General features: G+C 44.0%; 2 protein-coding genes and 1 non-coding gene across 3 annotated transcripts in view; all 3 read left to right on the forward strand.

Moving 5' to 3' along the window:
- The first annotated feature begins 27,834 nt into the window (after nt 1-27,834).
- On the forward strand, nt 27,835-56,481 carry LOC132572348 (L-amino-acid oxidase-like). The gene is made up of 7 exons (XM_060239269.1): nt 27,835-27,921; nt 42,207-42,421; nt 44,283-44,395; nt 45,894-46,095; nt 49,138-49,206; nt 52,910-53,043; nt 55,561-56,481. The coding sequence occupies exons 1-7, from the start codon at nt 27,909-27,911 to the stop codon at nt 56,360-56,362; spliced, it is 1,548 nt and encodes a 515-aa protein (XP_060095252.1). The 5' UTR covers nt 27,835-27,908; the 3' UTR covers nt 56,363-56,481.
- Nucleotides 35,263-35,334, forward strand: TRNAI-AAU (transfer RNA isoleucine (anticodon AAU)). Its single transcript has one exon. It is a non-coding gene; the product is annotated as a tRNA-Ile (tRNA).
- Nucleotides 56,482-65,685: 9,204 nt separating the features above from the next.
- The window catches only part of LOC132572349 (L-amino-acid oxidase-like), a 22,592-nt gene continuing 16,188 nt past the window's right edge, over nt 65,686-72,089 (forward strand). Inside the window, exon 1 of the mRNA XM_060239270.1 lies at nt 65,686-65,782. Within this exon, the coding sequence (XP_060095253.1) occupies nt 65,770-65,782 (13 nt within the window). The 5' untranslated portion in view covers nt 65,686-65,769. The remainder of the gene's footprint in view (nt 65,783-72,089) is intronic.

Below are 72,089 nucleotides of genomic sequence, written 5' to 3' on the forward strand. Positions count from 1 at the left end.
TGTTGTCAAGTTGCAGGGTTTTCAAGGTAAGAGATGTTCAGAGATGCTTTGTCATTGCCCCCTCCTGCATAGCAACTCTCAATTTCCTTTCTGGTCTCCCATCCAAATGCTAACCAGGGCAGACCCTATTTAGCTTCCAAGATCTGACAAGATCAGTCTAGCCTGGGCCGTCTAAGTCAGGGCTATTCAATACTTCTGTCCTATAAAATGTAAACTAAATATACTGCTTTAACATAAAATACATTAATAAAGGCAATATGTGACATATGTATGGGATTCAAACGTTATAAATGCCTTTGCTTTCTAAAAAGCAAAACAGCAAATATACACAATACTAGAGAGAAAAGTGCAAGCAGATGAACCCTATGGTACCTAAGAAGATGTACCTTAGTTCCAAGTAGAAGCCCTTCTCCTGAGAGAAGAGACTTGCCTTTCACCTACTGAGCCAGTTTGGTGTAGTGGTTAAGTGTGTGGACTCTTATCTGGAAGAAATGGGTTTGATTCCCCATTCCTCCACTTACAGTTGCTGAAATGGCCTCAGGATAGCCCATAGCTCTCGTAGGAGCTGTCCTTGAAAGGGCAACTTCTGGGAGAGCCCTCAGCCCCACCCACCTCACAGGGTGTCTGTTGTGGGGGGAGAAGTTATAGGAGATTGTAAACCGCTCTGAGTCTCTGATTCAGAGAGAACGGTGGGGTATAAATCTGAGTCTCTGATTCAGATAGAATGGCGGGGTATAAATCTGCAGTCTTCTTCTATGGCTATTGGTTAGAGAGAGCTCAGTCTTCAATTAGACTTTTCAAGTTTTCCTCTCAGGCTTTGGTGAAGTTTCTGTCCCACCTCCTGATCTCTTTTTCCCTTCCAGCAAGGTACAGCAATAAGCTACTTGTTACCCAGTCTGTGGGTATATGTGTCAGGGTAGTTTGAGGGAGAGGCAACCACGAGGGAAGTGTCAGATCAAAAGGACAACAGAAGGCAAGCATCAGTTGAGAAGTCATGAAAGCCCTGCATGTTCCCTTCATAATTTTTGTTGAATTAGCATAGTTTTGTCAGTGGCATGGTGATTCAACAAGCAGGTATGGGCTAAGGGGACACAAACTTTATTGAGTATGTGGGCAATTCTAGATTTTTGAGAACAGGTAACTGACACTACAACAGAGAGGATGCTAAACGGGCTAGAGTCAATCAGAAAATGTTAGAAGGTCATCAGCCAAACATCATATTGTGATGGAGGCTGCTGCAAACATAAAGGTAATGTCTCCTTTTCTAAAGCCCCTACTGCTCCACCGAGGTGGGAAAAGTCAGGATTGGCTCTTCGCTTATGAAAGAGATGAAACTGAGCATCAGGAAACCCACTGGCAAAGGCCAGAATACCCAGAGTTAGGTATCACTAGACCAAGGAGTATTTGGGTGGTTGCCCTACTGCCACTAGGGTTGTCACCTCCAGCCTGTGGAATTCCTGGAGATTTGGGGGCAGCCTACGTAGCAGTGACGTGGGAGGGAAATGACTTGCCTTTCACCTACTGTCTATGGTGTACCATAGCATTTGCCCTCTGAAGCTGCCACTTTTTCTTGGTGAACTAATCTCTGTCGTCTCAAGATCCCTAGCTGCCACACGTATAAGTTTGTAATCTACTTTTAGGCTTCCTTTTTCAGGAGAGACTAAATATTCCAAATAATTAAATGCACCCAAAGACATCCCAAATGACAGCCCCTATTTCCAACCAATACATGAGGCAGTGATTTCAGATAACAAATAGTTTCGATTGCCAAGTACCAGGATTGTGTTTGGCTTCCCCTGCCTTTGTGCCTAGTGATGCTCTCTATATATCCAGTGTTATTAATGTTAGGGCATCCAATTTCCTCTCACTCTCACTAGAGGCTTGTGAGCTGTGACGACTGCTTATACATTGACTTTGGGGAGCTTGGTTATTTAGAATGGTTCTTTATAACCCAATACTACAGCACATGAGTTTCCAACTTAATTGAGCTAAATACACAATAAAATGGCAATTTCTCATAAGAAATTTCAGGAAATGGCTTATAAGTGAGACTTAATGCACCTTCATCTTGTGCTGTGGCTCCATACAGAGTTAAGACCTGTGCAGGTGGAAACTGCATTTTGGGAGCAGGGACACTGGAAACATCACTTTCAGCAACTTCTCTTTTTGGGGCCTTGGCTGCATGATTAGTTGGGACCTGCTTTTATATATATATATATATGACAGGGAAGAAAAGCTCACAAAGACATATTATAACCAGTCTCTTAGCTGCTGATCTCTGCTACATCACAATGGGGGGGGGCCTCCCCAGCCATCCAATCACAGGGCAAAGAGGTGGTCCCTCATTTGAATACAAGTATATGACAGAACAGTTGGGCCCAGGCATGAGGCATTCATCAGTAAGGCATACAGCTGAAAGGAGACACAGAGCATTGAAACAATGGCTGCTTCCCAAGGTCAGAAGAAGAAAAGAGCCCAGCCTCAGAAGAAACTGAAACAGAAACTTCCTAAGCAGCCCAAACAAGGGAAGCAGGAGAGGAGGAAGCGGACAAGGAGGCGAATGAATAAGTCCCGGAAAACAAAGCGATCTTCCAGAGTGTTTGTGTCTAAGGTGCTGAAGCAGCTGTGCCAAGAAAAGGTGCCCCTCCCAGCCAAGGACAATGAAAAGACAGTCTTTTCACAACGCTGTTTTCTGGCAAGCCAAGATGGACAGCAGCAGCAATGTTTCCTCAGCAACTTCGTCTCCTCCCAAGCTGCCTCTGGCACCGTGGAGAACCTCAATGTGCCCATGGTAACAGCATGGCCTTGCAAGCCAGCTGCAACCAGATGGACTGCCACCATTTCTCCTCCACAGCAGAGTGCCCTGACAAGCCAGCTGTGGCCAGAGGGGCAGCAGCAATACTTCAGCAATGCAGAACCCTCTCAAGCCATCTACGGCCAGATGAACACCCTCGCTGCCAAGGAGCTGCACTATGAGGTGAATGAGAGGATGCCTGTTCCCAAGCAATCCGTCATGTGCTTGTTCGCCAACAAGCCCACCAACCCTCGATATTAGCTCAACAACACACTCTTTCTCCCTTGGCTGGCATGAATGATTTCTTAAGGGGAGAAGGAAGAGAAGACATGGTCAGCCCGTGAAAAATCCCATTTTCTACCTGACGTTGCCATGAACGGTGCTGAGAAACCCAGTGGTCTAAAGAAATTACTTGCCTACAATAATCTTACAAATGAGGAAGTGAGAGATCTTTACTTGAGATAAGGGCTTTGAGATGAAAACGTGGCAACACATTCCTCCTTTTCATTAAAAAGGAGGGAGCCTTTGGTTCCGCTGGATTTCCCAACACTTGGATTGTATGTCAGAGATTTCCCCTCAGGACAAGAAACAAGAAGTTACTTATTAACATACTAATAAAGTGGGATTTTAGAATCAGTGTCTCTTCTTTAGCAGCAAGTTCTTTAGTTGCCTTTTTGCATGTAGTATAAAAAAATAGTTGGGTTTCTGTGATGTGTATGGTTCTGTTATCCTTTCCTTTATCTTCCCTTTCCGCAAACCCATTCTAACATGACACTCTCCTAAAAATGAACTATGTTTCAAACACACGTACATTGCTGCCTTATAGAAAGTCAGACCAATGGTTCCTGCATTCCAGAACTGACTAGGGAGATGCATTTTTAATAGGGGGTGGCATCAGGAAAGTCTACAAATCTAGTGTCCTGGCTTTATTTCTCAAAAGGGAAGAGAAATAAAATGTGGATATTCAGATAAAACCAGACAGTTTTGCAATTCAGTGGCATCCAGTTGTATGGAAAGTACTTGCTAGTATTCCATGAGAGCCCACACGGTTATATCCACTGATTGCATATGCAGGGAGCTTTAGATGCTACTCTCAGGAAGGATGCCATTCATGTGCTATGCGATGAGCTGGTGGCCCAGTTAGGGTTGCCAATCCCCAGGTGGGTTAAACACAACAGGAAACCACAGCATCAGGATGATCAGAAACAAGAAAACGTTGTGCAAAATACCTTTTCAAACATTCATTTATAAACATTCATGATTCCATAATCAACTCACATTGCTGTAACATGCATAACAGTATTTCCACATTTATAGTCCAACATATAATAATAATAATCTTTTATTTATATCCCGCCCTCCCCGCCGAGGCAGGCTCAGGGCGGCTCACAAGACATGGTGTGTACCATGATTATAATAAATACAATTAATATAATAAAAGACAGTTAAAAGACAGTTACATAAATATTTAAAAAACCACAATAAATCAGAGGTGCTACATTAAAGTAATATATATATATATATCCAGATGGCCAGATGTCACTTTCAGGGTTCCGCTTTATAGGCTTGTTGAAAGAGGACAGTTTTACAAGCCTTGCGGAACTGGTTAAAGTCCCGCAGGGCTCGCTCTTCCTCCGGTAGCTGATTCCACCAGTGGGGAGCCATTATTGAGAAGGCCTGCTCCTTCGTTGTTTTCAGTTTGGCCTCCCTTGGTCCAGGGATTTTTAGGAGATTTTGGGAACTAGATCTCAGTGCTCTCTGGGAACATATGGAGAGAGACGGTCCCTAAGGTAGGCAGGTCCTCGGCCATATAGGGCTTTAAAGGTGATAACCAGCACCTTGTAGCGAACTCGGAACACAATTGGAAGCCAGTGCAGCTCCCTCAGCCCAAGCTGCACGTGTTCCCACCGAGGTAGTCCCACTAACAGCCTGGCCGCCGCATTTTTCACTAGCTGCAGTTTCCGAGTTCGGCACAGGGGCAGCCTCATGTAGAGGGCATTACAGTAGTCTAATCTCGAGGTGACTGTTGCATGGATCACTGTTGCCAGGTCGCTACGTTCCAGGAAGGGGGCCAACTGCCTCGCCCTTCTGAGATGGAAAAAGGCGGATTTAGCAGTGGCTGCTATCTGTGCCTCCATTGTCAAGGAAGGCTCCAGTAGCACTCCCAAGCTCTTGACCCTGCGCACTGGTATCAGTAATGCACCGTCAAAGGCTGGTAGGGAGATCTCCCCTCCCAGCCCGCTGCGACCTATGCAAAGGACCTCTGTCTTCGCTGGGTTCAGCTTCAACCCACTCAGCTTAATCCAACCTGCCACAGCTTGCAACGCCTGGTCCAGATTTATAGGGGCGTCGCCAGTCCAGCCGCCCATCAATAGATAGAGCTGGGTGTCATCAGCGTACTGATGGCAACCCAGCCCATGTCTCCGGGCGATCTGGGCAAGGGTGCGCATGAAGATATTAAACAACATCGGGGAGAGGACTGCCCCCTGAGGCACCCCACAATTAAGTAGGTGTCTCTGGGACAGCTCTCCTCCAACCGCCACCCTTTGTCCCCAACCTTCAAGGAAGGAGGAAAGCCACTATAAGGCTAACCCCCGAATTCCTGCGTTGGCGAGGCAGCGGATCAGCAGCCGATGATCAACCATATCGAACGCAGCCGATAGGTCTAACAACAGCAATACTGCCGAGCTGCCTCGATCCAGATGTCGCCGGAGGTCATCCATGAGGGCGACCAGCACTGTCTCTGCCCCATGGCCCAGGCAGAAGCCGGACTGGTATGGGTCCAAGGTGGAAGCGTCATCCAAGAAGCCCTGTAACTGTAATGCCACAGCCCTCTCAATAATTTTGCCCAAAAAGGGCAAGTTTGAGACAGGCCGATAATGAGCCAATTCGGCTGGATCTGATGTAACCTTTTTCAGGAGAGGGTGGACCACTGCCTCCTTCAGGGGCATTGGAAAAAAGCCCTCTGAAAGAGATCTATTTATGATGTCCTGTATAGGGCATCTTAGCTCCTCCTGGCAGGCCTTGATTAACCAGGAGGGGCATGGGTCCAGATCACAAGTAGTTGGGCGTGCAGTGACAAGGATTCTGTCAACTTCCTCCAAGCTGAGTGGGTTGAAGCAGTCCTGGATCAAACTAGAAGACACGCACGGAGCCTCGAGTTCACTCACTGTATCCAATATGGCAGGACAGTCATGGCGAAGTGACTGGACCTTGTCTGCAAAAAATTTCGCAAAAGCCTTGCAGCCTATCTCCAATTCCTTAACATTTGGCTTGCCTTGTGGCAATGTAGTAAAATTCTGAATTATCCTAAATAATTGTGCCGGGCACGAATTTGCAGATGCAATCTTGGTCGCAAAGTATGTTTTCTTTGTGGCCTTGACTGCCATCCCATAGGACCTCATAAACTCCCTATAAGATGTTCTAGTCACTTCGTCACGGGTACGTCGCCATTGCCTCTCTAGCCGTCTGAAACTTTGTTTCAGCTGGCATAATTCCGGGGTATACCACATATGTTTTTTTAGTCCATAACATATTTTTTTTAGTCCATAAAGTAACTCAAGAAAAATCCAATCCTGGATGCTTGAAGAAAATGGTACCAGCCTCTGCTCAAATTTCAACTTCCAGGTGCAGATAATACCCTGTAGAATGCTGTGTTGTATTCTAAACGCAGCAGTCCTCAATCCAACTGGTGTGGCAACATGATTCCAGCTATTGTCATGTTTCATGTAAACTTCTACTTGGCCACAGTGATCAACTGGGAACTAACATTACCACACAGTTGTTAACATATTTTGCACAGGTATTTTGCACAGCGTTTTCTTTCTGATAATCCCCAGGTGGGGGCAGGGGATCCCCCAGTTTGGAGGCCCTCCCCCTGCTTCAGGGTCATCAGAAACTGGGAGGGAGGGAAATGTCTCCTGGGCACTACATTATTCCCTATGAAAACCGATTCCCATAGGATATAATGGAGAATTGATCAGTGGGTATCTAGGGCTCTGGGGAGGCTGTTTTTTGAGACAGAGACACCAAATTTTCAGCATAGTGCCTCTCCCCAAAATTCCCTCCAAGTTTCAAATGGATTGGGCCAGGGGGTCCAATTCTATGAGCCCTAAAAGAAGGTGCCCCTATCCTTCATTATTTCCAATGGAGGGAAGGCATTTAAAAGGTGTGTGGTCCCTCTAAATGTGATGGCCAGAACTCCCTTTGGAGTACAACTATGCTTGTCACACCCTTGTTCCTGGCTCCACCCCCAATGTCTCTTGACTCCACCCGCAGAGTCTCCAGATATTTCTTGAATTGGACTTGGCAGCCCTAGGCCCAGTTAGAGTGCTAACATTCAGGTGGGGGATGGAGTTGTCCCAGAATTGCAACAGATCTCTACACTACAGAGACCAGTTGCCCTGGAGAAAATGGCTGCTTCAGAGGGTGGGTTCTTATGCCATGGAGCCCTGGGGCCAGTGCATGTGAAAAGTATGTGGAGGGCTTGAAACTTTTATTATTTATTTTTATTTTATTTGGTGGATTTATATTCCACCCTTTCCCAAGTGGGCTCAAGGCAGATCGCAGCATAATATAACCAGTTAAAATACAGCAATAAATTAATAAAATACAATTGAACACAACTCAATAAATATAGCAAACGGGGGGCAGGCTCATATTGCAGAGCACAATATAGCAGGGGTGGCCAACGGTAGCTCTCCAGATGTTTTTTGCCTACAACTCCCGTCAGCCCCAGCCATTGGCCATGCTGGCTGGGGCTGATGGGAGTTGTAGGCAAAAAACAACTGGAGAGCTACCGTTGGCCACCCCTGCAATATAGTTATCGGCCCGAATATAATAGTTCATATGGTACATCATTGTGGGGGAGGATAAAGATGGTGTAGACAGTGAAACAAAGGATGCCCACTTGCCTCAACCAAAAGCCTGGCAGAATAGCTCTGTTTTACAGGCCCTACGGAATGGTAACAAGTCCTGCTATAGTTAATGTTAATATAGTTAATAAGAATGCCAATAATTGGTGGCGCCTTGACCTGGATGACGCAGGCTAGCCCAGTCTCATCAGATCTCAGAACTGAAGCAGGGTCAGTCTTGGTTTCTATCTGGATGGAAGACCGCTAAGGAAGTCCAGGGTTGCTATGCAGAGGCGGGCAATGGCAAACCACCTCTATTTGTCTCATGCCTTTTAAACCCTATGGGGTTGCCATGTCAGCACTTTCCACCCCCAAGTAGTACGATGATGAACTCTTTATGTTTTATGGATCTTTCACACCAGGAACTATGTCTGATGTCACAATTTCCAAATTTCCATATTAGAAAGAAAAACGTCTTACAAAGACATATTATCAGGTTCTATTGGCTGCTGTCTTGGCATCACTGCTACATCACAAACTGTTTTTTTCCCCACCAGCCACCCAATCTCAGGGCAAACTACGGGCAATTTCTATGATTTGACCCTTAGTTATATGATTAGTTAGGACCTGCTTAAAAAAAATTTATGACAGGGAAGAACAACTCACAAAGACATACTATGACCAGCCTTTGGGCTGCCGATCTCTGCTACATCACAATCGGAGAGGGGGGTGGCCTCCCCAGCCATCCAATCACAGGGCAAAGAGGTGGTCCCTCATTTGAATACAAGAATATAACAGAACATGTGAGCCCAGCCCTGAGGCATTCATCTGTAAGGCATACAGCTGACAGGAGGCACAGAGAATTGAAACAATGGCTGCTTCCCAAGGTCAGAAGAAGAAAAGGGCCCAGCCTCAGAAGAAACTGAAACAGAAACTGCCTATACAACCCAAACAAGGGAAGCAGGAGAAGACGAAGCGGACAAGGAGGCGAATGAATAAGTCCCGGAACACAAAGCGATCTTCCAGCGTGTTTGTGTCTAAGGTGCTGAAGCAGCTGTGCCAAGAAAAGGTGCCCCTCCCAGCCAAGGACAATGAAAAGACAGTCTTTTCGCAACGCTGTTTCCTGGCAAGCCAAGATGGGCAGCAGCAGCAATGTTTCCTCAGCAATTTCGTCTCCTCTCAAGCTGCCTCTGATACCACGGAGAGCCTCAATGTGCCCATGGTAACGGCATGCCCTTGCAAGCCAGCTGCAACCAGATGGACTGCCACCATTTCTCCTCCACAGCAGAGTGCCCTGACAAGCCAGCTGTGGCCGGAAGGGCAGCAGCAATACTTCAGCAATGCGGCAACCTCTCAAGCCCTCTATAGCCAGATGAACACCCTCGCTGCCAAGGAGCTGCACTATGAGGTGAATGAGAGGATGCCTGTGCCCAAGCAATCCGTCATGTGCTTGTTCGCCAACAAGCCCACCAACCCTCGATATTAGCTCAACAACACACTCTTTCTCCCTTGGCTGGCATGAATGATTTCTTAAGGGGAGAAGGAAGAGAAGACATGGCTAGCCTTTGAAAAATCCCATCTTCCACCTGACATTGCCATGAATGATGCTGAGAAACCCAGTGGTCTAAAGAAATGACTTGCCTACAACAATCTTACAAGGGAGGGAGCGAAAGGCCAATCTTTACTTGAGAAAAAGACTTTGAGATGTAAATGTGACAACACCTTCCCCTTTCTTATTAAAAAGGAGAGAGCTTTTGGCTCCTCTGGATTTCCCAGTGCTTGGATTGTATGTTAGAGATTTCCCTGCAGGACAAGAAACATAAGTTACTATTAACATACTAATAAAGTGGGATTTTAGAAAATGTCTCTTGTTTAGCAATGACTTTTTTACTTGTGTTGTGTGTGTGATGCAATAATCACTGGGTTTATGCAGAAATTGTTATTATTGCTCATGGCGAGTCAAACAATTAAAACAATTAAAGACTAATTACAGTATAAAACAGCCAAAAATAAAACCATGCTAAAAGAAACTCTGTCTCTACAGTAGTAACCTAACAGTCCAGAAGTCCATTGGGCCGTGGTTGCTGGAATAAGAGCAGGGGCGGGGAGGCCTAAAAACAGGTGATGTCCACTGCCTCAACTAAAGGCCTGGCGGAAGAGCTCTGTTTTGCAGGCCCTTCAGAACTGAAGCAGATCCTGCAGGGCCTGGATCTCCAAAGGAAGCTCATTCCACCAGGCAGGTGAAATAAAATTTATATTCCACTATTTGCCCTCACAAGGCCAGCAAGATGGCTAACAATTTAAGAAATGCAAGATAAGATCACATTTTAAAACCATTAAAATCAGTTCCCCCCCCCCCCAAAAATACACATCATTACAGCTATTAAAAACAGAGTTGAAATACATACAAAACATTTTTTTAAACACTTAAAATGTTGGCTAGGGAGGACAGAATGCCCAACAACAAAAAAAGTTCCTCACCTGCTGGCGGAAAATGGCAACAGACAAATCTCCCTAGGGCGAGAGTTCCAGAGTTTTGGTTCCATGACCAAGTAGACCCTTTCCCAGGTTGCCACCCACCTCATCTCAGAAGGGGGAGGCACCCAAAGAAGTTCCTTGTGGAGACACAGCTGGGCTGAGCGTCTGTCTGAGAGAGAGTTTGAAGTCAGAAGGGGACAAAACCAGGCACCTTCTGCAAGGGAAACTCTCTGGGAGTTCTGCCAGCACATCTAGGCAGACTCCTTGCATAAACTGAGATCACTCAAACGCTCTGGAGGGAGGACTGGATTCTGGTGGCTAGAAGGGAATCCCAAGACTCAGACAAGGAATCTAGCTGTGGCTGACACACAAGAGTGACAGGCTGGTATTAGCTCTCAGAGGTGTGAGTCCTGGAAGCTAGTGTGTATGTCTTTGTGGGAGAATTAATCTGGCACCAGTCAGAAGTTCTAAGTGTGTGTGGAAAAGAGTGACTGTCAGTTTATGTCCCACTCAGCCTGGGCTGGGACTCCACGGCCCCCCCCCACGCTCGCCAGCCATTCCCCCCCCACCGGCACCCAAGGAGCTCCCCGCCTTGCTGCTGGATGCCCCAGCAGCCGCGCCACCACCTACCTGGGCGTCCAACGCCCGAGTGACGCCCCCGGCAGCACCCCCCAGCCCCCGCAGCTAGCACACATAGCCCCAGGCACGAGGAGTCTGGCTGATGCGCAGCATCGAAGGCGGCCGGGGCTGGGGAGCAGAGAAGGAGACCAGCAACTGCGGAGGGAGGGGCCGGCAGGCCAAGCTGCGATGGCTGGCACTGCTGTGCCTCGACATTCCACGAAGGCCATGGACGACCCAGCAGCCCCAGGGTGGCCAAGCCCTGGAGCGCCTCCCCCCGGCATCCAGGCTTATGAATGGGGGCGGAGCCAGAAGGGGGTGGGACCCGGGGAGTGGGGAGGGAATTGGCAGAGGGATAAAAGGGAGAGGGACAAGAGATTGGGGAGGAAGCTGGCTGAGGCAAAAAGGGGCTGCCAACTGAGAGAGAGAGGAGCCCACACCCATCCAGAGGGAAAAGGGGGCCTGAGGTGCAGTGACCTGGCTCCCTCCCCTAATTCTGAGACCTCAAAGGGACACTCAACCAGGTCTCACAAGGGGCGATCCAGGCGGGGGGGCGACAGCCGCACCAGGGGACCGCAAGGGGCGCCTGGGGCACGACAGTTTATTATTTTTATGATTTGAGAAGCCAGAGCAGAGGACTATATCATCTGAATGGCAAAGCATTCCTAGTGCTCAGTAGGCACTGCCTGCCTGTCCTAGGGTATTGTATAGTTCTAAAGCCTGCCAGTGTTATATTTTTTATGTTATCTCAGCCTGATAAACCTCTAGTAAATAGTAATTGATTATTCCAGTAACCATCTGCCAACCAACTGATTCGTTGTATTTGATCAGATCTAATCAATATTATTTTTATGCCTCTCCCTTGCCTTTTGTAATCCAATAAACATTTCTTTGTTTTTTGTTTTTTAACTGTCTGGTGCCTAGTTTACTTTAGTTCTGACAAAATTTCTGTGTGTGTGTCTGAGGGAAATTTGGAGGAAATTTTATAATGGTCGCCCTCCCAAGCCGACCGTGACCGATTCCTCACATTACCATCCTACCAACCTATTCTTAGACTGTTTTAAGAATGTTTCTTGCCATGAGTATGTCCATCTTGGTTCAAGTCTGGCCTATGTTAATCATCATAACTTGTGCTGTTAGGATTTCTTGCTTGTTAATCTATTCTGTTATTTCCATAATGAACACAAGTATCGGTTCTCTACCCTAGGAATGTGGCACGGCCAGCAATTGAAGGTCAAGTGGCTTTATCTGCACCCAGAGATTCCTACTTCCACTTTTGAGAGGAACCTGCACCAGCTAGCTCAAATAGAGGGGGTGGGGGGATGAGAGATGCTTTTTATTGGTAGAGGGGGGAAAGGCACTTTGAGTTTAAGCATGTAACAGCTTAAGCATGTAACCAAGGCTATATTTGTATGTACTGAGCCAGGGGGCTCAGTTCCACCAAGACTACATCTTGGAACTGTAATATTAATGGATAAACCTTATTTGAGTACATCATAGAGGTGATAATTGATGTGGCATGTGCAGCACTTGACTGTGGGCCCCCCTAAGCACCAAGAATACAGAGCATCACTGCCCCAGACAAAGAGTTCCAAGCATACGCTGTGGCTAATAACCACTGATGGACCTCTGCTCCATATGTTTATCCAATCCCCTCTTGAAGCTGTCTATGCTTACAGCCACCACCACCTCCTGTGGCAGTGAATTCTATGTGTTAATCACCCTTTGGGTGAAGAAGTACTTCCTTTTATCAGTTCTAACCTGACTGCTCAGCAATTTCATTAAATGTCCACGAGTTCTTGTGTTGTGAGAAAGGGAGGAAAGTACTACTTTCTTTACCTTCTCTATCCCATGCATAATCTTGTAAACCTCTATCATGTCACCCCTCAGTCTACGTTTCTCCAAGCTGTAGAGCCCCAAGCATTTTAACCTTTCTTCATAGGGAAAGTGTTCCAACCCTTTAATCATTATAGTTGCCCTTTTTTTGCACTTTTTCCATTGTTATAATATCTTTTTTGAAGTGCAGTGACCAGAATTGTACACAGTACTCCAAATGAGGCAGCACCATCAATTTATACAGGGGCATTATGATACTGGCTGATTCGTTTTCCGTTCCCTTCCTAATAATTCCCAGCATGGTGTTGGCCTTTTTTATTGCAGTCACACACTGTCTCGACATTTTCAGTGAGTTATCTACCACAACCCCAAGATCTCTCTCTTGGTCAGTCTCCGCCAGTTCACACCCCATCAATTTGTATTTATAGTTAGGATTTTTGGCCCCAATGTGCATTACTTTGTACTTGGTCACATTGAACCTCATGTGCCATGTTGATGCCCACTTGCCCAGCCTTGACAGATCCCTTTGGAGTGCCTCACAATCCTCTCTGGTTCTCACTGTCAGACCTAGAGTCAAGGAAAAGACAGTTGAAGTTCAAGATCTTTATTCCAGCTTTATGGACATGCACACGCATTGTCAGAACTGACCTCTCTGTCAGTTCCCCCAACTTATAAACCTTTGCCCTGACCATTATAATTCAAGCCAAAGCGTGCCAAGCAAAAGTGGGGATATAGTGTGGGGTTTTTGCAAAGCTCTCATCACTGCAGGTGCTTGCTATCAGTTCATGGTTTGCATCTCCTCCAGCTCTTGCCCTTGGTTACCTAGCAACTAGTCAATTCCCAGACATGCCATCCTCCCTCCAGATAAGCAACAAGTTACAGTTATATCAAAGGTATAGCAAGCGCAGCCTAGCATTATACAATTGAATACACATGACAAGAGGAACAAGATGGAATGACTCTTGACACTCACCACCCTGAACAATTTAGTGTCATTCACAAACTTAGCCACTTCATTGCTTACTCCCAACTCCAAATCATTAATGAACAAGTTAAAAAGCATCAGACCCAGTATCGAGCCCTACCACTTTCCACTGTGAAAATTGCCCATTTATACTCACTCTCTGTTCCCTAGTGAATGCAGTGTTTCGGGAGTGGAGGGAGCCTAGAAGGACCCCAAATTGGCTCTCAGTCATCCTGAATAGAGGAATGTTTAGTTCAGATTTGACCTTTATAGTATAACCATCTGGAATACAAGTGCCTTAAGACCATAAGTGTTGCTCAGTGGTTAGAACGTACAACTAGGATCTTGGAGACCTTGGTTTGACTCCCTACTCTGCCATGGAAGTTCATTGAGTGATGGCGGGCCACTATCTCTTGCTCAGCCTAAGCTATCATTGTTGTAATGATAAAATGGAGGAGGAGAGAATGATATTTTGGGGGCCCAATGGAGAGAAAAAGAGTGTAAATTACTAATAAATTAAAGAAATTAATTCAGCACACACACAAATCCAGCTTGTTCCTAGGTTCATGTATGTACATCCTTTCTTCCATTCAGCACAATGCCCTGGTACCAGTGACTCATGAATAAAGGCACCTCGTGTTAAGCAGTTTCTCCCTCGAAACAGAAGATTCTAAACCACACTTTGATGCTTAGATTCCTGGCTTGTAGGGTGGGGGCTAACTCAGGTAAACTCACATACCTGGATTTTTACTTCATAAGTACCAGAGGAAGAGAAAGGAAGGATGAGCCACATATGTGAGGCTGGCCACACCCTGAGTTTGGGCAGAAAAGGTCTGGACTCTGGAGTTTCATGCAGGGTGGAGTCTGGTTTCCTCTTTATGGTGACAAATAGCCATGTCAACGGAACCATTTGCCCACCTTTCAAGAATGCGTGAGACACATCACTTTAGGGATTTTCTGAGCTGGGGACATGTGCCTTGGTACCAGGAGAAAGCAGCCCACGTCGGAACTCAAACACAGTTTCTGGATAGATCAGGAAGAAAAACCTTCCAGCTGGGTAAGAGTTAAAAAGCTTAGCACACTCTGTCAGACCTGGTACTAGGGGTTCTGGCACCTCTAGGCCAAGGTCTGTTCCCTGTCCCCCCCTTACCTTCTCACGCACGCAAAGTGGTGCGGTCCAATGACATCACCGGCCGGCTCCCTTTGAAGCAGGGGAGGGCTGGGCTGAGTGCTCACGGCGGGAAGCAGCAGCAGGCGCAGGGAAATGGAGGGAAGCAGTGGGCGCGGGGAGAGGGGGTGTCTCATGGCGTCCCTAAGCCAAGTGGCGCCTGAGGCAGCCTCCTACTTGGCCTACTCCCACGCGCTGGCCCTGCATTCTGTGAAAGCTGATGAATGGAAGTCTGCCTTGACTAGTCTCTATTTCAAAGTTCAGCTTTGCTTGTGTCCTTTCCTTGTAATGGAATGGTAAGGTCAATCCTGTGATCTGGACAGTTTAGCCTCATGTTTTGCTTCTTTTCTTAATTCCGTAATGCCCTTTTAATGTTTTGATGTAGTTTTGCAGTGCTCCTGTGCTTTAGTGAAGAGAAATATATTTTAGTAAATAAAGATCGTTTTCCTTCTAAAAATTGCAGACTGTGCCCAAAGATTCCACCCAGAGAAACTGTCAGCTAGTCCAGGCATAGACCAAAAAAGCTCCTGACTGGACTAAGGACAGGGGAAGATGGGCTGCATAGCAGCTGACATGCACCCTCATAGCCTCTATCCATGCCTGAAACCACAGGTAGTGGAAGAGTGGTGGCAGCCCCCCAAGTAAGATAAGAGAGGAGAGGAATGGGGGAAATCCAAGCCCTCTCTCACACACGCCAATTTCGCACAGTGTCTTAGCTACTCTTGGGTAAGAAGAACAAGGAAAACAAGTGTAGAGGATCATCATAGTTGCATCATCTAAACACAGCAGTAATTCTTGCCCAAGGCCTTGCCCGAGAGTTGGACAGTGGGTGGGAAGCAATACAGAAGGAAACATGAGCTGGAGCAACTGTCAGGAAGGCCCTGCATCTCCTAATGACACATGTTACTCGGTGAAAAGTTGGAAGGCAACGCGAGGCTTGGTTTACATAATTGGGCATAGGAACAGATTGCACATTTCACTTCCTGCAAGAGAAACTCCAGTTTACCAGAAGGAGAAGGGCAGGAAGTCATTAGGTTAAAATAAAATTCTAGGAACAGGTTAGCAAAATAAAACCATTTGGTAATCACAAGATGACAATGAGTAGCCAAGGTGCTCTGCCTGCAAAGGAGGCAAATGTGGTGAAAGCCATTTTGGTGTAGGGGTTAAGTGAGTGGACTCTTATCTGGGAGAACCGGGTTTGATTCCCCACTCCTCACGTGGATCTGCTGGAATGTCCTTGGGTCATTCACAAAGCTCAAGAGCAGTCTTGGAGAGCTCTCTCAGCCCCACCTACCTCACAGGGCAGAAAAGCTATAAACATGGGGGAGGGGAGGGAAAAGAGATTGTAAACTGCTCTGAGACTCCAAGTGAAGGGCAGAGTATAAATCCAATCTTCTTCTCCTTCTCCCCCTCCCCTCCCTCCTTCTTTCCAGCTGCCTCATGTGGAGTTGAAGTCTTAAGCAGAGCTACACCCCTCTAGGTGAAGTCAGTATTTTAGAAGGAGAAACTCAGTTTAGGGCTGCACTGTAGATCCACAGATATCTCTTGTTTATTGGAAGGAAGTGTCACAGACATCCCTTTTGGGGAGGCCAGCCAGGCAAGGATCTAGGAAGCCATCAGACTACCTTGGTTGCCAGCCTTTAATCCACAGTTTCAAAAAGAGATAGATGTAAGGCCTCTATAATTCTTTTGCAAGGCAAGTACATATAATTGTTCAACATAAGTCCTGTTCAAAAACCAGGAATCCAGAGAAGGCATCATCCACCTTTGGAGAAAAGGAAATAAAGATTTCATGTCAACATAAAGCAGAAACCAGGGAAGGCAATACCCTTTTATTTAGAGCATACTAGAATTTCACATTTCCACTAAACAATGCATACTGGTGATGGTGGTGGAAAGAGCCATCATGGGGGAGGGATGGTCAGGGATGGTGCATGGGAGCAGGCCATGTAGGCGGCTGCCTAGGGCACTGCATGACCTATGGGGCGCCTCTAGGCACCGCCTCCCCACACACCAGCCAGCCCGCTGGGCTTCCTTGTGCTGCGGGGAGGTGGAGTGGGGCCGGGTGTTTGCACGCCGGGCTCCTCAAGAGGAGCCCATCATGCAAACCGAGCCATCCGCTCCACTTTGCTTCCCCGTGCCACAGAGAGGTGGAGCAGGACCTGGCGTTTGCACGCCGGGCTCCTCAAGAGGAGTCTGCCCTGCAAACCCGACCATTGGAGGGCAGGGAGTGGGGCCTTGCCGGGGGCGACAAAAGCCCCAGCGCCAGCCCTGGGGATGGTGGCTCAGTGGTAGAGCATCTGCTTGGTAAGCAGGAGGTTCCAGGTTCAATCCCCAGCATCTCCAACTAAAAAGGGTCCAGGCAAGTAGGCGTAAATAACCTCAGCTTGAGATCCTGGAGAGCCGCTGCCAGACTGAGTAGACAATACTGACTTTGATGAACCAAGTGTCTGATTCAGTATAAGGCAGCTTCATATATTCATAAGTCACAGTCCACTTATAGAAACTCCATAGGGCAGGGGTGGCCAACAGTAGCTCTCCAGATGTTTTTTGCCTACAACTCCCATCAGCCCCAGCCAGCATGGCCAATGGCTGGGGCTGATGGAAGTTGTAGGCAAAACACATCTGGAGAGCTATTGTTGGCCACACCTGCCATGGAGTTTTCCAGGCAAGAGATGTTTTGCCATTGCATAACAAACTTGGACGGCTCCTGTCCAAGTACTAACCAGGGCTCACCCTGCTTAGCTTCCAAGAGCCAATGAGGTCAGGCTAGCTCCATCAGGCTGAATAGTGCCCACTACAAGCATTAAAATGACCTGAAAGCAATAAAAAGTCTCCATAAAATAAGACAGGAGAGGTCTTCCTTAAATAAAATATCTTTCATCATAAGTAGTAAAAGGTCCTACATGGAATAATTAATGAAGGGGGTGTGGCTAATGATGTCACCAGTAGTGATGTCAGCAAGAGCACACCCACTGCGTTACATCCCTGTAAAGAGATGTCAGCAGGCCATGCTGGATGTGATGTGTTTTGGGCACACCCCTCCTCCTCTATTCACTGGAAATGATGTCAGCCAGGCAGTCTCCCTGCCACATGACTGGAGTGAAGTGCTTAGGACACCCCTCCACTCCTGCATCACAGGAAGTGATGTGGCCAGGCCATTCCCCTTTCTATGTCACCAGAAATGACGGAGACTCCTAGCATATTAATTGGGCAATTTGCACATTCCCTTGAAATGACATGTTAACTCCATCCCCACCATCACTAGATGTGACCTGACCAGCCCTACCCTGCCACCTTCTCCAGCGCCACCCACTGTGGCATAATTCAACTTCCGCCTGCTGTGCCCCACACAGAAATGGGGGAACCACCATTGGGAAGGCCCAAGTATAGGGTTGCCACGTCCAATTCAAGAAATATCTGGGGACTTTGGGGGCGGAGCCAGGAGACTTTGGGGGTGGAGCCAGGAGACATTGGGGCCAGGAACAAGGGTGTGACAAGCATAATTGAACTCCAAGGGAGTTCTGGCCATCACATTTAAAGGGGCAGCACACCTTTTCAAATGCCTTTCTTCCATAGGAAATAAGGAAGGATAGGGGCACCATATTTTGGGGCTCAAAGAATTGGACCCCCTGGTCCAATCATTTTGAAACTTGGGGGGTATTTTGGGGGGAGGCACTAGATGCTATACTGAAAATTTGGTGCCTCTACCTCAAAAATTAGCTCCCCCAGAGCCCTCAATACCCACTGATCAATTCCCCATTATTCCCTATGGGAATCATTCTCCATAGGAAATAATAGAGTGCCCAGTAGACATTTCCCTCCCCGCCCCCCACACTTTCTAAAGCGGGGGGCGGGATGGCCTCCAAACCAGGGAATCCCCTGCCCCCTCCCTCTCTCTCACACACAAATACTTACTGGGTCTTATTCCTGCAGAACTTTACTGGCTCTGAAAACGAAAGCAAAAGAAAGGGATGGGCCGTTCTCTGAGGAAACTGTTACTGACCCTTTCGCATGAAGCCCTTCCTGTTCCCCACTTCCTGCTCAACCTTAAAGGCACACATTTTAAAAACTGTTTACAGGTTTCTAAACCTGCAGGAGCTCTAAATCTACAGAATGACTGTGGGGGCGGGGCTTCCCCCACCGGCCAGCTGGCTGGGGGCGGGGAGAAGCCTGTCAAAACAGGGGATCCCTCGCTGGGACCTGGGGATTGGGAAGCCTACCCAAGTATGGCCATGTGACCCCTCTAGCAACACATCTGGTCACCCCTGACCAATAGTAAATGGCCTGGGACCTGCCCCAGACTAGGTGATTTGAAGAAAGAAGTCATTTATGCTAACAGACACTCGCTTAGGCTCTTGGTGAGAACATGGTAACTCTGGTTAGACCTCTTGTACTTGTCACCCTGCCAGCACTGGTGAGGCCTAACTTCAAAAGGCATTATATCAGGAATTCTAAGGATGAAGAATTTGTTCCTACAAAGCTTCACATTGCCTTACTGGTGTTTGAATAAGAAACACAAACTAGTTTGGACAGTGGGGAAGCAGCTGCTGACATGTCTGAATTGAGGTTTCCCAAATATGGTATGGACTGAGGGAAGATATTCTAGATTTGTAGGAGCTGATTCCAGCCAAGAACTCCCAGACACAGGTAATTTGAAAAAACGGAAGGGAAGGAGGCAGAAATCATTGTGGTGTAGAATGCAGACTATGCATAGAGCTTTTAAGTTAAAAATGTGCTTTTTATTTTCTAGGATACCACAGGCAATGAGGAAGAACTTTCTCAGTTAACTTACACTGAGCCTACAGAGAAAATTCCTAATGTTATTCTAGCAGAGAACATTCCCATAGAAGAAGAAGACCATAGAGTTATACCCCGCCCTTCTCGCTGAATCAGTCTCAGAGCAGCTTACAATCTCCTCTATCTTCTTCCCCTACAACAAACACCCTGTGAGGTAGGTGGGGCTGAGAGAGCTCTCACTCAGAGAAGGTCTCCTGTGTGCCCCCAAACAATACATTGATTAGTTTTTTTGTGGCGGGGGGGGGAGGGTTAAACAATGATTTGGGAGAGGCTTGATGTGTTAAAGCAATGTCTTTGATGGAGGCAGAATGTTTTCCTCCTCAGCTGAACTATTGTATTAACTGCTGCTTGATAAGGTTAAATGCATAATGAGGAAGCAGGGCCGGGTGTGGACATGATTAGTTGAAGGTGTGGTATAGTTGTTCTGGGAAACCCATTGTCTCTGTATGTATGTCTTTTTCAAGGTGGTGATGAGGTTGGCGAGGTCAAGCATTACACTTTTAAAATCATTTCCCAGGCACTTACCACACCAGCCTCCATTTTGTTTGTAATAGAGCCATTTGGTTTCTAGCTTTGCAACCGAGGCCTGACAGAACACTGCACATATGGTTTTGGGAGGAGGGGGGTAATTTTTTTTTTCAGAATGGGGTTACTACTCTTTTCATGCAAACTGCACTTTCTATGGGAGGGCTTGTTGCTAACAGTTTTGGGGGATATGTCAAGCATTTGCCAGGCTTGAAAAAACTTAAAATGCATTAAAACCCTCATTCACCGTGCATCACGCATCTGTGAACCAAGCCAACTCCAACAGGAACTACACCACCTCAAACAGTCACTGCAGGCCAATGGATACTCCCAACAAGAAATTAGAAGAGCCCTCCATCCCAGGAGACCATCCACTCCAAATCCTGAGCCACACACAAATGTGGGTACAGCCTTCCTGCCTTACATAAAATCTGTCACCGACCGCATTGGCAAAATTCTCAAACGCCATAATGTTGACACAGTCTTCAAGCCCACACAACAGATCCGCCACATGCTGCGCTCGGCCAAAGATATGAGAGATCCACTTTCAACCCCTGGAGTCTACAAAATACCCTGCTCCTGTGGTGCAGTCTACATTGGCACTACCCAACGCAGTATCAACACCCGTCTCACCGAACACAAGAGACACCGTCGCTTGTTTCAGCCAGAAAAATCAGCTGTAGCTGAACATGCACTTCAAGAAGGAGACCACGTCATCCACTTTGAAAGAACTGAAGTCCTTTCTACGGTCTCACATTATCATACCCGCCTGAACAGAGAAGCTATTGAGATTTACAAACACCAGCACAATTTTAACAGAAAGGAAGAAGGCATTTTCATCCACCAATCTTGGTACCCAGCTCTGCAAAACACCCTACAGACTATAAATTGCAGAAAGTCTCAGAACAACCAGCAAATTCCACAGAACAATCAGCACAGTCAACAACCATCTTCCTTATCTTCAAACCCCTTCCAACCCTCCCAGCAATTAACACAGAACAATGGTCACATTCAACAGCCAGTTTCCTTATCACTACCCTTCCAGGAAGCCCCACCAAACAATGGGCACATCCACAAACCAATTGCCCTTTCATCACACCCCCTCCAGCCTACAAATAGCAGCTCTCCAGCAGCCCTGGCCCCACTCAATGCACAGCAGCCAAGAAGGTCTGAGCGCCTGCTCCGGCTGCAATGCCACTGAGGATGTTCTCCGCAGCTGAGAATGAAACGTCTGGAAGGAAAACTTTCTCCAATAGAACACGGCACTTGATCCCGAAAGACTCTACAAACCCTAATTAAAATGCATTCTTTAACCCTTTTAAAACAGGAACAACTACCAGCTGCAACAGCATCAGTGGTAGGGTTGCCAAGTCCATTTCAAGAAATATCTGGGGACTTTGGAGGTGGAGCCAGAAGACTTTGGGAATGGAGTCAGGAGACATCGGGTGGCGCCAGGAACAAGGTTGTGACAAGCATAACTGAGCTCCAAAGGGAGTTCTGGCCATCACATTTAAAGGGACCGCACACCTTTTAAATTCCTTCCCTCCATTGGAAACAATGAAGAATAGGGGCACCTTTTGGGCGGCTCATAGAATTGGACCCCCTGGCCCAATCCTTTTGAAACTTGGTGGGTATTTTGGGGAGAGGCACTGGACACTATGCTGAAAATTTGGTGCCTCTGCCTCAAAAAACTTCCTCCCCAGAGCCTCAGATACCTGCAGATCAATTCTGCATTATACCTGATGAGAATCGGCCTCCATAGGGAATAATGGAGTGCCCAGCAGACATTTCCCTCCCTCCTCCTGCTTTCTGATGACCCTGAAGTGGGGGGGCCTCCAAATTGGGGAATCCCCTACCCCCACCTGAGGATTGGCAACCCTAATCAGTGGGTATGAGCCACCGCAAAAGGATCATCTCTATGAGAAACCTTCTGAACATGGAAATTGACAAGGATACAGACTTTATCCCACCTCAGAAACATAAAATGATCATGAGTAGTACTGTAAGAGTTGGAGTTTTAAAACACTGCATTAACAAATATTTATATGAGTTGTGTGAGGGATGTACTCTTCAGGCACCAGCACAAGCAGTACATCAGTTCCTCACCTGGTCTGCAAAAATTGTGGACAGAAAAGTTAAGTTTGTATGTGATGAAGTTTGTATAAGCCCTATTGTCCTTGTGACCTTAATTGCCTGGTTCTCACTCAAGAAAATATGGACCAGGTTTTTAACTTATTAAATAAAGTGGGAGATGCAGCACTCCCAGCAGACTCTTGAAACCATTTTAAATCATGTGCAAGGATATATTAAAGAGAAACATTACCGAACCTATTTAATTTGCCAGAAAAATGAAAAGAAATGAAGTGTTACAGTATTGTAATACAAGGAAAAGAGATTGCAGCTCCTTTTTACTGCTTGAAAATAAAATAAACTGTAGATAAAGGAACTATTTTGAAATTCAGTGCTGTTTTTTTCTAGCTGTTTTCTCACTTCCTGTAAAAATTAAGAGGATAATATTATTGTGACTCTATATCTTTAATAACAATGGTTGTTCTTGTACAGCTTTAATCAATCAACAATGGCCTGTAGAATACTATGATCCACGTTGTAGTGAGTAAGAAGGCTGCCCATAATATTTGCTGGAAGATTTTATCTCTTTTAAAGACTGGAGCAGTGCCTTCCCTTTAGATATCATTTTCTATTCTTTGGTAAGTTAAAATACTGAATGCATGCATCAACTATTAGGCAACTAGTTTGGTTGCCAGAATGTATATATTTTGTTCCAGATGGTTCCTGGTAAGAGGTAAAATTTACTCACTGGGGAGGAGACTGTGTGAAGAAACACTTCTGATGATTGTTTTGTCTGAAACAGGAAGCCTTCTGCCTAAAGACCCGTTAAGCAATCAACATATATTCTTTGTCAAGCAAGTTTTCCAGTCAGAAAAATTAGAAAGTTATGCGTTCTTTAAGCAATCAACAATCTTGTCAAGCAAGATTTGCACTGCCAGAAGCAATTCAAAAGCTAGCTAAGAAGCAATCAACATATTCTAAGATAGAAGTAACGTATTCTAAGAAGCAATCAACACATGTGCTTTGTCAATCAAACCTTGCAGTACTAGGAACCCACACAGCCCATGTTGGGAATGTTGCTTGGAACTGTGTTTGCAGGGCTTTTTTGTAGCAGGAACTCATTTGCATAATAGGCCACACACCCTGATGTAGCCAACCCTCCTGAAGCTTACAGTTGACCCTGTACTAAGAGCCCTGTAAGCTCTTGGAGGATTGCCTACATCAGGGGTGTAGCAGGAGTTCCTGCTACAAAAAAAGCCCTGGTTGTTTGACTTCTGTACCTAATGTGGAACATTTAAACATCGGGTTGGACATTTTTGTGGTGCTTTATGCTCCAGTATTGCGATATTGTAACTTTAAGAGATCCTTTATCGCTTTGAGAGATATGCTGTGTTTGTTATATAAATAAAAGCAGCTATTTGGTTTATGCATGGTGGTTTCTTTATTACTGTTCCAGTAATTTCTTTTTGTCCCACCCTTGAGGATGAAACAAATATTCCATGAAAAATGCATTCAGTGCTCAGAGGAATGTGCCATCATGTTTTCCGAGAACACAAATTAGGTGGTTTAATACCGTAATGACACAATTGGGCATATATAAGATAGCTACACCCTAAAAACTGAATCAGTTTGGGTTGGAGTGAAAGGCGCTTTGGAAAGAATCTTAGAAATTGTGTTTTATCTTTTAAATTTAAGATAGATGGGATAAGAGGTGACATGTATGTTTTTTAATTTCTAGTTCCATTGGTATGCTAGCATTTTTTCATGATTATGGTCCTTTCATCATTTCAAGAGTGATTAGACTGCTTTTTCAAGACCTGCTGCCTGCTTGCCATCTTCAGACAAGAGGTCTGTCCAGCTCATCACCTCATAGAAAAGAGCAACTGCCTTCCCTTTGCAAGGTAGTTTTAACAAACCTGTGTCTTCTCCCCCTTGCCATCACTCCTGCCTGCCCTTGATCCAGTCACCCAGGTCGCATCCCAAAAGCTCTCCTGGAAGGTATTCTGGGAACTCTCCAGAAATTGTCTAGAGACTTCCTGGCACCAAATTCCTTAGTTGGTTTCCTACTAGGTTTATTTGCATATGTATAGATGTAATCAATCAGGCCTTTGAACTCCTTGCCACTTCCAACCCACCCATCCCCACTTTTAAAGGGGAGGGGGGTTCTCCATAGTCTCCATTTGAATATAGAACAAAATAGGAGTCAAATTCACCTTTAAGACCAACAAAGTTTTATTCAGAATGTAAGCTTTTGTGTGCTAGCTACATGGATCTATCTACTGTTTGAATATAGGTAACAGTTGTGCTTCTTCACAGTTGTTATTGCCAGGGGTTGCTTTGTAGAAAAAAAGGTGGTGGAGCTCATCCAGGGATCATTATGCAGCTGCACCTACTATTCAATGGACAAGGTGGGAAGGAGGAGGTGGAACTGTCAGAAAGGTTCAGGAGCTGTGCTCCTGTGAGCTCCCGCTGAATTTAAGACCTGGTTATTGCACCTATCAGCAGCCTTTGATGCTGTGGGCCATGACTTTCTGTCATGTTGTCTTGAGGCAGAGGAAGGAATTAAGGAAAGTGCTTTGGACTGGTTTAAAAATCATGCCTTATGGATCATACTCTGTTTTTTCTTTCTTCTGCATTCACTGTGGAAAGTGTTGGGCAAGTGTGGCAGGAATACCCCTGCAATTGGTGGTTGGTCAGTGAACAGACTAGGTCAGAGGCTCAATCAGGAAAAACGGCAGTTTATTGAAAAAACATGCACGGGCTTCAGACGGACTCACGTCCCAAAAATTCTGAAAGCCTCGATATGAGGCATAACACAAGCTTTTATACCATACAGTATCGATACATCAGCCCAATTATCATTTTCACAGGAACAAGGTGGGGGCTGGGTAGGTACTTTTTGGTACTTTCCATACATGGCATTATTATGTGCAATCTCATGCTTAGCCGCAATTTCCTTTAAAGTAAACATGTTATTCTCAGCATCTTTGGGTTTCTCCAGGACTTTTTTCGGGGTGCAAAATACATAATGCTCTGTTCCAGTAAGCATTAGCAAATCCACATTCCCCTTTCACTGAACTATGCTCTACAGGCAACCACACTTCGCTTGCTTGGGACATCTTTGGCAAGAGCGCAGGGGGAAACCACTTCTTTTTCCCACAGAGAGATTTCACATAATGCGCATATTTCAAACTTTGTCCCTTTTACCCTCTTTTATCAAGCTCCCTGGCCTAATCAATTTAATTGCTATTTATTTTGGCACTGCTATACAAGTACCCATGCCACAGCCACTATTTTCTGAAAGGGAGTCTGAAAAAATTGAGCCAAGTTGAGGTGACCAGAGATGAAGTTTTAGACCTATTGGGAAAACTAAAAAATGATAAATCTCCAGGTCCTGATGGCATACATCCAAGAGTTCTTAGGGAACTCAAATGAGATTGTTGATCTACTAACCCATATATGAAACATCACTAAATTCAGCTACTTTACTAAAAGAATGGAAAGTAGCAAAACTTACACTGATTTTTTTTAAAAGGAGTCCAGGTGAGAAATTATAGGCCAGTTAACCTAGTGTCTGTCCCAGGGAAATTACTAGAAATCGTAATCAAAGATTACTAGGGACATAGAGGAACATAGCTTGAGGGAAAATCAACATGACTTTTGCAAAGGGAAGTCATGACTCAGCAGTCATTGGATAAGAGGATAACGGATTAAATCTCTAATGGATTGAAAATTGCCTAATGACAGGTAGCAAATAATAGGAATAAATGGACAGTTCTTCCAATAGAGGAAAGTAACAGTGGGGCCGCACAAGGATCTGAACCCGGGCCAATTCTAGTCAATTTGTTCGTAAATGATCTGTAAGGAGTGAGTTGTGTAGTGGTACAGTTTGTAGATGACATAGTATTCAAGATGGTAAAAACCAAGGCTGACTTGGCTGTGATGGGCTCCAGCAGTATCTCCACAAATTGGGTAAGTTGGCAACAATGTGGCAGATGAAGTTCAGTGTTGGTAAGTGTAAGAGGATCTCAACTTCAAGAATAGGCTAGTGGGGTATGAAAAAGATCTTAGGGTTTTACAGCTCAATGAAAGTGTCAACACAGTGTGCTGCAGTGGTGAAAAAAGTAAACTCTGTGCCAGGATTGTTAGGAAAGGGACTGAAAATAAAATGATCAATATTATAATGTCCCTATATAGATCAATGGTGCAGCCTCATTTGGAATATTGTGTATAGTTCTGGTCACTAAGTCTTGAAAAGAACTTCGCAGAGTTGGAAAAAGTACAGAAAAGGGCAACACACATTAGAGGCATGGAGCACTTTTCCTATGAAGAAATGTCGAACAGTCTGGGACTTTTCAGTTTTGAAGAGACTACTAACGAGGGACATGATAGAGGTTTATAAAATAATGCATGGAGTGGAGAGAGTTAACAAATAATTTTTTATCTTCCTCTCCCAAAATACTAGAACTTGAAGATACCCAATGAAGTTGATGGGCAGTAGGTTCAGGATGAACAAAAAGGAAATATTTCTTTACATAGAGAATGAGTAAAATGTGGAATTCGCTGCCAGTAGATGCAGTGACCACAAATATAGACAGCTTTTAAAGGGAATTAGACAGAATCTATCAGTAGCAACTAGCCATGGTGATTCAAGGGAACCTCCACATTCAGAGGCAATAGACCTCTGAACACCAATCTAGCAGGCAATATCAGCCTCTATGCCCTGTTATTGGATCTCCAGAGGAACTGGTTAGCTACTGTGTGAGACAGGATGCTGAACTTGATGAACCACTGATCTGATCCGGCAGGGTTGTTCTTATATGCTTATTGCTGTCAGAGAGCAGTTGTCAGCAGTGTGGGACTTCCCTTGTGGGAAGGGGGGGCAACTCTAAGGCAAACTACTGAGATAAACTATGTTTTCCAAAAACACTTGTCCACCAGTGTTCCCTCTAAGCTGAGTTAGTGTGAACTAGCTCACAGATTTTTAGCCTCCAGCTCACACATTTTTGTCTTAGCTCAAGAAGAATGATCCCAGAACACACTAATTTATGCAGTAGCTCAAAACTTTAATGCCACTAGCTCACAAAGTAGAATTTTTGTTCACAGAACTCTGCAGCTTAAAGGGAACATTGTTGTCCACCTTTAAAAACAAAGAAAGATCAGTTTAGAATACTTAACTTCCCCTCACTTCTTTATACAACCCAAAGGCAAACTAAGGCTGTGTAAATCTGTAATTTGCATTTCCTGGGCAGAATGCATTGCATGATCTTCATTGCATCTATTTGAACCCCAAGAGTTACCAAATTCCTTGCTCCTGGCTCCACCGCAAAGTCTCCTGGCTCCACCCCCAAAGCCCCCAGATACTTCTTCAATTGGACTTGGCAACCCTAATAGATATCTGGAAGACATTTATCAAGAAACTTGCCAGGTGACCTTCACCAACTTCTCTCTCAACATATCATACAAGGGCTGTAGTGAGGATCCAATGAGGAGAAATAAACATGTGCACAGCTCTGAGCTCATTGGAGGAAGGGTGGTATAAAAATATCCTAATAGGTATGCTGGTCATGTAGCATCTTCATGCACAGGTGATGTGATACAACCAGCACAGCCAGTTGTCAGGGAGAATTCTCTTTATTTGCATAATAATTAATTATAATAGAAGAAGGAAGAGTAGGAGCAGGCACTTCCGTGATCTACCCTCTTCCTTTGCACTATTATAAAAGCATCTGGAAAGCATATTTTTGCAAAGAACTCACCACCGTCAAACTCCACTGTCCAGAATCCCAAGGGTGAAGACAAATGGGTATCTTCTGTAAGTAATATTGTGCCAAAGAAAACATCACCAGAACTGCTAATTGCTTTTCATCTTAAACATACAATTCAAATGTTCTATTTCACTCTACTTGCTCTTTAGAAATAGCTGCATTTTAATTGTTTTTGGCTTTTGCTTTTGGAGTTTTTTTGTTCGTTTTTCTTTTTACAAATAACCACCAAGGCCTGTGCATCCTTTGTTCAAATTTTAAAATTGAAGTTGTAGGACAAGATCTGTCTCTCTGTGCTCTGTATTATGTGCTACATGAAGTGTTGCTATTGTTACTGTCACTTGCAGGGGAGTGATTCTCAGCTAGAACTTCATTTCAGAGTGGCAGCCATGTTAATCTGTTGCAGCAAAAATAACCAGAAGTTTTGTGGTACCTGAAAAGATTAACAAAATGTATTTCAGCATCAGTTTTGGTGAGCTGCAGCCCACTTTGTCAGATATATGTTGCATGGATCTTGTCTAGGCAAGCATAAGCATATGAGTAATGGAAAAAATAAATGGAGCTCAAAGGTCCATGAAATATAGGAAAGACAGGGCAAGATGTAATTATTTGAAATTTAGATGGTATCAGGGAAAGTAGCATTTCCAAGAATCATTCCCATGCAGAGACTATTCCCAAGAATCATTTATAGTTTATTATAGTTCAAACTAGTTCATACTTATAATAGCTGAGGAAATCCAGGTCCTTGTTCAGTCCTGGGAAGAGGGGGAAGAAACTGCTGGATTCAGTTCAGCACTGGAAGTCCTTTGGCATTCTCTTTAGTTGGAAGAAGGTATTAATGGATGTCAGTTTTATTTATTATTCTTGTTAATAACTGGAATCCAATTTTTAACCAATGGGATTGAGATTCACTCTTCTTGTTTGAGGACACATGGATGCATTACTGTAACTGATAAGGACAAATAAAATATCAAAATTCTTCTGACAATGAATGGTAGAGCTGGTTTATTAAATGGTCACATTTCTTTTAATAGGAAGATGCTTACTGTTTAAACAAAGATAAATATTTAATTGGTGAACAGTCCTAGTCTCAAAAAAATCCTCTTAATCTGAATATCTTCATCTTATTTTTTTTTTTATCAACATTCCCTACTGTAGATGTTGTTGGATTTAGTGGCATTAAGAAGGTGTACAACTGGCAAATTGATGCTTAACACAATTAACTTAAATCAGTATAACTTAAGATGTAAGGAGGGGTCTTGTAGCACTCTGAAGACTTCTGGCATAACATTTTGTGGGCTGGAGCTTCACTTTGTCAGACATATGTTGTGGGAAATGCTGTAAAAAGAAGAGTGAAAGGTCCATGAAATACAGGAAGCACAAGAAGTGATGTGATTGTGTAAATTTCAAATGTAAACAAGAAAGAGACAATGACCACTCACACTAGCAGTCATTGCAAGTTCCCTTGCTTTGCTATGCTACTTAAGACCTGCAATAACTAAGGAGCTCCAGATCGTGTTCAATTCTCAGAGATGGTAATCAAACTGTATGTACCTAAGCATCATCAAGTCACAATATATTTATTCCAGCAATGGGCTTTCAAGACAAGTAAGAAGTAGAGGTGGTTCACCATTTCCTTCATCTGCTGAGCCTTCTTTGGCGGTCTCCCATCCAAGTGGTTCGCTTCTGAGAGATGACAGGTTCAGGCTATACCATGCCACCTTCCCTGCCTGTCTCAAATTTAAAAAGTAAAGATAGTCCCCTGTGCAAACACCAGTCATTTCCGACTCTGGGGTGACATCGCATCACAACGTTTTCACAGCAGACTTTTAATGGGGTGGTTTGCCATTGCCTTCCCCAGTCATCTACACTACACTATCCCCCCAGCAAGCTGGGTACTCATTTTACTGAGCTTGAAAAGATGGAAGGCTGAGTTAACCTTGATCCGGCTAGGATCTAATTCATCAGTTTCATGCTGGAAGTCTCCCTTTGAAGTCCTGTTGGTGGAGAAAAGTGAATGTTAGAATATTCTCTCATCAGTTTCTGAAAACTGCCATTTTTAATGACAGTTTGGATTTTAAAAACAATCTCTGAACATCAAAGTATCAAACCAAAGTTCTGCAATGATGCTAACTTTTGGTTGTGTGTTTAATTTCACCTTTGCTCTAGGCAAAGCCTATGAGGAAGTCATCTCAATGGGGAATTTGTACCAGTTCGAAGACACGTTTGTACTGAAAGTCAAGCTGCTCTTGCAAAATTCCTAGACTGTTCAATGAGGCTTGTCTGAGGAAATTTACCAGCAGGCTGACTCAGGTCCATGTGTCAAAGCTAATCTGCCTAAGGGTGTGCCCCAGCAAGTTTCAAACAAATTGATCCTTGCAGATCAGACAGCACTTGTGCAAATGTGCTAAGCTAAGGAAAAGGCAGAGCTAGGTGGCAAACCCCATGTGGAGGGAGAGTGTGCATAATCTTGAGGTATGTAGTGCTTCCCCTTTTTGAGATTCTGCATCCTATAATGTAAGTTTCGTGCAGGAAACATTTGTGTTATCTTAGTATATGGCATATCTGCCCAGCATGTGGGAATATTTGACTGGAAAAGATGTTATCCTAGGACAGTGATGGTTAACCTATGGCAGGGGTCCCCAACCCCTGGTCCGTGGCCTGTTTCCAAGTGGGTCGCGCAACTACCCCCCCCACGCAGCCTCATCTCCCCCCCCCCCTGCATAGCCTCGTCGTCCCCCATTTATACCATTTTAAGGCTGCATTTCAAATCTGCATATGAATGTCAGCATTGTTCTGACATCAAGATATAGTGAGGGTCAACACAAGGAGCGAGTAGGACCTCAACCATAGGCTGCTATTTGGGATGACAGCCCATGTTCTTTTCAAGCTGTTGGTTTCAAGATTGACTCCTATAAGAAAACGTAGTTTAATTTACTCTTTAATTCAGTTCTGCCCAAAGAATCTGGGTCAATTTAAGAGACAGAGCTTAATGTGTAAATAATCTTGTATAGAAATAGACAGTTCTTTAAGCATCCTGGACACTGACCACTTAGGGCTTATAGGTCAAAAGCAGCACTTTAAATTGGTCCCAGGAATAATCCAGCAGCCAATGGTTTAAGATTGGCAGATGTGTCATCTGGTTTGCCCTGGTTTGCCCTGGTTAGCAATCAACCACCATATTTTGCATCACCCAATTTCTAGATTCTCTTCAAAGGCAGCCCCACATAAACCACATTATCTCCATCCATCCATCACAACTGTATCCCACTCTTCATCTGAGGAGTTCACAACACAGATCTCCCATCTTCCATTTGAGCTTTACAGCAATAGATTTAGATTAAGAAAGAATGGCTTGTCAAGGATACTCATAGATGAATGGGTGTGGCTCAGTGGTAGAGCATCTGCTTTTCACACAGAAGGTCCCAGGTTCAATCCCTCCCATGTCCACTTAAAATATCAGGTAACTTATGATGTAACAGACCTCCCCCTGAAGTTCTGGAGAGCTGTCACCAGTCAGAATAGACAGACTATGGTCTGAGTCAGTGGCTGTCATGGACTCTGTGGGTTGCTGCCTAACACTGCCACCACTCTGGATTGATGGTCTTTTGGGAAAGCCCAGAGTACCCTCCCAAGCCCAACCAAAATGCCCCTTTAAGCCGAGAAAAAAAAACCCGGACGTGATGACCAGGCAGAGAACACTAAAAATATAAAGGTTTATTAATGCAGGGATGGGTATTTAAACAAGGCAAGGTGCTTAATAGATATAACAGTGTATAAAGGAAAATGAAAATAAACCCTAATGCAGCTACCTGTACTTCCCCAAGCCTGTTAGTCGTCTGGGCCCACAGCCCTTTTCCCCAGACCGACTGCCCGTGACTCACTCTACCTTCTGAGTGAGGGAGCCTTCTCTCAGCCACAGACCATCCTCCCACCCTAACTCTGCCAGAGCAAAGAACAAAGTTCCACAGCCCACAAAATTATGTATCAATCCCCTCACACAATCTCTGGACACTGATTGGTTACAGCGGGTGCCAAGCATTATGGGGATTGTAGGCTGTGTCTGCTTTCTACTCCCACACTGGTCTTTAGGCCCAGGCCTTCCTAGACCTTGTCTCCCAGTCCTTCACAGATCATGACAGTGGCCCTGTGCAGATGACCCATGCACATGTTGATTCACTTTGCAGGGAAGAAGAATGAACATGAGCACACTGGCCCTGGCCATCATCTCAAAATGATTGCTCAATTGATTCCACAGTGCAAATGCATGGAGGAATGCAAATATGTTTGGAAAGCAGCTTCACTGATCATGGGGGAGGGGGTTATGCACAGGCACTTCTTCCACATAGTCACACCATGAAGATGACTCAGTGTTGATGAAGAGGTCAAGGGGCAGTGAGTCCACACAAATGGATTATCTGCACTGGTCTACAATAAGGCAGCTTTAACATAGAGAAAGTGCCACAAAGTTGTAGATGACTTATGGCCACCTGTAGAGCGGGGGTGTCAAACATACTGCCTGGGGGCCGAATCAGGCCCCCAGGGAGCTCTTATCAGGCCTCCAAGAAACTGGTTGTCATCTGCTTCCTTCTGTGTAACAGCTTGCTTTGTCAGGCTTGCTCAGTCACACAGGAGCTATAGAGCAAAGCTTCTATTTTCTCCATTGGCTGAGGCTTATCCCTTGGGGAGGAAGGGAGGGAAGCAGAGCTTACTTTGCCAGGCTCTCTCAATTGCACAGCAGAGCTACTCAGCCAAGCCTCTCTTCCTTCTATTGGTTTAGGCTCCTCCCCCTTCTGGTCCACTGGGGAAGGAAGGAAAGAGACAGGGCTTCCTTTGCCCAGTTCCCTGGATCCCATAGGAGAAGTACAAAGAAAGCACCTTTAAAACCAAGTACTAATGTTTTAAGCATGTTTTAAGTTTTTTTTAAAAAAATCTTTAATTGTGTTTGTCTGTGTCCTTTATAAAGTTTATATCTCTACTACCTAATCTTAAATAGGTACACATATAGCCTGGCCCAACATGGCCTGGCTCAACAAGGTCTCATTTATGTCAGATCTGGCTCTCATAACAAATGAGTTTGACACCCCTTTGTAGAGTTTTCAAGGCAAGAGACAGAGATGGTCTGCCATTGCCTGCCTCTGTATAGCAACCTGGGACTTCCTCAGTGGTGTCCCATCCAAGTATTACGCAGCGCTGAGATCTCACAAGATCAAACTAGTCTGGGCTATCCAGTCACGGCACAGACTTTACTATATTATCTGTTGCTGTATGTTTTTTCATCTTGCTCTCACTATATTTTGACTTACGTCATACCATTTCTTGCATTGTGTTGTTGAAAAAAGATGCTTAAAGTAATTTCCAAAGCTGTTTAAGTCTTTATTGTACGATTGCAGGACACAGCAAAAGCAGAATTTCAGTAGCAGGGTGGTTATTGTCCCAAATACATTTGTTTATTTATTTCATTCAATTTATAGTCCCCCAGATAAGCAGGCATAACTAGATTTTAAGCCTGGAATTTTCCTGTAAAACCAACTTCTTAATATCTTTTATCTGCAGCTGGCACTGGTTGATTCAGATTAGTCAGTTCTAATTCCAAGGTCACTTACTCTTTATTTTTGCAGTCATGGCACATTCTGCCTAGCCTACTTGACCACCATTTAAAATGTGTCTCCACACTGGTCTTCCACAGTTTAATATGTCATCTTTAAAAGTGATGTCCTTTCAGACTTCTGAAATCATACTGCATTGCTTATTAAGTGTAAGCCAAAATGCCCTCAAAAGAGGTTAGGGAATTAACAGGTGGGCACCTATGGCGTAAAAGTGAGAAAGGTGGACTATGAATAGCATAGTAAAATAAATGAATAAATAGCAAAATTAACAAAATGCATACCCCACCTTTCTGCCCTTACAGACACCAAAGCAGCTAACAAATTAAAACATATGTAATAAAATCACATTTTTATAATATTCACAAACAACCAAATAAATAACTTTGAACACAGGTTTCCTACCCCTTCCTAGTCCAACAACCACTGTGCAATAGAGGCTCATAAATTATTGCAGTCTGGTCTGAATGTAGCTAATGAATGAATAATTCCTGCTAGAATCTCCCTTTCCAGGCCAGGGTGCAGCTGAAGATGCAGCCCAGTCTGATACAGCATGTTTTTGGCTGTCAGTCGCACCTAAACATCAAGGAACAAAAAAACAGGGTGGAGAAAACATGTAAAATAGTAATGATATATGGTGAGATTAATAGCTCAATCCAAGATTACAACAACCTAAACAAGCAACTTGCTTAAGGTCCTTGGCATGATTTCACTACCTTTAGTCAGTTTTGATGATATCTGTGCTTGTGAATGCCTGATGGATTTTGCAACGCAGATCTTTTCCAAGGAGAAGCTGATGTTCTTGAATTGTATCTGCCACTCTTGGATAGGAAGCATGAAGGATCAATTCATTCAGTGCAATTCTCAGGTCAAGGACAACCATCTACCAGATGTTGGCTTACTGCCATCAGGCCTGCTTGCTTGCACATTCATTCACTGCTTTTGAAGAATTTATTGTTGGTGAATGCTACTTTGCCCTGATCGGCCTTGACTATTACAGAGGAGCCAAAACAGGGGCAATGTCCAGTCCACTGCATCTGATGCTGGAGTGTAGTGACATCTAACTCCATATGTACAAAATTGTAAATTCTTGTAGACCATTTTTACATAGAGACTTACTGTGACCAGAGAGGGCAGGAGCCAGCAGCCAGAGCTGTTAGAGGATCATCCGCTGACACTAGCTCCACCACTGCCTCACCTAGATGAGAAGGGCTGTCAACCTCCAGGTGGGGCCTGAGATCTCCCAGCATTGCAAGTGATCTCCAGTATACATAGATTATTTCCCTTAGAGAAAATGGTTGTATTGGAGCCAGTTTGGTGTAGTGGCTAAGTGTGTGGACTCTTATCTGGGAGAACCAGGTTTGATTCCCCACTCCTCCACTTGCAGCTGCTGGAATGGCCTTGGGTCAGCCGTAGCTCTTATGGGAGTTGTTCTTGAAAGGGCAGCTGCTGTAAGAGCTCTCTCAGCCCAACCTAGGTGTCTGTTGTGGGGGGGGGGTGAGATAAAGGATATTGTGACCACTCTGAGTCTCTGATTCAGAGTATAGGCAGGATTTAAATCCAATATGGCCTTGGGTCAGCCATAGCTCTGGCAGAAGTTGTCCTTGAAAGGGCAGCTGCTGTGAGAGCCCTCTCCAGCCCCACCCACCTCACAGGGTGTTTGTTGTAAGGGAGGAAGGTAAAGGAGATTGTGAGCCGCTATGAGACTCTTCGGAGTGGAGGGCGGGATATAAATCCAATATCTTCTTCTTCTTCTTCATTGGAGGGTGGACTCTACGGTATTGGGAGGGTGTGGCTCAATGGCAGAGCATCTGCTTAATATGCAGAAGGTCCTAGGTTCAATCCCCAGCATCTTCAGCTAAAAGGATCAGTTAGTAGGGGATGTGAAAGATCTCTTTCTGAGACCCTGGAGAGCTGCTGCCAGTCTGAGTAAACAATATGTTGATGGACCGATGGTCTGATTCAGCAGAAGTCAGCTTCATGTGTACGTGAATATTGTCTCTCTGTAACTGCAATTATCTGAACGAAATTTATGACCCCCCCCCCCAGCTGTTATAAATGTTAACTAGCTTAGCGGAATTAGTGAATGGTTTCTGTATTTTTTCCAGGTTAGAGCTGAAATTTATGTAATTATACATCACTGTGTATTTCCTACATTTTGTGGCCGTCACCCTTCTTTTCCCTCTGAAAATTCCTACATTAAATAACTTCATAATGAGGATCCATTCACAGCATATGAAGAATTGGGCCCTCATCCACAAAAGCTTCTGTGGCAATAACATTTTGGCTCTTCCACACAGGTGTTTCGCTCAGCCCTGGCTCTCAGACTGCCTGTGGTGGTTCTTTCCAAGCAGACACACAATGCTGGCTTGCAATCAATCTCTGCTTGAGTGTTTTAGGGAACAGGGACTGGGAAACTCCTTGTTTTGCCTGAGAGAAACATGCTGACATTCAGAGTTTGATGGTGTTGAGCAAAATGGACTGATCAAATGATTGCTTGTAAGGTAACTTTAGCCCTGACCTGGATAGCCCAGGCTAGCCCATTCTCATCTGATCCCGACTACTAAGCAGGGTCAGCCCTGGTTAGAATTTGGATGAGAGACCACCAAGGAATACCAGGGTCTATGCAGAGGCAGGCAATGGCAAACCACCTCTGAACATCTCTTGCCTTGAAAACCCCAGAGGATCAACGTATGTTGACTGTGATTTGACGGTATTTTCTACCACCCCCAAGGTAGCATTATAGATCTATGGCATTCATTACTGCAGGATGTGGAGAGAGCTAGTGGCTTAGAGTAGGTTTCTGATTGGCCATAACAGCAAACAGAACTCTCATCAATTAGAGGCACTATGTCTCTGAACATGAGATTGTGGGGAGGAACAGAAGAAGACTGCTTTTTGACTTCCTGCCTTGTTTGTGGGCTTTTCATTTGGCTAGGAAACCAGGTGGCAGACTTTGGTTCTGATCCAGCAGAGCTATTTGGTTCTGCAGGAAGTCCTTGGACCACAGGGGGTAGAGGGATCTCTCTGGTTCCTAAAGTCTAGCAGCATTTGGTCAATAGAAGGGATGCGCGTCTCTCAGAATCTGGGAAAACAGAAGGTGAAAAAGGGTTTCACACTCTGATAAAGAAACAGCCTGGCTATTTTGTGGATGCTGGAATTCTGAACATAGGTGAAGCAGGCACTGACCCACCATTAATTTTTTGTTGTTGTTAAAACCAGATATGCTGCTGTTCTAAAAACAAAATCTTGTTCTTCAAACGGATTTTAGTAGCATTTGAAACACAATTCTACTGTGGGATGAACTTCTGCTCTAGGTGAGGCAGTCTACCCTCTGGCCCAAGTAGGGATGCCTGCCTCCAGGTGGGGCCTGGGAATCCCCCAGAATTACAACTCCTGTCCAGATGACAGAGATCAGTTCCCCTGGAGAAAATGAGTGCTTTTCAGGTGGACTCCATTATATTGTACCCCACTGAGGTCCCTGTCCTTCCCAGGCTCCACCCTCAAGTCCTAGGAGCTTCCCAACCTGGATTTGGCAACCCTACTCCCCACATCCCCTACTGGTGAGCTGGCAACCCTAGCCACATGGGACTCTGAGAACAGCTTTTGCCTTTCCTTCTCCCCCCTTCCCCAGGGTACAGCCACAGCAGCCAAAAGCCACTGTCCAGCCCTCCCAGGCGCTCATCTGTGTGTCTCTGTGGAAAGATTAACACTCTGCTGCTTTGTTCCCCAGATATGTTTTAACCTCTCTCTTGTCAGACCAGGAGGATTAAAAAAGAGTGACATTTTTATCTCTCTTCCAGAGAACACTTTAAAGCAGTGGTCCACAATCCCCGGGCCACGGACCACTACCAGTCGGCAGCCCCACCCGCAATGCTGAGCAGCCTTGCCACCCTGCCACCCCTCGCAGCGCCTCCAGCACCCTCTGTTTTTATGATTTTAAGGTCAGGGAAAGGGCGAAGCGCCGCCTTCTCTGGCTCTTTAAAGGCCGACAACCACCACCACCCCCGCCGATTGGCAGCAAAAACGTCCATAGCAGCAGTGAGCAACCCGCTGAAGAAGTGGTGGTGCCCTTGTCTCCTCTCCACTTCCTTCTTGTGCGTGGGGGGGGGGGGAAGGAGACAAGAGTGGCGCCGCTTCTTCAGCGGGTCACCCGCTGCTGTTATGGAGGTTTTCACTGCCGATTGGTGTGTGTGTGGGTTGTCGACCTTTAAAGAGCCGGGGAAGGTGGCACTTCACCCCTTCCCTAGCCTTAAAATCGTAAAAATGGAGGATGATAGAGGCACCGCAGGGGGTGGGGAGAGGCTGTGGGAGGGGCGGTGAGGCTGCACAGGGGCAGGGGCGAGGCTGCATGGTGGTGGGGGTGAAGCAGCGAGGTTGCGTGGTCGCGGAGGGTGGGGCCAAATTCGGTGCCCCCACCCTGCCTGTTCCCGGTGCCGCAAAGGTTGGGGACCACTGCTTTAAAGGATAGGAGGATTATCATAATCTGCCCTTAATGATTACGGAAATGCTTCAGGTTAATTCATTTTGGAAGAGCCCCACGGCACAGAGTGGTAAAGCTGCAGTACTGCAGTCCAAACTCTGCTCATGACTGAGTTTGATCCTGGTGGAAGCTGGCTTCAGGTAGCCGGCTCATGGTTGACTCAGCCTTCCATCCTTCTGAGGTCAGTAAAATGAGTACCCAGCTTGCTTGGGGGGTGGGGTGGTAAAGTGTAAATGACTGGACAAGACAATGGCAAACCACTCTGTAAAAAAGTCTGCCGTGAAAACGTTAAAGCAATGTCATCCCAGAGTCAGAAATGACTGGTGTTTGCACAGGGGTTACCTTTAATTCATTTTGGAGAAAAGATTAATACAGGATTATGAAATCTCTCCAATAAATATGCACAAAGGCTGGGTCCATACAGCCGATTTGGGCTGCCTCAGGAACGCCCTACAGCCAGATTGAAATTGCGCAGTCAAATGCACGCATCTGGGTCCTGCCTCGCTCCTGATCTTACCTTGTCCTTTGCCCGTCCTGCCACTTCAGAAAGTGATAAAGTGCTTCCAGGGCACCTTTCCTGGCTGTCTGAACAGCTGGGGAGCGCCAAGGAAGCGCCTCCCCTTCACTTGAGCAGTGTGACCGCTCCTGTCTGGCAATGGGCCATGCATTGTCTGAGCACACCTGGGGCTCTTTCCCCTCTGCCAGCTTTCTTCTGGGATGGGAGGCTGCCGCTCCAGGCTGCCAATCTGGATCCAGCCAAAGGGTTCTGGGGGTAATTTGCCTTTTCACCCTCATTAACACTGCTCAGCAAAAAGCAGCTCAAAACATATTAGGAAAGTACTAATCTGTGGTAAATAATCTTGAGAACCGGCCTAAATCTAGGTGATTGTGTCCATGGGTTAAGGAGGAAGCAGGTGTGTCATAACTTCCCTCTTAAAGTATGTAATGCTACCACCAGGAATATAATTCCAAACACTTTATTTAATGTTCCTTACTGAGTTGTGCACAAGCTCTAAGGCAGGGGTGTCAAACACCTGGCCCGTAGGGCAGATACGGCCCGCCCAAGGCTTTCATCAGGCTCTTTTTTCTCCCCCTCCTCAACCTCCTGTCCTTTCCCTTTGAAGCTCCCAGGCTGAGTTTCTTTCACTTTCAGCCTGGGAGCTTCAAAGGCTCTTTGAAGCACCCTTTGAAGCTTGCAGGCTGAGTCTCTCTTCCTGCCTTTCTTTGCTGGCTGTGCAAGGAAAACGTGGGGTGGATTTTAAAATCCATTCCACATTTTCCTTGCAGTTTTATCTGTATTCTGCAATGGTTTTGATTGGAGTAGAGATGGTTATATTTTCAGCTTTCCTATAGCTAGCTGAAACTCATGCTTCCTGGAGTTGTGTCCTTGCAATGGACCTAATCTAGTGAGTACTCTAATGTAGGAACCTACAGCCAAAAGGGGATATTATACTGGAAAGGCGTTGCCAATCTGAGTACAGTGGGGGGGGGGGGAGCTTACAATGCCACTTCATTGTTTCCACAGTCAGAGCCTTGTGCTTTTTCTTGATGTTTTATTTTTTACAACTGCATTGCCAAGTTTCACTAGACCCCCACGTTTCCAACTTAAGCTATTGGAAGAGTTTTAAGAATATTTGTATTTTAAGTCTAAAAAAAATCTTTAATTGTGTTTGTGTCCATTATAAAGTTTATATTTCTACTTCCTGGCATTATATTTTATGACACTCATGGCCTGACTCCACAAAGATCCACTTGTGTCAAATCCGGCCCTCCTAACACATGAGTTTGACACCCCTGCTCTAAGGCTTCCTCATTGGACTACGTGGCCCTAAGGATGAGACTCCTATATTTTAAAATCATAGGACTCTGGGTTAATGCAAAATAAAACAAAACTTTATTTGTATAATAAGCATATTGTTTTCAGCTTAATTCTTCAATGAAGACCAAGGTGTCACTCTTTTACTTCACACACTCCTTCCCTCTCAAATCTTCCTTTTAGGGCTATCAACAACAACAAAAATTTGGTAATATCCGGATTCGGAAATATTCAGTAATAAATTCGGAAATATTCACTCTCCCAGTGTTGTTTGGGGCTGCCCTGGAGAGCTGGCATCCTTAGATGGTTCTGTGTTTTGTGGCATGGTCATCCCCAAACAACACTGGGAGAGTTGCCCAAGTGCACCAAACATGCTGCTTCTGAGTTTCTCACCCAGATGCCAGCCCCCCTGCCACAGAACACACAATCTAAGGATGCCAGCTCTCCAGGCCACCCCCAAACAACACCGGGAGAGTTGCCCAAGCGCACCAACCATGCCACTTCCGGGTTTCTCACCCAGATGCCTGCAGGAAACAGTGGCCTTGGCCAAGGGGCCAGAGCAGGCTACCTGAGGCCCAAAGCAGCAGAGCACAGCAGCCCAGGAAGGGTTACCAGGTCCCCATCCCCCACCCCCAAACCCAGCCACAAGCACAACAACCAGACCAGGGAGACACTCAGCCCACAGGAAAATGGCCTGTGCTACCAAGGAACTAAAGCATACCAGAGGCCCAAAACAGCAGAGCAGAGCAAAAATAACTCTTAACAAACTAGACAATGTAATAAAATTATGAAGTGATTAAAACAAACAATCCCAGCCAGACCAGTGCCACCCCCAATCCCCCCCAGCAACGCCCACAACACAAAACCACCCAGACACTTATCCAAAGCAGAACAGAAGGTTTTCTAAAATATAGAAACAAAAACCAACTTATAAAAATTCCCCAATTCCCTTCCCCACAATAAGGGGAAAAAGGAAGGATCTCACCCAGTCAGATGCTGAAGTCTAGGTCCAGGATCAGGATTCACACCAGGCCACAGAGAGCAGACCAGCAGAGCACTGTGCCAAAGCAGCAGAGGCTCAACACCAGCTCACAGTCTCTCTATGGCAGCAGGAACAGCAATGGAGTCCAGGGGCAATACCCTCTCTCTGCCCAGGGACAGAACAGAACAGTTTGGAAATAAACTGTTCTGTTCTCTGATTGGCTTGAGGGGGGAAACATGCAATTCCATTGGAGAATTGCAGTTTCTCCCTTCCCCCTACTTTGCACAACAAAAAAAAGCCCTGAAGGGTCCTGCAGAGCCATGTATTTCCAATTTGCAGAAAAGCATGCCTCTGATTGGTCAGAGATCTCTTCCCCCCCTCACCCCTCCCCTCACCCCAGCCAAAGGTGGGAAAAGTCCAGGAAAAGTTGAGAAAGTCAATCACAGACTGCCTTCTCCCTTTTCCCATTGTTTTCTATGGGAGGAATACATTTACCGAATATTTCCGAATAATACCGTAATTATTCAGAAATCAGGTATTTGGAATTCAAAAATAGGCTCAGATGCCTATCCGGAAAACCTATTTCCAAATATTTACCAGGTTACTGTTAATTTTACATTGATTTGTAGACCTTGACTCACTCAATTTGTAATCGAATGGTGTTGAGAGATCACAATGAGGCGACCTGGTGGAAGCCAGCAGTTCACCATATATTCAAAATAATAAATGAATTTTCAAAAGATATTCCCCTGAGGAAGGCTCGATCAAAATGGACTGTATAGTTGTATAAAATCAGTTGGCAGGAATATTGGACTGTGTGATGCACTGTACATCAAGGCTTATTATGTATATGAGATTGTTGTAATAGTTGTGTCAATGGATGAGACATTTTGTACTGGTAATTAGAATTTTGAATTTTCTATAGGTGATAGAGTTGAAATAATATAATACATACAGAGGAAGAAAACATAAAAGACATACATACATAAGAACATAAGAGAAGCCATGTTGGAGCAGGCCAGTGGCCTATCCTGTCCAACATTCTGTGTTGTTAAATTGTTTATTAATACATTGAGGGGCAAACATTATGTGTACACACGGAGAGTTGTGTTTGTATTTCTGCCAGGCTGGATATTGGCAACCCCAAAGGTGGACTGCCTGTGAATGTGGAAGTTCCATTCGGCCCTCATGGCCAGTAGGAAATGATAGACCTATTCCCCATGTGTATGCTTAATCCCATTTTAAAAGGCTGATTAAGGTAATGGCCATCACAGTGGCAAGTCCCATCACTTACACGTTGCATGAAGAGGTTTTGCTGTTGTTGTTCTTTGTAATGCTGAACTGAGCATGGATAAGAAGGAACCCTCAGGAAGCAGGCAATGAGGAAAATGTATGCTTAAAACCGATTTCTTTGTGTTTAAATTTTTGTATCTGCTTTTTTGACCCAGCGCTCTCCTCATTGTGGTTCCTGGTCACACTTCTAAGTTGCAACGGCCAAGAAAGCCCACTGGTGAAATGCTTTGAAGACCCAGATTATGAAGAATTCCTAGAGATAACCAAGCACGGACTTGAGAAGCCAATGTACCGGAAGCATGTACTGATCGTGGGTGCAGGGATAGCAGGACTCAGTGCAGCCCATGTACTCGCAGAGGCAGGGCATAAAGTAAGGCTCTGACTGAACTTGTGGCCACTTTTCTCATGGAAAAATAGCAACAGTCAAAAGAATTTTATTCATTTATTTATTGGGCTTTTAGCCTTCCCTCTCCTGCAAGCAGGCTGAGGGTGGGCTACACAAGCAATAAATGACACAATCTGACTACTAAAATGTCACAACTAATCATTAAAGAACAACAAAATAGCATCAATACATAACAGCAGTAACAATGGATGACATCATCCAATCATTCCATCTCCATCTGCTCCCATATAAGCTTCCCTCACATGTGCAGGTGGATGGCAATGGATGCTGATAAGCAGATGAAAGACAAATTCCTCATTTAAATTGTTTAAGGATGAATGGATTTGGAAACTGGGAACTCTGCACTGTAAAGGGTTAAATGAGAACATTTCCCAACAGACCATCATGTAGATGAGCCAAGACATGCCCAGAGAGCTCACTCTGCTATAGTGTACAAACAGGAATGGATCCAAAATGAATCTGGAAGGTCGGTAGGATCCTTTAATCAATTTAAATGAAGCATTGTATGTGGTTGTGTAATATGTAATGGATGTTAATGCTGGTTCAGTTGTCTTAACATAAATAACTTATTGTGAATTGTACTCTGTACATGCTCCATGAAAATGCCCTGCGTTTTATCAACATGTTTTAACTGTTTTTGAACTCACGTATTTAATATATTTTTATATTATTTCAATAGATTCCACCCAACGAAGCTGCATGCAAAACACATAGGGGTTATACAATCATTAAACATTCTTTCCTTTGCACCATTTGTCTTCTCATCTTCGCTTTCCACATGTTAGTCATGCATACCGAGAGCTTGCCAACTACATGTGTGATAGCAGCCTGTGCTAGTCACAATCTTCCCATTAAACATGGTTGCCTTAGTATGCATATACACATTTGCCATGGACATTCAGCTTTGGCAAGAGTAAAATAACCAGTGGATTTTCCAAGGTTTGCATTTGCACATGCCAGAGCTGTACATACATAGTCAATATGCATTCTGGCCCTGGTCACACAGCATGGTGAACATCAGGGTAGCCAACTTCCAGATGGGGCTTGGAGATCTCCAAGAATTACAACTTATCTCCAGACTACAGATCAGTTCCCCTGAAAAAAATGGCTGCTTTGGAGAGTGGACTCTGTGGCGTTATAGCCCACTGAGTTCCTTCCTCTCCCCAGTCTCCTCACCCCCCAAATCTCCAGGAATTTCCCAACCTTGAATTGGTAACCTTAGATGAACACACATATTAGGAGTTTATAAATGTTTAAACCAATCAATCATAGGTAAGCTCCCTCTCTGTAACATCTGAAATGGACATGTTATTAGAGAAATGTAAGGAATTAGGGTGGAAAGAGTATGGCTAGTTTTTGCTGTGGTGTGAGTCCTACATTTGAGCTGTATCACCTCACACAGCATATTGAGTTGACCGGGCTGAATGCTCCTCCGTCTGAAAAGTTCCCAACACAAATAAAACAGCATATAGGATATACCTTTGTTCCTGACAACTAGTTTTGCTGTGTGCAGGGATTGTTGTTGTAGGAATGAGCTTTCAGTCACAGCTGACTTGGTACAGGCCAATCACAGCTTTACCACTTCATTTTCTGTGCCTGTTTGTGAGGGGGAGGCCCAAGAATGAGGAAAGGACAGGGAATGAGAGCTGAAGATGCACTGTGAGGACCTCTGGCCCTGGGAAATAAGGCAAAGAGAGAAAAGAACCAGTGCAGTCAAACAAAGCTGTCAGCCAAAACCTGACCTTCCCAACTGTCTCCAGATGATGCAAATGTGCCCAAGAGTAAGAGCCATCAAGGAAGTAAACACTTTCTTCTTTGGTTTCAGGTAACAGTTCTTGAAGCCAGTGGGCGTGTGGGAGGACGAATGGAGACCTATAGAAATCAGGTGGAAGGCTGGTATGCAAATCTGGGGGCCATGCGTTTGCTAAAGGAGCAAAGGTAAGACATGAGGTAGCCATGTTGCTTATCTGATCAACAGTCATAAATCCTCTCTTGCTCTTCTTCTGTTGCTCTTTCTGTTACTGCTTGCCAAGGCTGTGCAGAAGAGATCTATTCTCTTGGCAGTGATTTGGCCTATGCACTAGGATGAGGGCCAGAATTACAACTGCCCTCCAGACTACAGAGATCAGTTCCCTTGGAGAGCATGGCTGCTCTGGAAGGTGGACTTGATGACATCATACCGTGCTGAAGTCCCTCCCTTCCCTTCCTAAATCTCACTCTTAGCAGGCTCCATTCTCCAAAAGTCCAAGGATTTAACAACCTGAGTTGGCACTTGGCAACCCAGACTATGCACTCTTAAGGAAGGACTAAAATATGCCAAGGAGAAAGAGACCAAAAGTTATGATTGGTCATGGTGCCTGTGTTGTTCAGGAGCCAGGGAGAATTGACAGTGGGGTTGGGGAGATGGCTATTAATACTGATTCTGTGAACTTAGACAGATCATGGAAAAGGACAGAAGGAAGGGCTGCATCAGTGCTTAGCTCTCCTGGCCCTTTCTTACATGCCCAGGGAAATGCTGATTGCTACTTCGGCGTCAGGCAGCAATTTTTCTCTACGCCAGTTTGGCCAGGAGTCCTAGAAGGTTGTTGGGGGGGGGGGGGTTGCCATCTTCTGTGCATGGAAAAGAGGACACTAGGTGTGTGTGTGTGGTGGGGAGAAGATATTTCTGAATTTCCTGCATTGTGCAGGGGGGTTGGACTAGATGACCCTGGAGGTCCCTTCCAACTCTATAAATCTATGAGTACAGCTTTCAGATCTCTCACTTCGACAGACTCAGGGGAGCAGGTTGAAATCTCAGGGTCACCAGCTAGCCCACACATTTGAAGGCTTCTTTGTGATTTCTGTGCATGTCCATTTGTGGAAATTCTGCAGAAATAGTTTGGATATGGAATACAGTAATCTTGCATTAGAACTCCATCTGCCATTTCTGCTGTCCCTACTGCTAGCTTTTCAGGAGGGGTCTTTGCATGGCTAGGCCGAGGGGCATTTCTGCCATAGCAACACAAATGGAAACTGAGACGCACACCTTTGTACGCTGCAACCCAGGGAGACAAAGTGGTACAGAGGGTGAACCAGGAACACACAGGGAAGTGAAAATGGCTCTTGAGAAAGTCAACCTGAGCAATTCCTATGGTGCTACAAGCCAATTCTACAGAGGTCGCTCAGCTCAGAAGTGCAAACAAGGGGTATTTGGTCAGTCCTTTGCAAACAAGGGGTATTTGATCGGCCCTTCTGATATCAAACACCATTGCCACTTGAGTGGCCTGTGCTTGTACTATCGGGGTGGGGGGAGAGAGATAGAGAAGCTCCCCCTTATCTGCCTCATAGTCCTGTGACACTCAAAATTCAGCTTTACAATTTGGTACCAAAGAATCAGAGTTTTGTATCATTCGAATCTTTTGTCTTTGGCCCATGGTTTCCTCCTTTCTCCACTCAGGATCGTCCATGAATATATAAAGAAATTTGGGCTGAAGCTGTCTGAATTCATTCAGTATAACCCAAACACCTGGTATTTTGTCAACAACATCAGAAAGAGAGCCTGGGAAGTGAGAGAGAAGCCCAGCATTTTGGGATATCATCTGAAGCCTGAAGAAGAAGGCAAAGCCGCTAACCAGTTATTTCGTGATGCCATCAAAAAGGTCTGGACCTTTTAAAAAATGTTTTTAAAAAGAACTATCAACAGATGGATATATAATAAAGCAGTCTTATAAATATAAATGTGTACACTATATCCACCATATTAAGAATCCTTAAGAGCACAGAAAATTACATTAAAGTAGATTCAGCCATTATAATTATAGTAGAGAATATAGCATTGCAAAATTATTCACAGGAAATAATCTCAAAACAAGTGATTAAATACATTTTTAAAGACATTCCAGTACCTCCTTCTCCATTATGTTCACTGGAATGTACTGATTCCAGATTTTTATAAAAGACCAGATTCAGTCATTACAAACCAAACACTACCCAATTGCTGTATTTTTCTGGAGTTGCTTGATGTTTCCACATCTGAGCTAATGTCATATTGGCTGTTATAATAATGTTCTTTTACTCTATATTACGCCTATTCCAGAAAATATGTTGTCAGAGAAAAACGGAGTCAAATGAGGGCAGGGTTTAGGGAGAAGCCGCAAACCAGATATAATGCCATAGAGTCCACTCTTCAAAGCAGCGATTTTCTGAAGAGGGACAGATCTCTGTTATCTGGAAATCAGTTCTAATTCCAGGAGATCTTCATGTCCCACCTGGAGATTGGCAAACCTCTCCCTCTCCCATCTAGATTTATAATCCCAGTTTATGTTATCTGTTTCCTGAAAGCAGGGACGGATCTAGGGGGGTGCTTGCCCCAGGCGCCGAGGGAGGGGAGGCGCCAAATAGGGTGTGGAGTCCATTGTATTCTATGGGACCATAAGACATAATGGCCCATAAGGGGGCGTCATTTTTTAATTTTGCCCCCCTGTCAAAAAGCATGTAGATCCGGTTTTGTCTGAAAGTGAGAGTAAACTTTGGTCTTTAAGAATTTGTGTAGAGCTGGAGCCATATTGCAGCTCTAAGGGCTGTACTACAACCACTGCCCAGGTGGGGTGGGAGGGCAGGGCAGCAACCCCTCTGTGAGGATGAGAGCAAGACATGGGGCTTACCTCCAGCTTCAGAAGCAAAGCCAGCAGTTGGTACAACTGCAGGGCTGGGCCTCCTCAGAGCTGCAGAAGCAGATAGCCAAGCTGGGAACACCATAGTGTCAAGCCCTAGGCACATCAGAAACTGATGTAATGCTTCCACATCCTGATGGATTATAAGATTTGGTCTTTAAGAGATTATAGATGACCCTGTCTTTGGCTAAAGAGTTAAGAAACACTGATAATATAAGATGGACATGGGAGGGAGAACAGGAGAGTAAATGTTGCAGCTGCCTAGACTGAAGGGGGAAAAAAGGAAAGGTCTCCTGTGCAAGCACCAGTCGTTTCCGACTCTGGGGTGACATTGCTTTCACAACGTTTTCACGGCAGACGTTTTACGGGGTGGTTTGCCATTGCCTTCCCCAGTTTTTTACACTTTCCCCCCAGGCAAGCTGGGTACTCATTTTACCGACCTTGGAAGGATGGAAGGCTGAATCAACCTTGGGCCGGCTACCTGAATCCAGCTTCCGCTGGAATCAAATTCAGGTCGTGAGCAGAGAGTTCAGACCACAGTACTTTAGTACCGCTGCTTTACCACTTTGTGCCACAGGGCTGCTAGACTGAAGAAGGAGGTCCAAATCAACTCTGGCTGGTTTAGGGAAAACTGATAGGGCTTTATAGATGGGAAGAACATATTGTGAAATGGATAAGATGTGCAAGCATGCATAAGTATACCCATTATAGCTTGTTGATGCTTTTATTGCCTTCCATATGTCATGTTGTAAACCACAGCATATCAACAGACACACACATACAAAAAAACCCTGCTCTGGCCTGGATGAGGAGCCCAGCTTTTATTCAGAGACAACAAAGTCAGTGACTCCAGCTCCATCAAGCCAACATAAGATATGCTGCACCATTCACAGTCATTTTTGCATGTCACCCTTCCTCCAAGGTACTCAGGCTAGCATGGGAACTTCCCACAGGCGAAGATTGTTCTCTTTCACTGAGCCATCATGCCTTCTCTCTGGGGAGGAAGATTTGGGCAGTAATTCTTACTATGAGAAAGTTACAACTCTATCCTATTGCATACAAACTAACATTTCCTAAGATGATCCTATTTGCATCTGTGAAATATTGGTGGTTATGCAGTTCTTCTGGGGTTTTTTGCTATCGTTACAGAAACCCCAGGTTTATTTAAGTTTGGCAAGCCACCATGTGTGACAGGTAGAACATGTGAGAGCCAGAGGTGTCACTTTTGTCTGGTGCTCTAGAAATCAATCAGTTGGTTAGTTTCTTTGCCTCACTGCAATCCAAAAATCAAGAATTGGGTTCTGGAACAAAGGGAAGTGTCGAGTGTTAGATCCATTTTTCTCTGTTATTGTTTACTATTTACCGGTATTTATTAAATTAGATTTTTAAATCGCCGTCTCCTGCAAAGCAGGGCACAGAGGGGTGTACATCAATAAAAACAATCATGTATTAATTTACCAGTTGTTGTAATTGTCCAGAACCCAGCATTGCCTGGGATGGGGCAATCAATTAAATTTAATAAATAAGTTAAAACAATAGAATTACCATTAAAATACAGTAAATGACCTAATAGGATGATTCTAAGCTACCAACTGTGTCATTGCCTTGTGGCGGCAGAGGCGGGGGGGCAGGAGACAGGAGCACTGGAGAGATGGAAACCATTGCTGTCCCCAACCAAATGCCTGGTGAAACATCTCTGCTTTACAGGCCCTGTAGAATTGCATTAGGTCCTGCAGAGCCCAGATAATATTTGGCAGAGTTCACTAGGTTGGAGCAGGCCCTGGCCTTGGTCAAGGATAATTGGACCAAGAAAAGTTCTTATCTGCCAAGCACAATGCTCTTCACGGGGTATAACTAGGATAGGCGGTCCCAAAGATACATGGGTCTCAGACCATTTAGGGCTTTGAAGGTTAACACCAGAACTTTGAGCTCAATCTGGTACTTTGTTTTCAATACAGCCTTTGCTCATTCTCCTTACATTATTATTTTTTTCTTTTGAGTCTGACTTTTTCTCGATGTTCCTCCCAGGTTTTAGAAGAGCTGCAGAAGACAAACTGCAGCCACATATTTCAAAAATACGACTCCTACTCAACCAAGGTAAACAAAGTTTCCCTAAAGCTACAGTTCTAACTTTTGAAGTGGGAAGAACCAGCCACGGAACATGAGAGTGTGGTGGGGGGTACTTATGCCCTACATGCAGCCCTTCTCCAGAATCAAGTTTAAAACAGGAGCTTATTCATTATTCTGTCTTGAAATAGGAAGAGTGGTGGTTTTGACTGGATAAGTCAACAGCTTTTGAAAACTTTATGTCCAACACGATGGAGAGCTTGCCTGTTGTTCTAGGAATATGCTTCTCACTTTGAGAAGAAGATAACTAGAGCTCAGAATCACAGACAGACTTACGCCCAAGGAGAAGGATCCACCACATATTCTGGGTAGAGGGCATGGCTCAATGGCAGAGTGCATGCCATAGGTTCAGGAAGATGGATTAATTTGAAAGAAAACTGCTGCATTGTGCCACATAACTGACAAAAAGCAGGGGTGTTGAAATTCAAGTTCCACCAGTATTTGTGGCTGATATGATGAATGGTGGAGGGAACTGTGATTGGCAGTACATCCTTTAAATTTGGTAATGTAAAGGCACTGCTGTGCACCTAGGCTTACCAATCCCCAGATCCCAGGAGGGGTTCCCCCGCTTCTGCAGGCTCCTTCCTGCCCCCAGTCATCACATTGTATTGAAGTGAAATGGAGCATGTGTATAGACTGCCTGAGTATGAAGTGTGAGAATTGGATTGCATGAAGCTTGTCGAAGCTTATGTGAAACGAGGATATATGGCCTCGTTGCTTGATATTACTGCCAAGCTGCATTGGACTCAAGAATTCTTCAACTGGAGCACTGGACTCTTTTTGGATGCTTCCTCTGACCCTCTTATGCTTTGACAGCATCATAAAGAGACTTTGGGAACCTGGGGGTGCAGATGTTCTTGTTTGTATGCACTAACAGTGATGTGTCTAATTTGAAATAATTTATTAGTGCTTGATAAAAATTATTTTTTTGTAATTGGTCTGAGGCTGGTTAACTTGGAGACTTTGTGCCTTTTTTCCCCCTGCTCCAATTTTCCATGTTTCTCTTTTGGCTTCCAGGGGTTCCCCCACTTTTGCAGGCTCCTTTCTGCCCCCAGTCAACTGGCCTGTGGGGGAAGCCCCACCCCCACAGCCACTATGTGCCTTTTCACCTCAGAAGGCTTATGAAGACTTTGGAAGGGCTTGCTTTTGAAAAGTGTGTGTGCCTTTAAAACTTTGGAGTTAGATTGAATGGGGTTGGGGTGAGAACTCCAGAACTCATTTGCACAGTAAAATAGAGAGAACCTCTGGTTTCCCTGTATTAGTCTGAAGAACTTGGTTAAGAGTACAGAATTCAACAACTCCCATGGTGAGTAAATTGTCCCAGTGAGACCACAAAGTGTGTGTTCCCCAACTGTGTTTATTTTGGCTGCTTTGGCTGGGAGATGAGGGAATGAAGACTGTATTCAGGAGAACTACACTGCTGTGTTTTTATTTATTTATTTTAGGGAATAGGAAAGTCTCCTGGCTCTACTCCCAAAGTCTCCCAGCCCCACCCCCAAAGTCCTCAGGTATTTTCTGAGTTAGACGGCAACCCTATATAAACCACTGGTACCACAAATGTGGGACAGGCAGCTGGCCCTACTTTAGGTCCTCAGCATCTCTAGTTAAAGAATCTCAGTTGGGAAAGCCCTATCTCCACCCGAGACCCTCAAGAACCACAGCCAATCAGAATACACAGTCCTGATGCTCATGGTCCTATGGCTCTGTGACCATTGTGCACATGTTTCTATGTGAATATGTAGTCTACAACTACTTCACAATAGACCAATGTAAGGAAGTGACCTTCCTTTCACCACCCCTTACTTCTCTGCCAATCAAGCTGCTGGCCTAAGTTTAACATTGGCTGAAGCAAATAAATACCATTTCTAACAAAATGACCAACACACATTAAAAAAATCTGTGACTATATGAGGAAGTGTGTGTTGGTTTTAATGGCTTTTGAGATTTTAATTTGCATGTTTTAATTTGTTAGCTACCTTGGTGATTCTATGGGGGTAAAAGGTGGAGTAAAATTTTGTTAATCATGTTGAAAGCAATTGAGCGCCAGTTAAAGAGGAAAGCAATGCAAAGAAGATGGGGGAAGTTATGTCATCTCCTCACTCTGATTTTGAACTGCTTCTTAAACAATTGGACTATAATCTTAAAGGCATAATTTCTAAATCCTATGCTATATTGATTTCTCTGGGTAGTGCTCAACGTTTACCATGCCAATCAAAATGGGAACATAATTGTGGAATAGCTCTCAGCGATGACCAATGGAACAAGATTTGTTCATCTAATTTGTTCCGCACTAAACTGATCAGTTCAAAATTATTATCTTACAAAATTATAACTCAGTGGTACCTCACACCTAAAAAACTATCCTTAATATCATCTAACCACTCTCCGGTATGCTAGAAAAACTGTGGTGAAGTCGGTGATTTTGCCCACTGCTGGTGGAGTGTCCTCGAATTATTTCATTCTGGCATGAGATTTTGCATCAATTCAAAATTATAACGGTATATGAAATCCCATTTCTTCTGGACATCTGGCAAGATCGAACAGTACCTCAATTTAGGCGAACACTGATATCTAGCATGCTAATAGCAGCAAAAACCCTAATTGCATCAAAATGGAGATCACCTCAAATTCCAACAATCTCCAGCTGGTTATCCAAGGTTTGGGACATTCTCATACTAGAAAAAATAACATATCCAACATTCAAACTCAGACAATGATATCTAGAAATTCACAGAGAAATTGTTTCCTTTTATTGTTCATTACAGCAAATGATATTCAACCACACAAACCAGAATATCCTGATCTTCTCTACTTATAAGTTTTTAATATTTTTCTTTTGTTTTTTCTTCTTTTCCTTTTACTAGTACTTTTTTATTTCTCTCTTTTTCTACCTTCCTTTTCTTTTACTGTGCTAGTCATGGATCGCACCTAATAGTAATTACTCCATAGTAATTTTTGGAATAATCTGTAGTAGTTTGCATAAAAATTATTTAGGCAGTTAAGAATTCTTAGCAATGCTTATTTAATAGTTTAATGATAATATGGGTTCAATTAGATTGATTGTATTTTGATACAGGAATTATTGCCTTAACTTTAATCTTGTTTTCATCTTGATCTCTCTCCTTGGATAGAAAATGGTCTACATATCTGGACACATCTATATAACTTAAAATTCCCACTAGATATTTTATTGTATGTATGTACCGGTATTTATGTTTATTTATAACCTGATTCCATAAGATTAATTAATTGTATATGAGTATTAATATTGATATTAACTTGTATATTTTCAAAATTCAAAGAAAGAAAGAAAGAAAGAAAGAAAGAAAGAAAGAGAGAAAGAAAGAAAGAAAGAAAGAAAGAAAGAAAGAAAGAAAGAAAGAAAGAAAGAAAGAAAGAAAGAAAGAAAGAAAGAAAGAAAGAAAGGAGGGGGAATTGGCTTGTCGAAGTCCCAGATCGCTTATAAAATCCTTAAGCAGGAGATTTTGGTTGGGGAATTTCCGGATTGTTCCCATCTTCTACAGTTCCCTATTAGGCTCCCAGTTGTTAGATGTTAAATTGGTACTAGCTTGGCAAATCAATGTAATTAAGTATCTGCATACTGCTTGGCTAAATCTCATGTGAAAAAATGATGCTGACACTCCTCAGACCTGGAACTCTTTTCTCTTAACAGCAATATTTAATCGAGGTGGCAAACTTGAGCCAGGGAGCCGTCCAGCTTATTGGGGACTTGCTAAACCATGATGCTAGTTATTACCAGGGCTTCGTTGAGAGTTTGAAAACAGAAATCTTTGCTCGTTCAAAGGGGTAAGCAAATGTGGCTTGCTGGGGAAACTGGGAAAGATTAATCCAAGCTGACAAAACATAGTCATTTGTACCCAGTGGGAAATTTCCAGTGTTGCATTATGGCATTTGTCCAAAAAAACCTTTAATGAAGCCCATACAGGGCTTTTTTTGAGCAGGAATGCACAGGAATGCAGTTCTGGCTGGCTTGGCATCAGGGGTGTGTGGCCTAATATGCAAATGAGTTCCTGCTGGGCTTTTTCTACAAAAAAGCCCTGTGTGAAACAATGGTGACATCAGGGTGCGGCCTAATATGCAAATGAGTTCCTGCTGGACTTCTACAAAAAAGCCCCGTGTGAAACAATGGTGCTATCAGAAGGTGTGGCCTAATATGAAAATAAGTTCCTGCTCAGTTTTTTCTACCACCCCACCCCCCGGAACCCATATAAATCAATTCACCAAGAGCAGGACATATTTACCATATAGATTTATTTATTCATTTGCAATATTTATTTATTGCAATATTCATTTGCATTTATTTATTCATTTGCAATATTTCTAGGCTCACCTTTCTACACCCCAAAATAGTACCCACAACTTCTGGTTCCAAATCAAAAGGTTTTGCCTGTCAAGGGTTATCATTATATGGATAGGACAGAGGCTGGGAAGCTGCTTTGCCTTCATATCTCTATGAATTTGTGTATTTTTTGCCTTACGCTGACTAGAAACAGTGTACAACAGTGAATTTCCAGAGTTTCTTCCTCTTCCTAACTTCATGTTATGTACACTACAGATAGAAATGCATAACAGTCAGGAGGGGCAGCACTGTGCTGGACTTTGAACAGAGTGATGGGAGGTTCAGATTGCTCCTGAAATCTTGAAGCTCATTGGGTGATCCTGGGCCAATCCCTTTCTCCTGATCCAGCCTACCTCATAGGGTTGACTGGAGGATAAAGCTGGAGGAAAGAGCCCTAGACATGCTACCCTGAGCTCACTGGAGAAAGGACAGCATCAATCAACCTGTAGCTGGTTCCTTTCTCCTTGCAACTGTAGTTATGGGTGTGGTTTTACCCTAGCTGAAATGCCATGCATTTATTATAATACAATAAAACTCAAGCAACAGAATAGAACCAGTTAGAAAGCAGTGCAATTTGTATGATATTAAACACCTGGGTGAATAGGCATGCTTTTCTTTCACACCTAAAATAAAAAATGGGTGCCAAAGGAAGGGCGGGGATCAGCAACATTATATAAATAAGAAGGTAGTACATCTCTTACTAAATAGCTGTTCTGCAAAATGCTATACAGCTGCCATAAATCATACTGTTAGGAAGGGTCCAATCACGAAGAGGGTCATATCTCCAGTAGCTCCAAAGGTCGGGCCATCCAAAGTCAAGCCTCCAGCTACAATCTTAACAAATGAGCAGACTCAAAGTGCACTTGTCAGGATTTTTAGTGTATGTGTGTTATAGCAGTTAAATGGATATAATGGCACTGTGATATAAAGCTGTCCAGGCTGTTATTATCAGTGAACTCCAGATAAACCTGAAGGCTGATACATGAGGTTTGTCACTGTGTTGAATCCAAACCAGCCCCAAGAGCAAAAACAAACAAACAAGAACAACAAACCAAAAACATGCAATATAAAAAACACCATTCATTAATCAGATATTCAGGAGGTCCTGAGATAAACTGAGATTGTATTTTCTATAAAATCCATAAGAAAGTGATGGTTCTGCTTGGAGCAGCTTTTAGCTGAGTTAGACAACTGCCTAGTCTCCCACTGCCAAGGCCAACTATTTCAATAACAGTTCCTTCTCTCAAGGTGGTGACAGGTCTTACCTCTAGAGCAGGGGTGTTGAACATGCAGTCCGGGGGCTGAATCAGGCCCCCAGAGGGCTCCTATCAGGCCCCTGAGCCACTGGCTGTGGTCTGCTTCCTTCTCCTTTCTCTTGCTTTCTTTTGCATCATAGCTTGCTTTGCCAGGCTTGCTCAATTGCACAGGAGCTACAGAGCAAAACCTGTTTTCTCCATTGGCTGAGGCTCCACCCTGGGGGCGAAGGGGGGAGGAGAGCTTGCTTTGCCAGGCTCTCTCAATCACACAGGAGAGCTACTGATCCAAGCCTCTCTTCCTTCTATCAGCTAAGGCTTCTCCCCCTCCTGGTCCCCTGAAGAAAGAAGGAAAGAGCCAGAGCTTCCTTTGCCCAGTTCCCTGGATCACACGGGAGAGATACAAAGAAAGCATCTTTATGACCAATAAATGCTAATGTTTTAAGATTGTTTTATTTAAAGTTTTTTTTAAAAAAAATATTTGTGTTTTCTGTGTGTTTTACAAATTTTATATCTCTGCTACCCGGCATTACATTTTATGACACACACGGCCCAGCCCAACAAGGTCTCATTTATGTCAGATCCGGCCCTCATAACAAATGAGTTTGACACCCCTGTTCTAGAGTATACCAGTGGGGGGAAATATTGTGAAGAAGCCCCTCTGTCTTTCTGTTTCCAACCTGTTTATTCAACTTTGCTTTTGTCTTGCAGCTATAATGAAATAGCAGGAGGCATAGATCTACTGCCAAGAGCCATTTACAAAACCATCTCGGGACAGGTACTCTTGAATGCCAGAGTGGTCAGGATAAAACAGAGGAATGGTGCTGTTACTGCAATATATAAAACGCTTGACCAAAGATTGTCAAGTGTGACAGCCGACTACGCCATTCTCACCCCTACAACAAAAGCTACCCGGCGCATCTATTTTGAACCGCCCCTCTCAGCTAACAAATCTGATGCCTTGCGAGCTGCTCACTACAGGAGTGCCACCAAGGTCTTCCTTGCTTGCTCCAAGAAGTTCTGGGAAGCTGATGGCATTCATGGTGGGATGTCTCTCACTGATCGCCCATCCCGACACATCAACTACATTGCCCATAATTTCTCCAGTGGCATTGGGGTTCTCTTGGCTTCCTATGTCAACACCGCTGACTCCGATTTTTTCTTGTCCCTCAGCCATGAAGACATCATTAACATTGTCCTGGATGACCTGTCAGTCATCCATCAGCTGCCTAAAGAAGAGATACAAAGTATCTGTAACTCCTCAGTGATAAAACGATGGAGCCTGGATCAGTATTCCATGTCTGGCTACACTCGGTTCACCCCCTACCAGTTTGTAGAGTATACTCAACCTCTTCAGGAGCCAGAAGGTAGACTCTATTTTGCTGGGGAGCACACCTCTTTGCTCCATGGTTGGGTAGACAGTGCAATAGTGACAGGACTGAGAGCAGCAAGAGCTATCAATTTTTTGTGTGGGAAGCAGCCCCAGATCATCAAACCATCTAAGAAAAATTAACTTTTACAACAGACTGGCAAGGGCATAACTATCCATTAAGAACTTCAACCCAAGACAAATCAAGATTTCCTATGGCATTCACAGATGGCAAAGAAACAAAATGTGATTCAAAGCAAGCAATCTTTTGCCAAAGGTGATCCTTCTTTGCAACAGAATGAGAACTTCTCAGCTCCACTCAGAAAGAAATTCAGAACACTCTCATATTTCTGTAACACAGCAATGAAATGGTCTTTGTAAAAATTGTATGTGTGCATTATCAGTTCTTTCCTCTATCTGATGTGGAAGGATTATCATAAGTGTGATGCCCCCATTGGCGAGTGAGCTGGGAAAGGTCAGTAAAGTGCAAATGGATCACATGAATGTATGCACAAACCTTTCCCTACAGTCTTCTTCAGTTACTTATAAGAGTCGATATGGCTGGGTCCAGACTGGCAGCTTCAGGTACCTGGGCTGGCTCAAAATGGAGTGGCCACATGCTCCTGCACGAGTCACCCATATCCCGCATGGGAGGCACTTTGGCATGGTCAGACAGCTGTTGCGAACCACCTCCTCAGCTCAGTTCGGGTTTCTTTTTCCCTCCATTCATTTTAGTGGTCATGAACACAAGTGCCCAAGTGCCTATGCGCTTGGAAGCAATATTGTTGTTTTTTCAAAAGCCAGGTTCACACTGTGCATGTGATTTGCTTGCACAAATCTGTGTCCAGGCACTGGAGAGGCAAATTACGTGCGGCAGAGAAATTTGCTACCACTTCGTAAGTGGTAGCTTCTTGGGCCACCTAAAAGGCTCTGGAGGACAGAGTGAGTGTGGGGGCAGGACAAGAGGCAGATGTGCGCATTTGGATTTGATTTTTAAATCCATTTGCAAGCCATCCCTGTGTCGGCTTATATGCCCTGTCTGGACTCAGCCCATGTCTTGCATGAGAAAAAAAAAAATAAAACCACAATGTCAAGGTCCTACAAACACACAGTGGTTATTTTGGCTGCTTGGCCAATAGATGAAACCTTGCTGTCTTACTATAGATGCAGGTGTGATTGGCAGGTTCCTTTTCGAGCATGAAAGACAGCTAGAGAATTATCTCCTGCTATTTGCTGTAATTCACTGATGGAGGGAGAAAACAGGGTTTCTGCCCTGACAGGCAGCCAATTCCTTTCTCTGCTTCTGTTTTCTTTCCTGATTTCTTTTCAGTGGCCTTGGAGATCCATCTCAATCCCAATTTTCCACCTCCAGATCTTCATCTCTTTCTGAAGACACCTCTCCTAGTAGTCCCTGTCTTTCTGTTCCTGATGAAACTCCTGCTGGAAAGGAGAGACCTCAGAAAGAAAGGCCACTTAGGACAGCCTGTCATTACCAAATGGTAGTTTCCCAGTGCCGAATAAGAATTGCAGGTCTTGAAAAGCCTCTATAAAACTACAAGTACAGGTGGGGAATAGGGGACAAGGGAGAAAGGGGGGGACAGAGGGACCAGACTGGCAGATCAAAGAGGAACTGCCACATATGAACATATAAAGCTGCCTTATACTGACTCAGACTCTTGGTCCATCAATGTCAGTATTGTCTACACAGACTGGCAGTGGCTCTCCAGGTTATCAAACTGAGGTTTTTCACACCTATTTGCCTGGACCCTTTTTAGTTGGAGATGCTGGGGATTGAACCTGGGACCTTCTGCTTATCAAGCAGATGCTCTATCACTGAGCCACTGTCCCTCCCTCCACTGGACACGCCTCTTGCTACAAGGGCTTTAGGGCACCCCAAGCATGGCACCCCATGCTCCCAAATTTTGTCCCCTGGGGACAGCAAATGAGAAGTCAATATTTTTTGCCTCTTTATGATTGCCCCAGAAACAGAAAGACATACATCTATCCATACAAAATTTGAAAGATTAAATGCAATGTCTTAGATTCTTTGCTAAAGAAGGACTCCAAACGATACTGAAATGCGACAACATATTCCCCCTCATTAAAAAGGAGAGAGCCTTTGGTTCCACTGGATTTCCCAATGCTTTGACTGCATGTCAATTATGGTTACTGTATCTCCAAAAAAAGATATGGCAAAGCTAGAAAAACTGCAGTAGAAAGCAACCACTGGGCCATTTCCCACATGGATTCTTTACTCAACCTTGAGTCGAGTCCAATAGCACTGTAGAAGCCAACAGGATTTTGGAGATACAACCTTTTGAGTAAGCTCCCTTGGTTAGATCTGACACAGGGAGGTTTGACTCTCAAAAGATCATACTCCCCAAATCTTGTTCCTTTCTAGGGTGCTGTTGGACTCAAAACTCGCTGTTCTGCTGCTACCCTCTGGAAACTTACTGAGCCTTGACTTTCTTACAGCCATGCTGTTGTCAGGAGCATCCACACAATGTCCTCCTCTATTTATCAGCTTCCATGTCTTCCTCCACTTTGCTGCTATCTTTTCCAAACTAATATTTGGGGAAAGATCACAGTCAAAGACTGCTCATACGCCATGTGGCCGGAAAGGATTTTGCAGGTGTCCCCTCCATCGATGCCATTTTCCTTACCCCCACCCCCCACAGCCTCCTCATTGCCCCCAAACACACAAATAATGGAGGGCTTTCCAGGCTTTTGTTTTTTAAAACAGGAATTGCTAGACTGAGATTTATTATAACAATTTACTGCCACAATCTGCTAGTTCCCAGATAAATGTTTTAATAAATAAATACTAACCTGTCTGGCATGATTTCATTCGTTTCTTTCTTGCTGGATTAACCCCCTCCCCTTCATTAATGTCTAATAGTGCACCTCTAAGGAAGGGTTACACTGGGTTGCCCAGTTTGGGAAGATTTGGGTACACTTGAAGATTTGGGTACAGTGCCTAGGAAGGACCCCAAATTGGCTCTCAGCCATTCTGAATAGAGGAATGTTTGGTTCAGATTTGACCTCTATAGTATCACCATCTTGAATACAAGTGCCTTAAGATCATAAGTGTTGTAGTAGTTAGAGTGTAACAGGGCTTTTTTTGTAGAAAAATCCCAGCAGGAACTCATTTGCATATTAGGTCACAGACCCTGACATCAACAGTGTTTCACACAGGGCTTTTTTGTGCGAAAAGTCCAGCAGGGACTCATTTGCATATTAGGCCACACACACCCCTGACACCAAGCCAGTCAGAACTGCATTCCTGTGCGTTCCTGCTTAAAAAAAAAAAAAGCCCTGGAGTGTGAAACTAAAATCTGGAAGACTCCCCACTCTGCCATGGAAGCTCATTGAGTGATGGTGGGCCACTCTCTCTCGCTCAGCCTAAGCTACCATTGTTGTGATGATAAAATGGAGGATGAGAGTATGGTATAAGTCATTTGGGGCCCCACTGGAGAAAAGGTGTAAATTCCTAATAAAGAAATTAAGACAGCACACACACAAATCCAGCTTGTTCCTAAATTCATTTCTATACATCTTTTTCATTCAGCATAAGAATGGACTCCTGATTAGAAGCTGAATGCCCAGCTACCAACAACACATGAATGCAGACACCTGGTGTTAAGCAGTTTCTCCCTCAAAACAGAAGATTCTAAACCACACTTCGATGCGTAGATGCCTGGCTTGTAGGGTGGGGGCTACATCAGGTAAACTCACATACCTGGATTTTTACATCAGAAGCACCAGAGGAAGTTTCTAGCCAAGATCCTCCATTGAAAAGAGTAAGGAAGCGTGAGCCACATATGTGAGTCTGGCCACAGCACAAGCTGGGTTTGGGCAGAAAAGATCTCATAAACACTTGGAGTTTCATACATGGAGGAGCCTGGTTTCCTGTTTATGGTGACAAACCTGGGCGCACAGGTTGTGTTCTCGTCAGTGCTTCCTGTTGAAGGCCGTGGCTTGGATGAGAAAGAAGAATACTTCAAATAAACGACTGGCTACATTGATGGTGTCGTTAGAAAAGATTCAGATTCTTCCAAATAAACGATAAAGAGGATATAGAATTTCAGACGGTCTGGGATGCTTATAAAGCAGTAATGAGAGGAATATTGATTACATTGAATAACAAAGATAAGAGGGCAAAAGAAAAACAGATGTTGGACATTCAAAATGAAATAAAGAAAAAAAAGGGGAACTGAGAAAAATGCCAGGGGAAAAGAAAATTATAAGGGAGATTACAATATTAAAAACGCAAATGAGACATTTGTTAAATAAAAAACTTCAATGGAATCTGAAAAGATTGCAGCAGAAATCTTTCGAGGGAGCAAACAAACCCGGAAAATATTTGGCCTGGCAACTGAAGAAAAAGAGAGAAAGTAAAATTATTAATAAAATTGTGGTGGATGGAAGAGAAGAATAAAAAGAGAATTCTTTAAGTATTATGCCAAGTTATTTAAAGGTGTTAAAATAAGGGGGGGAAAGATGGATGAGTACTTACAAAAGATAAAAATAGCACCCTTAGCAGAAAATATGCTAAAAGTTTTGAACGATCCAATTGAAAAAATAGAAATTGAAGCAGCAATTAATACAATAAAAAATGGAAAAGCACCTGGGCCAGATGGATATACAGCTAAATTTTTTAAAACCCTCAAAGAGGAGTTAATCCCGAAACTTCAGAAATTGATGAATATGATAAGAACAAAAGGGAAAATACCAAATACATGGGAGGAAGCTGTTATTTTGTTGATTCCAAAGGAAGACAGAGATGTTATGAACGTAAAAAATTATAGACCAATTTCATTATTAAATAATGACTATAAAATATATACAAGAATCTTGGCAGAACAGTTTAAACAATATTTGATAAATTTTATAAAGGAAGATCAAGCGGGGTTTCTTCCCAAAAGGCAAATAAGAGACAATATCAGAACTGTTGTAAATATTGTAGAATATTATGAAAGACATCCAGAAAAGGAAGTAGCATTATTCTTTGCAGACGCAGAGAAAGCATTTGACAATTTAAATTGGGATTTTATGTTTGCAGTAATGGAGAAAATGGAGCTGGGAGAAAGCTTTATGATAAAAGCAATATATACTGAACAATGTGCAAGGCTATGTATAAATGCTGATCTTACAGAAGACATGATAATTAGTAAAGGTACAAGACAAGGTTGTCCACTTTCCCCGCTGTTGTTTATAATGACTCTTGAAATATTACTGATGCAAATTCAAGAAGATAAAGAAATAGAAAGTAGTGACCATGAGATTTTGGAATTTACAGTCTTAGGGAAGGGAAAAGCTATACGTAGCCAGACTTACAGGTTGGACTTCAGAAAGGCAAACTTTGATAAATTTAGAACTATGCTGGGTAAAATCCCATGGACAGAAATACTTAGGAAGGGGTTCAGGAGGTCTGGGAGTTTCTTAAAAGCGAAATACTGAAAGCGCAATCACAGACAATTCCTACGAGAAAAAAAAATGGAAAAAGCCTAAAAAAGCCGAAGTGGCTCCATAAACAGCTCTCTAAAGACTTGAGAAATAAAAAAGACTCCTTTAGGAACTGGAAGAAGGGCCTTATAACCAAGGATGAATTTAAACAAATCATCAGTGCTTGTAGAGAAAAAGTTAGGAAAGCTAAAGCTCAGTATGACTTAGGCTGGCCAAAGATGCTAAAAACAACAAAAAAAGGTTCTTTTCTTATGTTCAGAGTAAGAAAAAGAGCTCACAAAGGAGAATTTTTGCACACAAAACTCCACAGCTTAGAGGAAACATTTCCACCCTCCATTTTCTCCAGGGGAACTGATCTCTGCAATCTGAAGATGAACTGTATTTCCTGGGGGATCCCAGGTTCCACCTGGAGACTGCTATCCCTAGAACATACTGTTGGGTCTAGTTTAATATGGCTGGACTGATCAGGCAGCTGTCTTTACCTTCACTTAGCAGAGCGCTCTTTCTGAGCTTCAGCACAGCTGTGTGACCCAGTCTAATGGTTACCACACTACCTCACAAATTGCACAGAGAGCCTTTGCTTTAAGTAAAGAAACTAATACTGGTGGATTTATTTAAAGAAACATAACATATAATTGTAGTGGAAAGAAAGAGTGACTATCTGTTCTAGCTAACTATGGATAGCTTTGGATTGATAGTAGGCCATCCACTTAGTTCAGAACAGGAGGAGAGACACCATGCTGTTCCTCATAATGCATTTGGGGAGGGAAGAAGAAGGAAGAGAAGGAGAACAAGGAAGAAAGACGTTCCCTGAGATTACATTCTACTGGTTTGAGAGGGTGAGTGAAAGCAGAGCAGACAGGAAGAAGGCTGATATTGTCCTTACTAGCTAGCTTGCTCTATGGTGTATGTAGTCTTGAAGGACTGAGCAAGAAGCATCTACTATCAGCAACCTTCAACACTATGGACCATGACTTTTTGTCACGTTGTCTTGAAGCAGAGGAAGGGAAGTGCTTTGGATTGGTTTAAATCTTGCCTTATGTGTTCACTGTGGAAAGTGTTGGGCGTGTACCCATGTCACAATCACTATTTTCAGAAAGTATAAAACATTGAGCCAACTTGAGATAACCAGAGATTAAGAAACTTTAAATCTACCGGGGAAACTTAAAAAAAAAATTATAAGTCTCCGGGTCCCGATGGCATATGTCCAAGAGTTCTTAGGGAACTCAAATAAGACTGTTGCTCTACTAACCCAGGGGTGTCAAACGTGAGGCCCAAGGGCCAGATCAGGCCACCGAAGGGCTCCTATCAGGCCCATGAACAACTCACTGTCATCTGCTTCCTCCTCTCTCTTTTGCTTCTTTCTGTATTACAGCTTGCTTTGCCAGGCTTGTTCAATTGCATGGGAGCTACAGACTTGCAGCCCGCTGCCCCCCATGGCACCACAGTGCGGTGGGCCCCTCCCCATGCTCCCCTCCTTCCTGCGCCTCCTCCTCCTCCCTCCCTCCCCCACCAGGTCTATTTCAATGCCCGGGAACCAGCGAGTGCTGTGCTATCTAAAGCCCGCCCCCACACTGATCAACTGATCGGCGGGTAAAACCATGTGGCACACCCACTGTCAGTGCTGGAGCAGGCCAGTAGCAGTGGGAAGGATCATGAAGCCTGAAAGGGTGGCTGCAGCACTGCCTCCTCCCCACTTCCTTCCCATTTCAGGCTTTGTGGTCCTTCCCGCTGCTGCTTGCCTGCCCCGACAGTGAGCACACCTGAAAGGGCTGCTGCTGGCCTGCCCTGGCGTTGACAGTGAGCACAATGCATGGTTTTACCCACTGATTAGCTGATTGGTGGGGGGGCATCTTTAGATAGCCCAGGAGCACAGCACTTGACCACCCGTTCCCAGGCATCGAAATAGACCTGGTGGGGTGGGGGAGGGAGGGAGGAGGAGGCTGGGGAGCAGGCAAACTAGGCATTTGCCTAGGAGGGAGGAGGAAGGCCAAATTCGGTGCCCCTGCCCTGCCGGCTCCATAGGAGGGAGGGGGAAGGCCGAATTTGGTGCCCCTGCCCTGCCAGTGCCCTAGGCAACCGCCTAGTTTGCCTAGTGGGCCCTGGCTACAGAGCAAAGCCTCTGTTTTCTCCATTGGCTGACCAGTACACGAAGCAGTTTATGTACAAAAACTAGTGATGCCCAGCCATTTCATGTTTTCCCCTGGGTCTTAGGTTCAGAGCATTGAACATGAGATTTCTGCAATGAATGCCAATAAATTAAAACTAGATTTGCAACTTACAGATGCAGACCTACTCAAGATTTCTACAGCACAGACACTGTCTCCAAATTTTGATGCAATAAAAGGTGTCAGTTAGCAGAAACATTTAAATAAATGAAATATTGCAAGGGTGCTAACATTTTAAGCATGTTTTAAGGTTGTTGTTTTTTTAAAAAAAATTTAATTGTGTTTGTGTCCTTTATGAAGTTTACATATCCACTACCTCATTTCATTTTATGACACACATGGCCTGGCCTGACAAAGTCTCAGTTATGTCAGGTCCAGCCCTCATAACAAATTAGTTTGGCACCCCTGCTCTATATGACAGCCCTTCAAGTACTTGAAGATGGTGTGATCATATCACCTCTCAGTCATCTCTCCGGGCTAAACATACCTAGCTCCTTCAACTTTTCCTCATAGGACTTGGTCTCCAGACTGCTTATCATCTTCATTGCCCTCCTCCAGCTTGTCTATATCCTTCCTTAAATGTGGTGCCCAAAACTGAACACAGTACTCCATGTGAGGTCTTAGCAGAGCAGAGTAAAGTGATACCATCATTTCATGTGATCTGGACACTATAGTTCTGTTAAATGCATTTGCCTTTTTCACCACTGCATCACACTGTTGACTCAATTTCAGCGTATGGTCCACTAAGACCCCTAGATCCTTTTTGCACATACTACTGCCAAGACAAGTCTCCCCCTATAACCATGCATTGGATTTTTTCTTATCTAAATGCAGAACTTTACATTTATCCCTGTTAACATTCATTTTATTGGTTTTAGCCCAGTTTTCCAGCCTGTCAAGATCATTGTGTATCCTGTTTCTGTCTTCTACTGTACTTGCAACGCCCCTCCCCCAAAAATTGGTATAATCTGCAAATTTAATAAGTACTCCTTCTACATTTAATACCCTAACCTTTACTATGTTTCGTTCTACCCCCTTTTTTCTTGTTTTTTTTCAGTGTGTGAGTGTGTGCGTGCACCCACCCATGCCTGGAAGTCATAGGGGCCTCTGGCGACTCCTACTGGGGCATGGAGGACATTCAGACAAGTGCCTTGATACAGCTTGCCTCCCGACTCTGGTATTCTTTGGAATTCTCCCATCCAGATATTTACCAGGGTCTGCCTTGCTTAGCTTCCAAGATCTGATGAGATCGGGCTTGCCCGGGCTATCCAGATCAGGGCTATTCAACCTCCATTTTAAATTTTTCTTTCCATTTTTCTGTAATTGGTTAATTTAGCTTCTTGTAGATTGGATGATTGATCATTTGCTTGGAATGACACGACTCAGTCAAGGTAAAAGTTTAAATGCATAAACATGGGAAGGGAGAGAGAATGGAAATAACACTCTTAATAAAGGGGGTGTTTAAAATAATGGGCAAGTGATAGGTATGGCAGTTAATGTAGTATAGATTGATATCTGGAAGACATTAATCAAGAAGCTTGCCAAGTGACTTTCACCACATTCTCTTTCAACTTAACATATCCTGCAAGGCTGTTGTGAAGATCCATTGAGGAAGGGAGAAATAAACATGTGCATAGCTCTGAACTCGTTGGAGGAAGGGTGGTATAAAAGTATTATAATAGGTAGCATCTTTATGCAAAGGTAAAGTGATGCAACCAGCAGAGCCAGTTGTTGGGGAGAATTCTGTCTGTTTGCATAATAATTAATTATAATAGGAGAAGGAAGAATAGGAGTGCAGGCGCGTCCTCGATTTACTCTCTTCCTTTGTACTATTATAAAAACATCTGGAGAGCACGACATTGCAAAGTATTCACCACTGCCAGACTTCAATGTCCAGGATCCCTAGGGTGAAGACACATGGGTATCTTCTGTAAGTAACATTGTGCCAAAGAAAGCACCACCAGAACTGCTGGTTGCTTTTCAACATACATTTCCAATATTCTGTTTTACTCTACTTGCTCTTCAGAAATCGCTGAATTTTTATTTTGTTAGTTTTGGCTTTTGCTTTTGGGGTATTTTGTTTGTGTTTGCAAATAACCGCTCAGGCCTGTGCTTTCTTTGCTCAGATTTTAGAATGGAAGTTGTAGCAGAAGGTCTGTCTTTTAATGCTCTGTAATATGTGCTATATAAAGCATCATTGTTGTTGTTGTTGGCACGTTATCCTGTTGCAGCAAAAATAGCAAGGAGTCTTGGGGTACCTTAAAAGCATTGCAGCATAAGAACATAAGAGAAGCCATGCTGGATCAGGCCAATACTCATCCAGTCCAACACTCTGTAAACGGTGGTCAAAACCCAGGTGCCATCAGGAGGTCCACCAGAGGCGCCAAGACATTAGAATCTCTCCCACTGTTGCCCCCACCCCTGCAACAAGCAACAAGAATACAGAGCATCACTTGCCCCAGACAGAGAGTTCCAGCTATACCTTCTGGCTGATAGCATGCACTCTGCAGGAAATGATCAACCAGGCCCCAGTTGTCCAAGTGCCACTGGTTGCAGGTTGTCTGCTTTCCCTGCCTTTTCAAGCCTTCCTTGGTGGTCTCCCATCCAAGTAACTACCCTCGTTAGCTTTTGAGATCTGCCAACATCAGGCTTTAGCTATACTATGCTGCCTTCCCTCCCCATATCAAACTACTACATTCTAATCCATCAGTTTCATGCTGGAAGTCTCCCTTCGAAGTTCTGTTGGAGAAAGGTAATTGTTAGATAGAGATTGAAACCTCTGCTCCATATATTTATCCAGTCCCCTCTTGAAGCTGTCTATGCTGCCACCACCTCCTGTGGATATGAATTCCATATGTTAATCACCTTTTGCAAAGCCTAAACTTTGGTGAGCTACAGCCCACTTCATCAGATACATGTTACATGTATCTTATTTAGGCAAACATATGAATATGAGCTTGTGTAAATTTCAACTGTAAACAAGGAAAGGACAAATACCACTCACAATAGCAGCCATTCAGCTAGTGCAATTTCCCTTTATTTGCTATGGTACTTAAGACTTGCAATAACTAAGGAGCCCCAAATCATGTTAAATTTTCAGAGATTATATCAAGTCACAATCCACTTATGGTGATCCAGCAAGGGGTTTCCAAGGCAAGTGAGAAGCAGAGGTGCTTCACCATTGCCTTAATCTGCCAAGCCTTCCTTGGTGGTCTCCCATCCAAGTAACTATCCTCGTTAGCTTTTGAGATCTGCCAACATCAGGCTTTAGCTATACCATGCTACCTTCCCTCTCCATATCAAACTACTACATTCCAATCCATCAGTTTCATGCTGGAAGTCTCCCTTCGAAGTTCTGTTGGAGAAAGGTAATTGTTAGATAGAGATTGAAATATTCTCTCACCAATTTCTGAAAATTGCATTTTTAATGTCAGCTTGGATTTTAAAAGCAACCTCTGAAAATGCCTGATCACCAAAGTGCCAAACCAGTGCAGAATTTGTACCTATGAGGAAGACATGTTTGTACTGAAAGTCAAGCTGCTCTTGTACAATTTCTAGAGAGTTCAATGCGGTTTGTCTGGGGAAACTTCCTAATAAACTGACAGGTGCACGTGTCAGGGCTGATCTACCTAAGGCTGTGCTTCACCCAAGGCTCCAGTGAATTTATCTAATTGGTTTAAACATCTTGCAGATCAGACAGCATTTGTGCAGATGTGCTAAGGAAAAGACAGAGCTAGGTGACACATTCCCATGTGGAAGAGGTGTGTGCATAATTTTGTGGAATGTAGTGTTTCACTTTTATGAAATTCTGCTTCCCATAATGTTAATTTTGTGCTGAAAACTAAACAGACTAGTTGTACAGGAAACATTTGTGTTATCTTAGTATATGCCATGTCTGCACAGTATGTGGGAATACTTGACTGGAAAAGATGTTACCCTAGGAGATAATGGGCATACTACATCTTGACCAGAATGAGCTTGGCTACTGAATCTCATTAGATTTGGGCAGCTAAGCAGAGTCAGCCCTGGTTAGTACTTAGATGAGAAACGGTCAAGGAAAACCAGGGTTGCAACACAGAGGCAGCCAATGCGAACCACCTCTGAACATTTCTTAGCTTGAAAATCCCATGGGGTTGCCATAAATCAGGTGCGAGTTGATGGTTCATCACTAGCCATACTACAGGGCAGACATTAAAAAGAACATGGATCTCCTTCTGAAAACATACCACACTTCCATGGGGCTAAGCATGTTAGTCTACCACAGACTAACACTTTAATGTGGTATAACTTTGAGAAGCCAGAGGTAATTTCATGACTAAATTGTAATCTTCAGTTGGCAGACAGATTTATACCCAAAACTTCAAATACAAGTATGTGTCTGTGAAGGGGGTTATTACAAAGAGAAGGCCCTGTTTCCAAGGATAAGGTATGTGTAGGGTTGCCAATCCCCAGGTGGGGGCAGGGGATCCCCCGGTTTGGAGGCCCTCCCCCCGCTTCAGGGTCATCAGAAAGCGGGGGGAGGGGAGGGAAATGTCTGCTGGGAACTCTGTTATTCCCTATGGAGATTTATTCCCATAGGAAATCATGGAGAATTGATCCATAGGTATCTGGGGCTCTGGGGGGGCTGTTGTTTGGGGTAGAGGCACCAAATTTTCAGTATAGCATCTAGTGCCTCTCCCCAAAATACCCTCCAAGTTTCAAAACGATTGGACCAGGGGGTCCAGTTCTATGAGCCCCAAAAGAAGGTGCCCCTATCCTTCATTATCCTATGGAAGGAAGAAATTGAAAAGGTGTGCCATCCCTTTAAATGTGATGGCCAGAACTCCCTTTGGAGTTCAATTATGCTTGTCACAGCCTTGCTCCTGGCTCCGCCCCAGTGTCTCCTGGCTCCACCACCAAAGTCTCCTGGCCCCACCCCCAAAGTCCCCAGATATTTCTTGAATTGGACTTGGCAACACTAGGTATGTGACATTATATTTCAGAGCACAGATTCAGTAACCAAGGCACTCATAATGTGTTTGGACCACCCTGACTGTGGATGACTTGGCAAAGTATGATAAATTTGAATGGGGGACATAAAACACTTAACAGGAACACATTTTTTTGTAGCAGGCTAATCACCCCAAGTCCCTGATTAGTCCAAGTCTCATACTATCATATCTCCATACAGGAGTGAAATTCTAGCAGGAGCTCCTTTGCATATTAGACCACACACCCCTGATGTAGCCAATTCTCCAAGATCTTACAAAAAAAGAGCCTTGTAAGTTCTTGGAAGATTGGCTACAACAGGGGTGTGTGGCCAAATATGCAAAGGAGCTCCTGCTAGAATTCCACCCATGTCTACGTATGAATTCTATCATTGTTATGACATCAAGATATAGTGAGGGTCAACAAGAGGAGTGAGTGGGACCTCAACAATAGGCTGCTATTTGGAATAATAGCCCATGTTTTTTTCAAGATATTGGTTGACCATTGCCTCCTATAAGACAATTTATGGTTTTCTTCAGTTCTGGCTGAAGAATCTGGGTCAATTTATGAGACAGAGCTTAATATGCAAATAATTTTGTATGGAAATTGACAGTCCTTTAAGCATCCTGGACACCAACCACTTAGGGGGTTAAAGGTCAAAAGCAGCACTTTAAATTGGTCCCAGAAATAATCCAGCAGCCAATGACATTAACATTAGTCTAAGACTGGCAAATGTGTCATTTGACTTGCCCATATTTTGCATCACCCACAATTTCTAGATTCTCTTCAAAGGCAGCCCCACATAAACCACATTATTATCCATCCATCACAACCATATCCCATTCTTCATCAGAGGAGTTCACAGCACAGTTCTTCCATCCTCCATTTGATCCTTACAACAGAAGATTAAATTAGGTTAAACTGAGGGAATGACTGTTCAAGGATACCCATAGATTATTGGGTGTGGCTCAGTGGTAGAGCATCTGCTTTTCACACAGAAGGTCCCAGGTTCAATCCTTCCTATGTCTACTTAAAAGATCAGGTAGCTAATGATGTAACAAACCTCCCCCTGAAGTTCTGGGGAGCTCCCACCAGTCAAAATAGACAACAGACTATGGGTTGAGTCAGTGGCCCTGTGCAGGGAAGAAGAATGAACATGAACACACTAGCTCTGTCCCCCACCTCCAAGTGGTAATGAACACACTAGCCCTGTCCCCCACCTCAGTTGGTTCCACAGTGCAAATGCATGGAGGAATGCAAACATGTTTGGAAAGCAGCTTCACTGATAATTGGGGGGGGGGGGGATGCACACCAAGTTGCAGATGATTTATGGCCACCCTGTAGAGTTTTCATGGCAAGAGACAAAGGTGGCCTGCTATTGCCTGCCTCTGTGTGGAAACCTGGGGCTTCCTTGATGGTGTCCCATCCAAGTATTAAACAGGGTTGAGATCTCACAAGATCCAACTAGTCTGGGCTATCCAGGTCAAGGCACAGACTTTACTATATTACTTGTTGCTGTGGGTTTTTTTATCTTGGTCTCACTATGTTTTGACTTATGTCATATTGTTTTTTGCATTGTGTTGTCAAAGAAAGTCACTCAAAGTCATTTCCAAAACTCTTTAATTCATTATTGTATGATCGCAGGACACAGCGAAAGTAGAATTTCAGTGGCAGGGTGATTTTTGTCCCAAGTATGTGCGTTCATTCATTTGTTCATTCATTTCAACTTATAGTCATCCATATAAGCTGGCACAGCTAGATCCTAAGCGTGGAATTTTCCTCTGAAACCAATTTCCTAATAGCTTTTCTCTGCAGCTGGCACAGGTTGATTCAGACCAGTTAATTCTAATTCCATGGTCACTTTATTCAAAGCTCTTCTTTATTTTTGCAGTCACGTCACATTCTGCCTAGCCTACTTGACTTCACCATTCTAATGTGTCTCCACTCTGGTTCATTTTTTACTTCCATGGTTTTAATATGTCATGTTTAAAAGTGATGCCATTTCAGCATTCTGAAGTCCTATTCCATCATTTATTAACTCTCCTTATCCTATTGATTGTACAGGTTTATATTCCGTAATCCATCTTGTCTCAGTGAGAAAGGTGTACTTTAAATAACATAATAAAATAAACGAATAAATAACAAAATTTATATCCCACGTTTTTGCCTTTATATGGGCTACCAAAGCAGCTAACAAATTAAAACATATGTAATAAACTCACTTTTTAATAATAATTAAAACCAACCAAATAAATAACTTTAAACGCAGGTTCCCCACCCCTTCCTAATCCAACAATTGATTCCACAGTGCAATAGAAGCTCATAAGTTATTGCAGTCTGGTTTGAATACAGCTAAGAAATTAATAATTCCTGCAAGATTCTTCCTTTTCAGGCTAGGGTGTAGCTAAAGATGCAGCCCGGTCTGGTATAGCATGTTTTTGGCTGCCAACAACGCCTAAACATCAAAGAACAGAGTGGGAAAAACATTTAGGATAGTAATGATATATGATGACATTAAAAGCTAAATTGCCACAAGCAATCCAAACAAACAACTTGCTTAAGGTCCTTGGAATGATTTCACTATCTTTAGTCACTTCCAATGATATCTGTATTTGTGAATGCCTGATGGAGAAGCTGATGTCCTTAAATTGTATTGTATTAAATTAGATTGGAGGCATGAAGGATCAATTCATACAGTGCAATTCTCAAGTCAAGGACAGCCATCTGTAAGCCAAAATGCCCTCAAAATGAGGTTGGGGAATTGACAGGTGGGCACCTGGCTTAAAAAGGATCTTTTAATCTATGTATACAGGATACACGTGTCAAGCATTAGATCTCAAAATAACCAATCCTTTATTTTGAAACAAAATATTGGTTTATTGATAATCCATTGTGCTCGGATAGGCATCAAATTGGAAGTGATACATTGTAACTCAAGAATACTAGCTTTAAGGGGCACATCAAAAACACCTTAGGAATTCTACTCCAGCATGTGAAATTCACACGCTTGCTACGTTATCTCTCGGCTTGGCTTCGCGAACGAAGATTTAAGAAGGGTGCAATAGTCCACATCTGCTGCAGGCTCGCTGGTGGCTGACAAGACCAATGCGGGACAGGCAGGTCCGGCCACAGTGGCTGCAGGGAAAAGTCTGATTTAGGGTTGGTGCTGTAGCAGTGCGATTCTTCCTCAATCTCCTTTTGTCCTCAAGACCAGCTATGCGTGCATTCTCAAAAGAAGAGACAGCCTGGTGGATGGTGTGCCTCCATGC

The sequence above is a fragment of the Heteronotia binoei genome, chromosome 5 (assembly GCF_032191835.1).
Source record: "Heteronotia binoei isolate CCM8104 ecotype False Entrance Well chromosome 5, APGP_CSIRO_Hbin_v1, whole genome shotgun sequence".
NCBI lineage: Eukaryota > Metazoa > Chordata > Lepidosauria > Squamata > Gekkonidae > Heteronotia > Heteronotia binoei.

What these genes read in the sequence shown, in the direction of transcription:
- LOC132572348 (XM_060239269.1), top strand. An exon ending in TCGCAGAGGCAGGGCATAAA is followed by an intron (nt 42,422 to 44,282) that starts GTAAGGCTCTGA and finishes CTTTGGTTTCAG; the next exon opens with GTAACAGTTCTTGAAGCCAG. An exon ending in ACGACTCCTACTCAACCAAG is followed by an intron (nt 49,207 to 52,909) that starts GTAAACAAAGTT and finishes TTCTCTTAACAG; the next exon opens with CAATATTTAATCGAGGTGGC.